The sequence below is a fragment of the Frieseomelitta varia genome, unplaced genomic scaffold (genome assembly GCF_011392965.1).
Source record: "Frieseomelitta varia isolate USP_RPSP 00005682 unplaced genomic scaffold, Fvar_1.2 scaffold_871, whole genome shotgun sequence".
NCBI lineage: Eukaryota > Metazoa > Arthropoda > Insecta > Hymenoptera > Apidae > Frieseomelitta > Frieseomelitta varia.
In genome coordinates, this window is record NW_025110669.1 from 347,274 (window position 1) to 419,362 (window position 72,089).

The window sequence follows — 72,089 nt, forward strand, 5'->3', positions numbered from 1 at the left end:
TGCAACTCAACGTTTAGAACTCAGGCGCGTTAATTTTATGCCAGACACGATCTTGCACGTTTCAGATACCTAATTTTGTATTGAAACGTGAGCGTCAAAATTCTCTATGTAAAAAATGTATGTATATATGTGATTATACAATTTGTACAATTATACACCGGTATAATTCAACGTTTATTCAAAAGCGCTGCAGCTCGTTCGACTCGTTCGATAGCTCACAATAGAATCCAGTTCATTTCCTTCTTTACTTTCGAGTGTCATTTATAGTTGGATCTATATAGTTAGTTATCTTCAGGTATCACTAGAGATTTCGTAGGTCCTGAAACATCCTTTGTTTCTATCTTCATGCTTTTTTCCTTTAACTTTTATGAATTTTATCGTATTGTCGACTTTCTTTACATCTGCATCGTTACAATTTTTTCCTTTTTTTTCTTTCTTTTTTCGAAGGAGAAATTACACCTTCCACGAAAGTGGAAGATGGTCGTTAGCTGCACGCGCCCGGTGTTTAAGATCCGATCAGTTTCACGCTGTTCTTTATTCGAAGATGCTCGCCTCGGTTGGCGACCGAGGGATAAACAGCAGCAGAAATCCCGACGCGGCGTTATCGTCTGTTTCGAAAGTTTCTCCGCCGTTCCGTTCCTTTATTACACGAAAAATATCGGAGAGGGTCGGCTAAAGCAAGTAGATAAGTTGGAAGTCTATTTTACGAGCGGCACCATATTGCGGATTTTCCGCGGTATGAGAATACTCTCTTCGAGAATCCCCGCCCTTATATCGACTCGGTCTGCCCGCGTTTCGAAAGCTCGTTTCGCGGACGGGATCTACGCGCGTTCCGCCGGATTGACGATCTCGGCTTTTCAAAGCGGCTGACAAACGTCGATTCGCCGTGTTGCCCGCAAGACCCGCCAAGATCAGAGCGAATATTCCGCCGGGCTACTCTGCCGGTCTAGATCCGAGAAGTCATAAGAGAAATTACTTTGGAACCACCGAGCGTCGTCGAACCGAACACGCCGATTCGATCCAATTCCAAATGATCTGATTCCGGGAGCCAACAGAGCGAGACAATTGAAGTTACGACCGAATACGATTTACCTAGGTTCCTAACTTCAAAATAAATTCTCGATCGAGCCGCGCTTGAATTTCGTTCGCCACTCGTTCCTTCGATTCTCTTTCTACCAAACTTACTTCCGGCTGATGGAAGTCAATCCGTTCGTGTTATTCGTCGCATTGTAAGCTTTGCATACGGCTTGTAAAGATTGTTGAATTTCAATGACGAAGCACGCCGCAGGGAAATCTTCAACACCAGAAATTGAGGGATACTGAAAGTCAGTGAGTGTAGATGCTTAAAAAAAGAAAAAAAAAAATTCCTCACGATAAATAAAAGATACTAGGGTGAAGAGTGGAGCAGTGCGAGTCCCGTTCTTCAAATGCGACAGCACTGTTTGTCGCGTATCTTTGTCCCCTTCTTTTGCACAGGCGAACGAAAATTGCAATTTCCCGGGGAACGGGTTGGTTTGCGTTGGTTGGCCTGGAACCACTAGCCATTTTACGCGGTCAGCGAGGTCCAGCGAAGTAGCATCGACGAATTCCTGGCGGTCTCTGGTTGTTTTCCATTCGTCACGAGGCGGGGCACGGGAGAGTGTCGAAGCGTACGCGCGACGAGAAAGGGGGTGGCGAACCGCCATAAACATCGGACACGTCGGGACGGAACGAGGCAAGTTCGCGCGACGGAGGTGGTTCGGCCGTCATCGTCATCCCCGCGGGTGGTTTCCCGGGTTAACCGATGCAGCACCGGGCAGCAACGGGGTGTCCCATTGTAACCAGCTTGAAAATCGCTCGAGTGTACCAGCGGCCAGACTGAACTGGCCAGACTGCGGTTGCTCATTGGACGTTATATCTGCTGTATTATATAGACGAGAACACGGAACCAGTGAGAACCCAGTACACACCCATCCATAAATACCGGGACGCTCGCAGAGACTAAGATCAAAATTGAAAAAGTCATTGGAAGTTTGGGGATTGCTACTTCGGTTGGCATCTTTTTCGTTGCTATGGAGTAGGGTGGGGTCATCGGTGACCATTGATGCCAAGATTAGTAGGAACACATAGTTCGAGTGTTGATACTTTTAAATTTTTTAATGCAGTATAAACATACAAAAATTATTTTATTTACAACATGTAAATATTATTTACAACATGCGTAAATATTATTCGCACATATGATATATCTAATTATTAAAGTAAACAAAGAAAAGGTGACTCAGTCTTGACGATATGTGACAAGTTTTTGCTTTTGTTCTGCCGAATATGTTTGGAATTTTTTTCGTCCGATCGTGTTTTTCCCTGCTATTTTTTCCATTTTATGGCACAGTTTCTTCGTACTCTCAATTTCACTGTCATCATGAAATTCAAGAAACATATTTCAACGCCGCTGGTGTCGCCAGTGAAATAAATCCATTAAACATGGTTACATATTTCAACTTGTTATCTGTTGCAGATAATATTTCAACATTTATTGTCTTGAGCAAGTCATAATAAGCGTGCTAATGAGTCTTGACGTTTCTACTGTCACTCGTTGTCACACGTGTATTTCACGAACGGCGCCGCAGACCGGCTGAATCGAATCTTTGCCAGTGAAATTTAAGCTGGAAGATCGCATCTGTTTCTCTAATTCACATCTGCACTTGTGAACGGGTGTGTATACATTCCTGAGCGAGAGCACAGGAGTTCGAGTTGGCCGGGTATCGGTGTTAACGTCTCAGTGGGCACGCCGCGACGCTGTCCGCTCTAACCGATAACGTTGCCAACTCGTTAGAAATGAATGGCCGGTCCGGGGGTAAGTGCCGCCAGGGGTCATAGACAGACAATGGAGCTCGAACGAACCCCCTTCTCCCGCTCATGCGCTACAACGCGATTTTGCCCGGGTACTTCGTTCTCAATTACTTCGATACCCCCGGTAATTAATCTCGAGAGCGTGCAAGATGGCTGGCTAGACTTCGTTACGTGAAACTCCGCGAGACTAGCCACAGTCCCCTTTGCCCAATCCGGCAAAGAAGGAGGAAAGAGGCTGATAATACGAATTACCAGCGTCCTCTTGTTTCTCCGTAGGAATTAAGAGACACACGAGATACCCAAGGAGAAAAGAGACACGAGGGTGGGAGGAGGGCGGAGGAATGGAAGAATCAACTTCGATGATAGTTCTCGAAGATCGTCGGAACAAATTGAAGCGTATTGACTCTCGGCCGTTGTCGAAGACTGGAGGGTATTAAGTCCGGACGAGTTAGCCGATAGTTTTTCACAGCGATGCCGGCCGACGACTCTGTCGGCGTTTAAAGAACGTCAGGATAAAATCCTCTGTCGGTGTTAATCCACGATCAGGCTGGATCTCTCGCGGTGGAAACCAAGGCGTTGGGGCTCCTCGTCGGAACGATAAGGGGATTTTCGTTGAAAGTTTTCGAATGGTTTCGGTCGTCGGCGTTGCTGCGTTTCCGATTATCGATCGATCGCGACATTTTAATACAGGTCTGACGGTACTCGTCGCCGAGACGCAAGACGAACGAACATTCTTTTATCCCCCGCTCGGCCGGTAAAACCGTGCCCGCAACCGGAAGCTCCGCGCGCGCTCGCGGCCGCGGAGCAATCGTGTCGCACGATCGTACGAACTTTCGCCCGAGCTGTAGATCACCGTAAACCACTGCACGTGACGCCCACGGAACTTTACAAAACTTCGGCTTCCCTTAAATTGCGCGGAAGGGGGAAGGGGGGTATTAAACTCGCGTCGCAAGCTCCGGGAGCAACGGCAATAGAGGATATCGATCGCCGGCCTCGACAAACAACCGGTTTTCTCCAACTCCGAAGGAGTTTCGGCTCGTAGATCGTTATCGAATCGACCGATTTCGATCGATCGCTGGCGAGAGAAACGCGTTCAGCGAAAGATGAACCCGATACATATACACCGTTTGGTGTGACTTCGGGTTAAACCGGTTGACCCAAAGCGGCGTGTCTTAGAAAGTTATCCCGACGAGATATTGCCACCGAGGATTCCTCTCCTCGATTAGAGCATCGCGACGTTTCTCGCTGGAACACGAAGTTTCCCGGGTGCGGTGAAGAGAGCGTGGGGGATCGGGGCAACGTAATATCGGGAAATAACGAATGCAACCGGTTGAAGCTCGAAGAAGCTCGGGGAAAGTCGGGTTTTAAGGAAATTGGAAGGTTGGCAAATGACACTCCCCGCGTGACTCGGGGAAAATCGGTGGATCGTGCCGTGTTGCGCGTTCCACGTAGATCGGCGGAAACAAGCGTTTAGAAACTTACGTCGTACGTAGATCCAATCTGCTGGGGTAATGCGCAATTTTCTGCTCCACTACTGCAAGTAATTTACACTCGTTTCGTACCGCGAGTGTGCGTCGTATGCAACCGGAGATCAGAGAACGATCCTGTCGCGCTCGAGATGCTCGATATTGCTTTCCACTTATCTCTCCCCTCCATTCTCTCTCTCTCTTTCTCTCTCTCTCTTTTCTCTTGTCTTTGTCTTGATTTCTAAGACGATTCTCGTCGATGGGGAAAGACACTCGACGCGCGTTATAGATCTCGACGATTACTCTCGAATTTAATCTTCCACGAGCGAGAAGAGAGGAGCGGAGCGGGATACCGACAGTCTGCCGGTTGTTTTTCGGCCGGAAGCCGATCGACGTCGCGTCCGCGATAAGAGAGATCGTTTGCGCGTCGTGAACTTTTGGTCGGGGAGGACAAAACGATCTCCGGGCGAAAGACGACGACGACAACGACCACGATGGCGGAAGGACGTTGTAAGCATTGTTGCCGCAGCTTTATGATGGATGGACGAAAGGAATTCCGTGCCTGCCCCTCGTGATTCCGTGGGTGGAATGCTGCTCCTTAAAAAGAGGGCCGCGGATAAACTCGAGTAATTTGTCACTTCGCCACCAACTTCTTTACGACACCGGGTTACGCCCATCGTCGTGCTCGCAAAAAGCAAGTCCCTGTCTCGCCTGTCCCTTCGCTCTCTTACACCGCCAGCCGGATAGATATGACGCACCCTTCCCAATTCCCCTGATCTTAACGATGAAAAAGTAACTCCCTCTCACGCCAGCCGACCGGCCGGCCGTAATTTCCGCCGCTTTCAACCACGTTCTCGTGGGTGACGTTGATTTAGACACGTGGAGCAGCTTCGGCGACACGCTCTGTCGCATCACGATTCTATTTCTATGTCACGGAGAATGACAATGCTTGATAATTTCACAGTTTATTTATTACAAATTTTATCAATTGACAAGACGAACGTGAGAATTTCTCAATTTCTTTTGTTCGAACGAACTTTTGATTAAACATTTGTTCGATGTAAACGCAGAATCCTGCACTGATTTGTATTTCAATCCTTGAATTTTACTCGAATTTTCACTCTTGCAGGAACTTGTTGTAATTTTCAAACGCGCCACGCGCTTTTCACTTGGAAAATTGATCGACGAATTAAAATTAAACTTCTCGATCGCCGGAAGAAACGTGAAAATCTTGACGAGAATCTTTCACGAGGAACGTGCACGCATTTTCCTTTTTGCCGCCGAGGAGAAAATACATATATACGGGCTGCCACTTGTCTGACGAAATGGAATTCCAATCCCTTTTGCCCGGGCAAGGTCGAGCGGAATACGCTGTTTTCAAGAGGCATTCCCTCCGTGCGCTTTTTCTCGCAATTCCATCAAGCTCCCGGTAAAATCAAGGCAGTCGATCGTCACTTCTCGCGAGCATCGTTCACGATTCTATCGACGATAACGAGAGACGAGTCGTTGCAATTTAGGGCTTTTCTTTCAGGCGTCGAGTAAAACGCCGGCTCGAGTGCCTGCTGAAAAACTCACGCGTTCACGTGTGACCGTACATACACTCTCGTTCATAAATATTGCGATCTAAAGCGAGATTAACTTCAGAGATACTCTTATTAAAGCATTCAACTATCACTTCGAGATCGATTCGAGAAAGATGATATTTAAACAAGAAACGCAAAGGTTGGAACAAACATTTCGTCTTTGTGTGCGATAACATATTTAACTTTACTTTAACTTAGAACTACTTGGAACTACCGTAGTGGTCAAAATGACCGATTTATAATTTTTTAGAGTAGCTTCGTAGATTCACAATGTTGCATTTTTAAAGATTTGAACGATTCTTTTAAAACATACGAATAAAACTTTTTTCTATCTCTTACATTTTTATGCTTTAGTTGTACAATTCTGGCACTCGTGTTATCTTGCGATTCTCCATTTATAATTACAAATTTTCATTCGAGATCTTCTATTACCATCAGGTCGAGAGAAGCACGAGTAGAAAATCGCGACGAGATAACCGCGTTGATAATTTAAACGAATCGTCAGATCTTTGGTGAAACGAGAAACTGGCTTGATACTTATGAACGGGAATGTACGTGTATGAATCCGCCGATGGAAGTGGAAATAAAACGCGTGGTCCAGGATCTAGAGACGCTTACCGTCATTTCTCTTCCTACTTGCCCGCCTTTCTTTCGTCCATCGACCTCCGCCTCTATTGTCGTCCATTTTACTTTGCCTCCGGCTGTGTATAGAAAAGTGCATCTGTATTCGTCTTTACATGCGTTGTATATATGTGTGTGTGTGTGTGTGTATATATAAAAATAGCAGCGGCGAAAAGGAGGAACGAAACGGAGACGAAATAGTCGTGGATACAGTGCTTTGTTCGCGAGAATGAAACATTTAAGAGATTCGGGCCTCGAATGGTTAAACTTCGGTTCCTTAATTGCGAATCCTTGTACATATTTCCATAGAGTTGTTCCCTAAATGTCACCCCTCTCGCTCCTTAGTTCTAAACGAGTTTTGATAGCTTATGGAACTTGGAAAATCGAGTGTTCTATCGCCCTCGTTCTCGAGACAGATGGCTAATTGCTCGCGAGATCTTAATGGCCTAACAAAAGTTTCCGAGTGGCGTGGAACATTTGCAAGAACCATCTAGCTATATGTAGAATTAAATCTGCGTTTGATTTTATTGCGACGAGTGAAATTAGATCGTTAACAAGGTGCTGGGGGAACGCATTTGAGAAAAATAAAATTCTTTGGCGATTGCTTTAATTAAAATGGAAATACACTTCTGAGGCGCTTCAACTCTCTGTGATGCAACGATATGAATTCTATCTGATAATGATAACGTTTATGTTAGTGCAATCCTAAATAAGGTGAGGCTTCTGCAGAATTTCCCAGCGAAGCCAATTACAGCTCGGTTCTCGTCGATGCTAATACACTATTCTTGCAACATTCCAATTTGGCGCTAACAACAAACCGCTCGCATTCCTATTTCTCCGTTGGAACTTCATCCAAAGAAGCGTTGAGCGTTTCCCCCCGGAGCGCCTAATACAGTTCGAAGCTCTCAACACTCGCCACCTACCTCCGAAGCTTAGCTTAACCACTTTTCTCCGAGAACGACTGGTGTAACGATCCTCGGCATCTCCGGCGAGATAACCGGACCAATTACAGAGCTCTGTATCCGTTTGTCTATGACTGAGCGTAACCAGCGTAACATTTACGACAGCTCGAGCTAAAGCTAATACAAAACGTTTCTCAAGCTTCGTAGATCAATCTTTTGTAAGATATACAATCGTAACGTTGACAGTGCGTACGTGGAAATTAGGGAATGGCCTCGAAAATTAATTTAAACGGTTTGTCGTAAACATTAGCGAGCGCCGATAGTTGGTGCGAAAGTCACTGCGATAAGAGCTCGAATACTTTCGCGAGCCGATACCTATGAAATTCGTTTCCTCTTTGATTGAGCGTGCTAAAATTACGTTATTCCCACGCGCCTCGATACCGGTCGATACCGAGCTTATCTCGCCGTGGCAGCGCGCCGGAATGCGGAAATTTTCACGGGACGCTCCTCCGTTCGCGGGGTGAATTACGCCCGATGGAAATGGAGCAGTTTTCGAAGGGAAAAATGAGCAAACGCTCTCTCTCTCTCACTCTCAGCGTGTTTACACGTGTTCCTGTTCGTGCTCGCGAATGATAAGGGAGGGGAATCGCTAGTTTATCACCGTAACATGCTACCTGCTTAATGTCACATTGTTAATATCGGTTTTAATGCGTATTTTCGTCCGTTCGAACGCGAGGACAATAATGGGAACGATTTCATTTAACTTCAGCTTAATTCGTCGAGCCGCGTTCAAGATCGATATTTAGTGGTAGAGACCAATGTACGCTCCGCCTTGTGAGAATCCTGATTATTATAATTCTGGAACAAGCAAAACTTTAGAATATCGAAGACACGAGTTCACTGCAATCACGCTGTTCAGATTTGATCTCGAACATGTCGTCATCAGTCATTTTGAAGTTTCATTCTTCAATTAAACCTAAGCCACGCGCACAAATTGGCACTTTGTCTGCTTTTATCGCGTTGCTTGGACATTTTTCGCAGTTACATTGTTCAACACGGTTTTCTAAATGGTCTCTGATCTTTTAAATTTGCAAATATAATTCTGCCATTGAAAATTAATTAGCGTGAATCGTTTTCCGAGTCCGTTAATCCGTTTTGAAATAAAATCTTTTTCGAATTTTCTGGTGGCATTTTGACGAGAGCCTAGAATGGTTTTTTTTTATCCCAAGCAGACATTAATTTTTCAAACATAAATGTAACATTATGTTTCTAAGAGATTAACAGTGACAACATACCTGTGACCGGTCCACAATAATTTCTTATCGTACAAATATTCCACTGTCGAATAGAACAAGTAGAGAAAGTTCGTTTCGGTGGCCAAGATATATTATACATTTTTAATGTGCGATTACTCCAAAATACGTCAATGGGTGCCGTATGTATCCGGCGCTCGTGACGAAAGCGTGATTAAGGATGATAGAGATACACACAAGTCGCGGTAAAATCGTCGACACGGCGATCGTGGAACGGTACGTGTTAATCACCGAATGCCTTCTGTCCCAGCAAACTGAAACAGCAGTTTCCCGAGCACCAGCTTTCACCCTTCTTCCTTTCTCATCTCTCTGAGACCTATCTGCCGCGCGTCTCTCGTCGATTTATCTTCCAGCGAACAAAAATAAGGAACGGTATCTAGCTAAGAGTTGGATCAAGAATTGGCGGTCGCGAGAATTCGAGTCTCCTCGAGCAGGTGAACACAGCGGAGACTCGAAGGAAGTAGAACGGTGAGGGAGGGAGGGAGTACGGTTAGGAGACCCGGTGGGATAGGACAGTCGTTTGTCATCGTTGAATAATCGCGGAGGACTGTAGATGGTTGGGCGACGACACGAGGGGTTGGGGGGTTGAATGTCGGAGGTCGCGGGCGGAGGGAGCCGAAGTCAGGAACGTTTAAAAGTACAATGGAGACCATTTACCCTCGGCTCTCTCGCTCTTGTAACGGTCCGTTCACCCCTCGCTCGGTACCTTGGCTCGGTCAGGAAAGTGGTTGGCAAGGGGTTGGAATCCGGCTCATTGATGCGATCTCGCGGGTTAGTGTCTGTGCGCGGGCTCTGGACTATTTCGCCTGGAAAACGGAACACTCGTTCTTCGTTCTTCGTTCTTCGTTCTTCTTTCTTCTCGTCTCTCTCTCTCTCTCTCTCTCTCTCTCTCTCTCTCTCTGTCCGTTTGATACTCTCTCGCGGAATGTTAATCAAATTGCACGACGTGTAATAAGCGAAGATCCCGTGCACCAAAAAATACACGTGTACACGGGTACGTTCCTTAATCGGCACAGTTCAATTTTTTTATTACATCAGTGTTTCGAACATATATATGTATACACACCGTATTCTTAACACAAGTCTTTAGCACGTGTCTTTTAATTCAAGGAACTTCTTTAATATTAATAGAATTAATTGGAATTAATTTCTTTAATATTGATGGAATTAAAAAATTTCCAAATCTTCCAATTATAAAGGGTACAACAATAAAAAGAAAAAAATGATTAAAAATACATGTTTAGTGATATTTGAATCATATTCCTGGATTATTCACTTCTATTTGAATTAATAATTTGAAAGATAATCCAATTATTCCAAATCAAAAGCAAAAATTATACATAGTATGACCAATGTTCCATGTCAATGATTTTCAGCTTGACAAAAATTTTTGTTTACCTGACGAAGCATATTCCGGCTTTCTGTTCGCATCAGGCTCGTCAGATGGAAAAAAAAAAAAAAAAGTGAAAGTTCCACAGATCGGGATCTGGATACACGTAAAATAGGGATCCCCAGTAATAAGCTTTCTGATATATCCCGGTTGAAGTATCGGGCCATGATTCAGAGGCGCGATAACGCGATCGTGGCATCTTTCGAAGCGATTTGTCACTGTCGCCGATTCACACCGCGGATCGTTACGCCGGCCGCGTAAATACGATCGCGCGTGAGATCACGCGATCCATCGCTTTTGACGCTCGGCTACGCGGTGCCCCGCGTTCTTGCATTTGTCACGGGTAACAAGTTGCCCCGGGAAACGCATTCTCCGGGAATATTAAATCACGAGCAACCGAGTGAATTCCTTTTTCGACGAAGTTTCTCTTTTTTCCTTTTTTCCTTTTTTTTTTGCACAATAACGTTCGCGGATATTTTGCCAGAGAAATGATAGCAGGTTACGTGAGACCATATCGTACACGTGTATATTTATTACTCACGTTAGTCGTATCTCATTATTAATTTGCGGATTTTTGGGGGATAAAATTGCAAATATTGCAAAAAGTTCCGTACGTTACGTTAGATATTATGCATTTTATATTTTACATTCTGTACGTTTACAGTCTGTAGAATTTTCTGTAAGTGCACAATAATCCGCGATGTGGTCATTACGTTATCATTCGCCACAATTTCGTACAACACACAGACACGTTCATAGGGATTTTTTTTTGACATTTGCGAATCAGTGTAGTTTACAACAGAATTTGTTCCAACTGCGGATGTTCGAAAGGCTGCGTGTAAATACAGGAATCACGGTTCTATTACTATTTTATGTCGGTTTCTGCCATTGCTCTTTGATAACAGTACGGAATCCGCGTATCAAGCTTCCCCGTAAATTGAGATTGATCGTTCGCGCGTAGTTCGTTTCACAACGCGGGACGATTCGCGCGCTGTCTCCCGCGGCTTTGATCACTCCTTCCCCTTGGTGCCACGAGTCGCTTGGCTTTTGTTCGAATCGGGCGGAATCCGATCAGCGAGATCGTTTTTAAAATGAGAGTCGCAGCGAGACAGCTTCGTCCGCTGTGAGATTTTCTCGGATCTTCTCGGTTGAACGTTGCAACGTTCCAACGTCTGGTAGGCGAAGACTGGTTCGCGATTCCAGTTCCTCTCGCGTGCGGCATCAATAATCATTATGCCGCACGGCAAGAAGGCGACAGGTCATCCGTTCTAATTACTCAAGACGAGCCGATGGTCAACATTGGCATACGAACCGTAGACCTCCCCGCATCGATCGATCCTGCATCCTGCACGTGTGTGCGTGAATCGGCCAACTGGAGTTATGCCTAATGCTCGACTGATCATATCTGTAACGCGGCGTCTTCACGCTTGATCGCTGAGAATTCGGATCAGTGGCTTTTAGATTTTGGAGTGTCGATAAACACGAAGAGCAGAAGCTTCCTTGTTCATAGTCGTCGAAAACTTTACGCTTCGAGGTCTTTCGAATATTTTTTTTTTTCTTTTTGGATACCGTTTATCTTTAAAATTCGATCGAATATCTAGCATCGAGTATTTCTGAAAAATACCAACGCGGTATACGTTTATTGCCTCAGGATGCGCGAGTCGAAAAAACTATTCAATCTGGAAACGATATCGATGACAGAATTTTTATCGGAGGGGCGCTCGCGTACGTTCGGACGTTGATTGGTGAAAACCTTCCGCGTCATTTTAAATCCTCGACTGTTTCGGTTTTTAGTAGGTCAGCGTTATAAACGTCCCTCTCCATTCTTTTTATCGCTCGAACTAGAGAAAGAAAACCTTTGCCAGCGTTTTGGAAATGCCTTTGCAAGAAGGGAGATAGGAAAGTGAAACAGGGGTAAGAGTTCACGTTCGAGATATCTGAATCGATCTCGATTCCATCCAGCAAAAATAGACAGAGAGCTGCGTTTTAGAGAGGCATTCGTTGTCACGCGCACGACGAACAATGACGTTTATTACGACACGATAAATTGTAACTGGATGACATTATATGGCCTGTTACATTGCAGCTCGATTGTAAATTACACGCGGAGTGTGATGTGTATCGATCGCCTATGCAGCGTTAATTAATGTTCCTAGACCGCTAATAGGTTATCGATTATCGGTCGAAAGGAAAGATCGGTGTATTTCGTTGTTCGTTTGTCGCCGCGTGGACACGTCGATGATTATCGCGACACGCGACCTGATTTCCTCGCGGCCTGTTTACGTCTCGTTAAAATCCCAAACGGTCTTCGATCTCGAGCGGTTCTTCCAATGGTCTTCAAGCGTCTTCGTGCGTTCCGACGTTGCGACGATCCCATTGGAAATCTAACAAAATACGAAGTTCGTTGTTGGTGGGGACTGCTCCGTGCGAGAATTACCGTCGCGTGACCGTCGCTCGTCCATTTGGACGATCTAACGTGTCGACGTGACTGAAAAATAGAGGCACATCGTCGTCGATACAGCCCACGCATGCGATCGTTAAACAAATCAACCGCCATCTCGTTACTCACGTCGTATTATTCCATCGAAATTGCTATCTCCTGTTCGAATTAGCGCTCGAGATTTAGTTGATTTAGTTCGTCTGCGAGATCAGATCCACGTAAAAATTGTAGAAAAATCGAAATTATTCGTTTCGATCGATATTTAATTGTACACGGAAAAAAGTATATTACAAAAATATAAAATTCCATATCTCTCCAGTTTGCCAGTTGCCAAACATCCCGTCCTGCAATTTCATTGCTTCATTTACATTTAATTTAATCACCTACTACCATTTTCTATGTTTCCTGCCGAACCGCTAATTTTCCAAATGGAACACGAACAGTGAAGCATTTCTGAAAGGGGCTCTTGGAAACTTGTAATAAAGAACCGTACTCGTTCCCATAGTATTTCATTCGTGCTTACCGCTTCGCGATAACGGCCATTCGAGGAAGCCGGAATGACGACAATGGGAAACAGCCAAATGTTGCGGTTGAATCGAACGCGTCGTTTCTTACGGGTTGTTAGCCTCGATCCAACGAGCCGTTACCAACATTACGTTATCTCGCGGCGGTTCTGAATGTTATCGGTGGCCGTTCCTTCCCCGCAGCTTCGTCGAACGCCTCCGTTGAGCTATTGCACCGCGTGGCTGCCCTGATAATCTCGGTTGCATGACTCGGAGGTTCGTCATAAAGCAATCGCGTTCACCCGCACCGTGGTGGACGCGGTGCACACGCACGTTGTCTGCCGGCTGCGAGGCAAGGCAAAAGGGAGAAATCGTCTGCTGGCTAGACCGTCTGGCTAGGCTCTGACTAAAGCTCCTTTTCTCCCGACAAATCCTAATGGAGCGGGGTGCATGGATGTCGCTGGTCGGCTGGCTTGCGGTCGATGTTTCGTTCAACACGTTCACGCTGTCTTGAGTAAGACCATTTTCGTGTCAATGGTCGATGAATTCGTCCAACTGGCTTTGTCTCGCCGGAACATGCCCCGTCGGGTAATATTCCGCGTGCTGGTTTCTCCCCCTTATCATTCGCGTTATCCGCTGTGTGCAGATGTCTTTAGTTGGCCCTATGTGTGTCGCAAAATATCACGAGATTGTATATATTGTTTGATTAACATTGATAGTGTTTGTGTAATTGATATCATTAACGTGGATGTCGCTACTCGAGAATTTGAAATCTTTGAGTTTGTTTAATGATATAATTGATGAGTATCGATGTATGTATATTATTACGTCTCTTTTAATAAAATTATATATATATAATTCTAACGAAAATAGTTGAATGTAATATATATAATTCTTCGATTGTCTATATATATCGTCTGATCATTGTCGGATGTTACTACTTGAATAAACTGAGAATTTGAAATCTTTGAGTGTGTTTAATGATACTAATAGATGAGCTGTATCGGACTGCACGCAACATCGATTTATATTATTATTATTCTAATAATGTGTCTTCTTATAATTAAATTATCTTCATACGTAATATCAGTTTCATCATCAGATCGACGTGAGTACGATGAACGATGTACGAAAAACTGATCGTTGTTGCTTTCGAACTGCTTCGAAATGAACAATAAAACAGTTCGCTGAGTGACATCATTCACGCGTTATTCTATTATTACATACAATCGAATAAATATCGAATCTGCTCAAAACTCGCAAACTCAACTTGCATCGGAACAGATCAGTCGCCCGTATTGCCCCCGCCGTCTTCGACTTGGACTGCAACGAGGATTGAATAAAGTAGTAAATAGAGCTATAAAGTGTCTTGTTTGATCAATCATTCGACGAAGTATAAAGTTCGCTACTGTTTCGATTCGACGGTGCCGATACCAGCAAACGAGAAATTTTCCAGTCGCGTAGCCTGCTAGTCAAATGGCAGGGTAGGAAACGGGCTGCCCACGGATCAAGACTTTTCACGAGGGTAGCGGCCGGGAACGTCGGCGAGCTATATTTGCCGCGTGCTAATATTGGTCTTTGCTATTGGCTGTTTGCTGGTAAATAGGAATTTTCTCCCGGCCGTTGGATACTTGGTCAACGTGCATCGGCAACAGGATTGCCACGCTGATCGTGTCCGCGCTTTGAAAAACTGCCCTGCTTTCCACTTGTTCGAATCGTTTCTGCCACGCCGATGCGGGCACGCGTTCCCTCAAAATCGATCAAGAACCATAGGACGATAACCCTTGATTTCTTTTGCGCGTGGATCTCTCAGGCACATCTTTCACACGCTAGAGGACGTTGCTGAAGAAAAGAATGTATAAAAATCCACAGTCTGTCTACTTGTCAATAATTGTAGACACAGGTTATACCTACTGATGAGTATGAAACTTATAAATTTTACAAGCTACGCTGAAACTTATAAATTTTACAAGCTACGAATAAAACAATAAATCTATTATACAGTAAGATAATTAGAAAATAATGGCACTGAAAATTATTGAATTCCTGGTTAATATTTGATGTCCTAATACCTGCGTATATTTGACAGTGCAACAAGAAAGGACGATCGTCTTCTCTGACTATTACAGAGACCTCGTCTATCGTCTATCTCTAACAAATATAGCCCGGTTCGTTCGTAACGATTTCCGCTTTCTGTACCATGGTACAGAAGGTTTAATCTCCGATACGTTCGCGCTCCTTTTCTTTTTTCATCCCTTTCATCCGGTATCGGCGACGTGTTTCTTTTGCAAGCTCGACGCTCCTTTTGTCGCGTTCCACGGCAGTTCCACGGCGCGATGACTCTTTTCCGAGAGAGAGAGAGAGAGAGAGAGAGAGAGAGAGAGAATGAGAGAGAGAGGCCCGGAAAGTGTCAGCGTAGCAGGTTCACACCGCGCATCGATCATTAGAAAGGTATTAAAAACAGTCTCCGTCGTTCGTTGTGTATCGTCTGGCGAACGCTTTATGCGCGTGTTCTTTGCGCGACAGAGGGGGTGAAAAAAAAAGAAAAGAAAAGAAAAGAACAGGAAGGAGACTCGTTACATCGCCACGTTCGTGGGACAACACGTGTGTGCAACACGGGCACGCGAACCACCACCGTCCTCCCATGCGTTTGCTCGATGTCTTTATCTGACCTTGCGTTTGCCGTAATGCTTCCTTGGCTCGCGGTGAAGGGCGAGCAATTTCCTTCCCGACTCTCGAAGACAGTCCCTTTTGAGGAAACAGGTCCATGGAAATTAATCGTCCAGGTAGGGCGGAGAGTGATTAACGAGTACACCGTTAGCCTCTTCCATAAATCATTCTTTGACGCAGCGAGAGGTGCAGTGGAAGCGCCCTGGTTTAAGTAGTAGAGATTGAATGTGGTCAGACAGGTTTCTTGGAAGTATTACGCCGCCGGTGTTATTTATGTTCGTTCAGTTGCAGTGTATGTCGCGGTCGTTGTTGGATGTTTACGCTAGTTTCTTCTCCCCCATAAATCATCTAATTCCCGAATTACACAAATTCCGTTGTCAGTCGTTGCGTTTTATCGTTAGTATCGTCGAGGAATCCGTTCGCAATTTCAGTTCGACAGTTTCTAATTGATCGCAAGTTGTTGGTAGTAAAGAGATCAATTTTTCAAGTGATAGAAACATCCGAGAAGATCGTCGTACGGCGTTTAGAAGATAGTTAGGGGATGATGATAAGCAGATATCGGAGACCATGACGGTGACGTACTCACAATAATTGGATGTCGGTCAGAGGGTGATTATCGTCGGACCGGAATAGAGCAGCGATCGTGACTAATCGCGACGTTATTACGATTAGATCCATCCGAGCTATAATTAGGCATCCAGATCACTGGGAATATAGTCTCTGGCTGTGATCACGTGAAACACGTTCAATCGGTTGACATTCAGCGCAGTGGTCGCGTGCGTTCAGCAAACAATGATCGACGAAACGCACGAGTGCAAGGATCGTGTGTAGCCATCGAGCCTAGAAAGAGCAACCAAGAGAGGGCGTTTCAACGGGGATTTAAATCGAGGGAGCGTGGTCCGAACACGATACCGACATCCACGATTTCTCTCCTTCGTTCTTATCGGTCGTTCGACCGTTTAAATAAGCCGAGCGTTGTGATAAGGATCGAACGATCGAAGTAAAATAAATTACATTCGTAATACCGGGTGCCCAACCCTATTACCACCAATGCGGCTACCATCGTACATCCATCTGTTCTTTTTCCCTCCTTCCACATCTTCCTTCCTTTGCCTTCGCTACTCTCGTCTCATCCGTTCGACGGAAATAACGGAACCGGAACGAAACCGAAGCCGGAAACGACCAGATATTTTTTCACAATTTCTGCTGCCTACATCGCATACTCGCGGAATTTCTTTTGATTTTCTTCAGCAGAACGGAAGCTCTCGCGTTATTGGTTTCCCTTTAAGCTAACCGCCATCCACCTTTTCCATAGCTCGTTCCACGAGTTCCACTCGTTCTGCGTCTAGTTGAGAGACAAGCTTGTATAACTGCGCAGAAAATTTTACTCTTTACGCTCTTTCGATCGATTAAGTTCTGCTTTGATTTGCGTCGATGATTTCAGGGTAACGGAGCGTTCCGTTTCCAACGGAAGGTATACCCGGCGCGGAGTTTGATTCTGAACGTTCTATCACGTGTATCGCGTGTATATCCCCTGGTATTGCAAATTCACTGGTGTTCGAACATCCGGCAAGAAGCACCGGCGCGAGATTCGAAGACATATTGCCAGGATTTTATTCGACGTGCAATATGCAAAGCCACTCGAAAATCACAATTGTTCCTGACGTATATCCAAGATATATGAGGCACCTGCATATATTATACATATATATCGAGAGTGTCTCGAGTAACCAGCGTTATCTCGCGTTGAAAATTCTAAAATTTCAGTAATTTGTACAATTTGATTTCTCGAAACGACGAATTATTTCCGAATTAAAATCCAGTCGTGGTGATCCGAAATCCTATAAATTTAATCTTCGCACTATTTCATTGCTATTTCATTTTGTTTTACTATTCGTTTTTTATAATTATTTCATAATTCATACGCACGTATGTACGTACATACATACAATACATAAATACACATAATATACGTAATATATATATATGTATACATGATATATGCATAATATGTGTATACATAATATATAAATAATATATATATACATACATACATAATATATATGTACACGTACAATTCATACTGCTATAGTAATGTATAGCAAGATATACTGGAAGTACTAGAAATATTATTTTGCTCATTATTCACGAGAGAAACGGCAGCAGGTTTCGCATTAGATGAAATCCCCGCCTCGGTGCCATCAACCGTCAAGGGGATGACGAAACAAAATTTTACAAACGCGGTTACGAAAGTGGATGGAATATCGCACAATGCATTTCCAAGTGAATCAGTGCTCCAGATCCGTCTTGCAACCTCAATTTCTCCTATCATCGTGAATTCCCAAGTCACGTGTCTCGTCCACGCGAACATCCGGCCTGACGTTCCAAATACGTCCTCCCTCGTATCCGAAGACGTTCGCTGGTGGCCCTTTCCCCTCCCACCCCCTCGCTGTGCGAACGTAATGGCAGTAATTATGACACGGCGCTAAACGTTCGGCCCTATATCCCTCCCCTCGTTGTTTGCCACGATAAAACAAAGACGTCAGACGTATGTGTGCACAAGGAGGCAGAGGCGGAGCTGGTGGCGGAACGTGGCAATAAAGCGACCCGGCGTTACATCGATTACGAGTACGGGGAAACGGAAGTCCCCCCCCCCCCCCCCGCCTCCCCACGATCGAGCAATAACTCTAAATATCGAGGTATCGACCGACGTGGCCCCGTTTTCTCCGGGATTAGTTCGCTCGGTGAGTAACGCTCGTCTAACGCCACCCGTTATGCCGTGCTTTTTTCCCATTCTACCAGCACCCCTCCGCTCCCGTTCACGGCCCCCTTTTGCTCGATTTACCCCCATGAATTCTCGGGACGTGTTTGCCCAGGACGATGTGAAGTCGATGCACGAGTCATTCGATCGTCTGATTAAACAGGGGATAAGGTGGATTCTGCGGCGTTGTTGATGCGTTGTTTGAAGATTCTTGAATCTCTCTGAGATCGACGAGTCTCGATTCAATTCCCCGCCATTCGATTCCAATTCCCGCGGAATTTCGCTCGGAAATTGTAGTATTTTCTAAAGGTTCAGAAAACGACGTAGATTAGTCAACAACCGAATTATTATTAAATTACGAAATTGCGGATTTAATAATTAATTTAAAGTAATTAAATTAAATTGCGAATAGGTATACTCTGACTTTATACAGTTTTCCAAAATTAAATACATTGCATCGCGGTATACAGCGTAGTAAAATAGACGAGAGTTAATTCTCGATAAGTTGTCGCTAAATTGCAAAATACTTGCGAACTCCGTCGAAGGAAGAAGGGAGATGAAAAAATTCGTGCGACTTTCTTCGTCCGATGTCCAAGTTCCATCGGGTGCTGTAAATTAAGAGGAGTGAAGAGCGATTAATTGCGATGCACGGCGATCGTCCGAAATCGTTTTTCCAATCGGCACGCAATTAGCAGAATTACCAAGCGCGTCGCTTGCGCGTCAAGGGTGTGTACACGCTCTCCGGTATAATGGGATTTATTTAATTGCGTCCCGCGTCGCGATACAGCCGGCGTAATTTTTTATTCTCGCGAAAAAAAATTGTCGGCTACCACGGTTTATTTTAAAACCCGCTCCTCTACGCGCTCTTCCATTTTTCCTTCCTTCTCCTCCTTGTCTTTTTTTCGTTAATTTTAACGAGACACCGGCACGCGCTAACGATGCAATATGCATCCAATTACTTTCACACCTTGCTCCCCGTAATTGTTAATTTCGCTCGTGTTTTCCGCAATTAAATGTTTAAAAGAGAGCCACGGGCTTGATTATTTTTTTTCTCTTTCTCTCTCTCTCTCTCTCTCTCTCTCTCTCTTTCTTTCTGTCTTTGCCTCTTTCGCAATGGAAAATCGATCCTGTCCACTTGCTGTTCGGCCGTGTTACTACTAAATCGAGTAATTTATTCGGCTTCAAACCGTGTTCTTTCGCCGCTTTTTACTTCGCTTCTGTTACACTCTGCGTGTGTACTCTCTAACGAAACAATCCGGAACCGTGAAATATCGGCGCAAGGTGTGAAGTTACGAGGCATTTAACGCAAATACGTATGTACTGCTTGAAACGTTTTAATTCTCGCTTGAAAGTTCGTTGCGGACCAGCATTTCAAACGCGCACGTTCGACGTTTGCTTATTATAACTTCGCGACAAAGCGTTTACAGCCAAACTTCCTCTGACGTTCGTCGCGCAGCTTCTGAGTTGTGCTAGTTTTGTTCGAAAAATTGGAATATTGCCGATATTCATTAATATTCGCCAAAAACCACACGCGCGTTTGCATTTGCATTAATTGCTTCAAACAGAGCTGTCAGCTTTTGTCGCGGGAACAAAAGTCATTGGAAGCATTTCAAAACGTTCGCAACGAATTTCCCCCTGGTGGGATTGAAATTCCACGGATCCGCCACGGTTGCTCTTTAACGTTGCCTGCCAAAATAGACGTTTCTCGTTAAATCTGACTTCGCTGTTGACGATGCAGCCAGTCGTCGCCACCGTCGCCGTCCCTTTTAATTTCCTGCGTTAATCTCTCGAGTCGTTCGTCCCAGCAACAAGTACTCAGTCGTTGATTCACGGAGCGAAGCCGGTTCCGGCTACGTTCGTGTACATTGCTCGTCGAGATTGCCGAGCACAGTGAAACGGCAATAAAATGGACGTAACTCCACAACCGGAGTGTGTTCTACGGTGGATAGAAGACACGGTCTCGCGTTCGCAGGTTTTCCACGGGGTGACGCGATATTAACCTCTTGCGCTAGAATGACGTTCCACGCACGTCGAGAACTTTCTATCCCAAAATCCCGAATTTTTTTTTCTATCTCAATATTGTTTCAGTTTTAAGTGTAACCTAGACAAAGCTAATAATAAATTTATTACTTCTCAATAATTTCTATCCAACGATGATCCATACCGACGAATTCAAAAAGAAAGAGGCGAATTATTGTGTACGGTTTGGTCGCTCGTTATGGTCCGCAATCAGTTGCCAGCGCAACGTGGTTAAGAGGCAATGTCGGAATTGAACTGGTCGAATTCAAGCGCATTCGCGAAACAAAGTTCGCAGTGACGACAAGAATTTTCGGCGCTAAGTCTGCGAGATTTGCAAAATTCGGAGAAGCTGTCGTTCCCGTTACTTCTTCGGCCCGCAGTTTTCCCCCCATCTTTCCTACTCCCCACATTTTCTTTCCGACGAACAGCGAGCACGGCCTCCGTCGCGTTTTCCTCGAAATTGCACGATTAAAATTTAACCGCGCGTTTTCCGGAAGCGCCGCTGTTTCGGAGCTTTGAGTAAGCCGACCCGCGACCGGCGTGCATGTTAGGCTTTTGATCTGTTAAATATTTCTTTCCGACTCGAGGGGTGAAATTGGGGGCTGATCGAATTTCACTGCTGATCCACGGATGAATTTTAAAGGGATAGGCTAGTAATTGTACAATTCTACACTCTATTTACCTGGAATTAAGAAAGAGATTTACTATTTGAGATCTTGGTGTTTATTATTAGTTTGAAAAAAGTTCGCTGTTGGTTAAGACAAACCTATAGAAAAGAAAGATATAAGCACCTGATAAAGTGCGCTGGTTTCGTCTGTAAAACATAAAGTCCGTGTAAATTCCAGACTTCGAAAATAGTAGCATCGCGGAAAATCGAGTGGCGGCTTTTCGGTTCGGCACTTGCGAAAATTCTTTAAACGATCGAACGGTTAGACCGGCACCGTTCGTACAAAGCCACTTTCATTCCAACCGAAACTCCTGACGCACGTGGGAAGTTTACGGTTGGTCAGTTGGTGCGAAAGAGAGAAGAGAGAGAGAGAGAGAGAGAGAGAGAAGCCAGGGCTACAAAACGAGCGAGGGTTTCCTTTGTCGACGCGACTGACAGACGCGCGCGCAGTGAAAAAGGCTCGTTCCAGAAATAAACACGAAACGCAATGGAACTGTAAAACGAAAGCTCGACATTGCCGCGCCGCGCCGGTACAAAGCGCGTCACCCTGTTATTTCTTTTCCCTTATCGCGGCTCGCGTATAAACGCGGCAACGATAACGAAGCGAGGTCAGATCGATATCTGGCGCGACAGGGTTTCGGGGGATTGGAATTTACCATTCTTTTATCGAGTCGACGTAATAGAGGGAGGGAGGGACGAACAGAAACGAGAGTCAGGCTGTGGGGGCCGAAGGAAGGAAAGCCACCGAGCAACCCTGCAACTTCTACCCGCCAGGCAACTTGGAAATCCTTTTATTTGCTCCGTTCGCGGCGTATTGAACGGACCGGAGTGAGCCTCGGGGGTGTCAGAGGGATCAAGCAAGGGTTCCCTCGCTCGCCACTTTAGGTTAGGCTCACGAAGGACACGAAATAAAATCGAAGCACGAGGGACAACGGTAAAAGGGCCGAGCACGACCAAGGAGAAGAAACCAAACTGCTTGCTTCTTCCGGCGTACATTCCTGTTCAGAAGTATCGAGACACCCATGTCCTTTCGCACTGTTGGTCACAAACTGGAAATTAATTCGATGACATTGCGCGATAAATATCTTTCGAGAATTAATTCGGGAGGGAATTCGCTTGTGACGTGCAAACTTCCGGAAGTAATTTCGGATTCGTTAATTGAACAAGTTGAAGGTTAATTCTCTCTGTGCGTGACATTTGAAATTGAAGAATCGACGAAGGAATTTGCGAGACTGAAATCGGTAAGATTCAGTTTCTACCAGTGTCAAACTACCATCACGTTTCAAACACGAGACTCGATAATTTCCCAATGATTTATCAGGTCGGTCCGGGCACTTCTGAACGGAGGTGTACCACCGGAGTTTCTTTTTAACGAGCCGGCCGAGCGGCAAAGTTCTTTTTACGGCTATTAACTTGGCCCGCTCTTATGGGCTCGCAGAGATTCATGTAAAATTCATTCGAAGTTACCGACCGTAGTTCTTCGATCATGGCCGGGGTTACAGGGGAAATGAACTTTTATGAAATTTACCCTTTCGCGGACGTATGTACGTCGCTTTCATTCGAGCACTGAATCCCCCCCTTTCGCTTTCATTCCGAGCGATTTCTCGCTTAATTCCTCAAACAATTTTTTTTTCCTTTCTTTCTTTTTTGGTCTGCGCGTCGATCGTAAATTTTTTCTTTCCTTTTCTTTTTCACGAAGCGACGGCTCGATCGAATCGACTCACCGATCATTCTTCAGACGCCGTCTGTTCTCTGTTGCAGATTGCATGGCCTGAGGACTTCACGGAGGAAGCCGAGAACCGAGAGCGTCGCGATGGGGTGAAAAGGTTTGTCCGACCACTTGAAACTTCTCTATTCGAGTATTTACCGTGTTACACGCGGTTAAACGTCTCGCGTGCGAACGCGCGTGTTCTTTCACCGTGTTCTCCACGCCGTCGCTGCTTTCTACGCTTTTCCTTTCGGGGATTTCTTCCCGCGTGGATTAAGTGTCTATTTAGAATTACTCGCCGGGAACGTCAGGGTATGTCAGTTCTACGACGAGTGCGAGTTTAAAACGTTTCTTTTAAGATTTTGCGCTGGCAATGCCAGTAAGTAAAAAGTGATATTTTAATTAAAAAAAAAAAAAATTTATCACCGAGTGTAAATTTATAGTCGTCCATCGTGTAGTTTTATGTTGTTCGAACCATTCGCGCTTGTTTTACAAACGTTGATCTCGGTTCTCTCGTTTTAAATCGATAGGAGAATTTGCAGTTGCGGAGATTTCAAAAGAAAAACAGACAGATCAAATTTCTCCGGTATTTTTTTTGTGAGGAAAACTCGATGTTTCAATTTTTTTCGTCACTTAAACGTTCAGAGGAATAAATTTGTAATCCATTCGTCGAATTTTTTTCACTGTCCATCGTTTCGGATATATAAGTCAGTGTGTGATCTAGAAAAGCGCTGTTTAAACGTGTTGGGGACGGGGCTGGAAACAAAGAAACGCCAATGTCGTCGTCTTAAACACACTTCTCCCCTCTCTCGTGTTCCTTCTTTGATCCCTTCGCTCCGTGGGGCTTTGTTAATTTACTCCCTCGTGTTATCCTTTCCGTCCTGTCCGCCGCGATAACTCCTTGATCCTCTTGCCGGCCCCTCGGCGCCGGACAGTTTCGTTTTCCATCGACGCTGCACGCCGCCCGCTGTTTACAGAACCCTCGAGCAAACCCCGGCCAGATACTCGGCGCCCCGGTCTTCGAAACTGGTCGTATGAATGTCTGAAGTGTGGCGAAAAGGGTGAGGATCGTGCTTTCTCCCTGAAAAAGAGAGACAGTTATTGCTGTTAGCTGGATGTTAGTTTCGAGTACGGGCGTTGAAGAGAATCGGCGAAAATCGGTAATAGTGGCACTAAAGCTTCGGCTCGAATGGCCAAAACTTTCGCCCCAAGATCGAGCCGCAACGTGCCCAGGAATTTTCATTTTTCCCTCTTCGCGGGAGTTTCGTGTGAGGTGTAGCGAAGTTGCTCGCAAGAATGTCCATGTTTCAGCTTGCGGAAGAAAGTAACCCTCTTCTCTACTTTTGGAAAGATCGATGGACTGTTAAATGACGCGTTTACCGCTTCGCGGATTTTACAGTTTATCCTTGTCCTTTTGGTCGCGAATTTTATTTCGAGGAAATACGAGAAACCGGCGTCGATGTTTCATAAATTTCTGCCTCGTCGAGAAGATTAATTTCACCGATTAATCGCTGGATTTCTTTTTGTCGCGGATCGATACCCGGTGAATTCGTTTCGCCGATTAACCGTTGAATTAATCAAGGGAAGTTGGTTAAAAGCGTGGAACTTTTCGGCCGGTAACATTTGCACGCGTACTCTCGAAACGAGGCCGATATTAAACGGCGTTTATTATTCATAACTCGACAGCTTACGGTGTCAGAGTTTCTGACGGAACAGTCGGTTCATCGGTGGAAGGGATGAGCTTTCGCCCGGGTTTCCTAAGTATCACTTAGCTAAGAAAAATTTCACTGGCAACAAGTGCCTTGTAGTCTCCTTTAAACGGCGGTTCTTGCTTGCCACATCTGCATAATAGAATATCTCACTGTGGAAACAGAGAGTGTCTAGGTCCGAACAAAGGGTGCCGGTAATTGCATGATTCATCTTACTTGCATATCAGACCTCCTGGAACGCGTAATAATTTCATACCGGACCCGAGGGGAGCAGAAGAGAAAGAAAAAGAATGAAAAGAGAATGAATTACACCGTGTCTACGAACAGGAAGGGGCCTATGACACGTTTCTTGCGATAAACGTTTTAATCCGTATCATTATGCGCGTGTGCTTGAAATACTTTGACAGAATCTCTACCCGCGCGAAAAAGAAAAAAAAAANCTACAGCGCAGATAAGTTAAGTTATAGTGTAGTGACCATCAGTGCGCAAAAATATTCCGTGAAAAATCAAAAAAAAAAAAAAAAAAAAAAAGAAATTGATATGCGCTAGAGACACGAAATGAAAACATTACATTTTTATGATTAATCGTTTCGTTTAAAGCGTGACACGAATGATTAAGTACGTGCTCTCGCACTGTTTGAGGCTTGTCGTCTGCTGCTGCGAGTAATTTTTTATTGAGATCGTTGCACGTGCGATAATGTCTACGTATCATGAGGTACTACGAACGTAAAATGAACGTTGCAATTGCAGAACGCGAGTCGATACTTTTTAATTGTCAAACCTGCGTGTTTTATTGCGACGAGAAGTGAACCGTGTACGTTATCCGAGAATTTTATTACGGACCTATTGTATAGAAGTCTACCTTTTGTAAACGTAAAATGTAACATTTCAAATAAAAAATTCTCTTCTTGATAAAAATACAATGACCGTATGAAATATGAATATATGAAAATTAATACACTGAATGTATGAAAGAATCATCTCGTTCGTAATTGCTTCATATCAATCGTACAAAAGTAGATACTGGCTAATAATCAGTCCAATAAATCTGACTGCGCTCTTTTTAAATCTGATTTATTAATTAAAAAAAGTTCTGGGTATTTTCACGACGAAATTGCAAAAAATAAGCTTAAATGAGGGAAAAATGGGAGTTGAGAAAGATCGACCCTTCGAGACATAATATCTTTATTCTTTCTCCCCCCCCCCCTCCCCCGAGCGTGTTGCATTTATAATTGCCCTGTGTCACGGATAACGGGTGTTGGAATTCATCCGGCACAAGGCGGTGAGAATCTAGGATTTCTCGTGGGTGATAGCTGACGGAAACTCGGATCCGCTCTCATCCTCCGTAGCCACGCGAGAATATTTACCCGAGCACAGTGTTCGTCGCTTTCCGCGCTAATAAACCATCCCCTCCCCCCCCTTCTGCCTGTGTCGCTAATTACTCGACGAACGAACCCTTCGAGCCACCCCCTCCCTTGTTTCCACGCTCACCCTCTTCTCGCAACGCGCCAGCCTCCTTACTTCCGCTTCCTTCTGCGAGAGGAACTGCAACGCAGTCCCGAGCTGAACCGCTCAACTTATAATGACCTTTTTCGCTGCTCAATCAGATGAAGGTAAACTCAGCGATGCACAACAGGTGGTAGTCTTTGTCAATACTTCCAAAAACACTATTTCTGTTACAGTAATCAATAGTTTTACAGCTTTTATGTTTTATTTAGTTAAAATTTTTCAGTTTTACAGTTTTATTGTTTTACAGCCCCCATTAATCTTAGGCAACAATAAATACTGTAATTTTAAGGGTGTGCGAGAACCCGGAAATATCGGGAATTCGATGGTCGGGACGAGTCGGGTCGGGTCGGATTTCCCAAAAAGTCGAGATTCTCGAAGGAATCGGGTTTCCCGAAAAAGTCGAGATTCCCGAAAAAAAATTTCGAGAACTCTACAATGCTGTATAGCAGCCTACAAAATATCTAAATACACAGTTCAATTTCTTCTGCCAGTGAAGTTATTGGAAACACGGATTCTAAGAATCGCGTGACCTGATGTAAACGAATGTGTGACTGTGTGCTTAGCATTTGGACATTATGTACGCTGTTGAGCAGTATCGCTGAGAAATTCGGCAAGTTCAGATATTTCAAAATCTGTGTGAATTTGATAAAGTGAATTTAAAAAAAAATGTCGAGTGATAGTGAGAGTAAAGTTGTGGTAGCGGTTTAATTACGATCACTCTGGAATCTTTTCGAGGTTTTGATTGTTCAAAGGAGATGTAGATCTCGGGGGAAGTAGAGTCGAGGTAATAATTCAAATGGATTGTTTTGAAGCACGCTTCAATAGAGACTCATTCATGAATCTGAAATTCAAATAAAACAAGTCTTGAAACGCTACTTCATCGTCGGCGATATTAATCGCCAAAAAAATAAAATAAAATAAAATAAAATAAAACTCGACTTTTTCGCCGACAGTGGTGTTCCATGTAAAATATTAAGGTGCTATCTCGTCGATCGCGATCGAGCGATGAATTACGGCCAGCCAAATCCACGGTCCATCGTTTATCCGATAATCAAACGTCCACGGGATCCGCAATCTCTTTCGGAAATTATCGCGGTCGTGCGGAAGGTACTGGACCGGAAGTTCCGCAGGGAGGACGTACGACGGAAGAGAGAACGGAATAAGGAGCTGGGAGAAATAGAAATTAGAGAGGAGGACCGAAGACGTTGAACTCGTATAATTAAGGGTAGCGGAAGGTGGGCGGGCACCTTTAATTCGGTACGATGCACTCGTTAATATTAAATTCAGCCGGTGAAAGAGAAGTCGTGCTCCTCCTTCTCTCTCTCTCTCTCTCTCTCTCTCTCTCTCCCGTTGCTAATTTTCTCTCGCCTTGAACTTATGTATTATGAAGAAGAAAGTCGGGAGTTCCGAGATACCTGACGCGCTCTTCAACAACCTGAAACTATAAACTATCCGGACTATCCGGCGAAACTGCCCCGGGGATTTATTAAAAAAATTTCATTGCGTTTTCTTTTAAGGGAAGAAACTTGGCGAGAGCTGGCTACCGTTCGCTGTGGGTGGGAAGCAGCCGGATGCGAGGAGAATATTACTCGTAAACGGGGGAATATTATTCGCCCCGATGAATATCTGACGTACGATGGCGGACAAAGGGAATTTTTAATCGGCACTCGCGTTCGGTGATATTAAAAATTGTTCAACTACGTTCTCGCCGATGCTTCAGTTATATGTCGTTGAATATGTATCACTCGGATGCACCGGATGTTAGAGGTTTTAGGTTAATTACTTAAGCTTCAAACGAAACGTGGGATTTCTCGAAATTTCTCGGACATCGTCGCTGATAATTGAAAATTTTTTTTGACTCTTGACAATTGTAGTTCCTTCCAACGTTACGTCATCCGGGATGCTTCTCGTCTTGAAACGAAAATTTGACGAAATTCATCGCACGTATCAAGCCGACCCTCGAAAGTTTCATCCAGATATCTCTCCAGTCGTGTGAAACTGATACCGAGAAGCGAAAGATCGTTGACACAAGGATATCTGTCACGTCTGGAATGTTTCCGCAAGATGATTTCCCGCGACTTCATCGAAGGGGGTATTCATCGCGGCCGAGGGGTGGAATCGTCGAAAGTTGAAGCGCGGCGGCTTCTTCCCCGTCTTGTTTCACAGGATATTCGCGAGCGTCCTTCCACTTACAGGAGGCGGAGAGAGGAAGAGGGGGGGAGGGGGGGGGACGTTAGTCTCGGATTCCCAGAGGGTTTAATTAAGAGGGCGTGTTGTCGGTAGCCTGGTCGTTGATCAATAGCTCAAGGGGTCCCCGGCTCTCCTATCTCTTCGGCTCTCTTTGTCCTTCTCTGTATCCGTCGTTCTCTTTTCCCGTTCCTGCTCACACATCCGCGCGCTTCGTCCTTGCCTTTCGTCTTTCCACCCTTTGGCCTTCGATTTCTCTGAAGCTTGGACACTAATTCTCTGGAGCAAAGCTCTTTGATGTCGTCACCGTCGTCGTCGTCGTCGTCGATTGCAAGACTGCTGTCATCGCTGCTGTCGTCGTCATGGATACAGCCGGCCGATCGCAGGATCGCTCACGTTCCCCCGATCTTCCCGGTTTCGTGGGAAATTAAACGACGCTCCGTCTTCCTTCTTCGTGAGTTCTTCACGCGCCTCGACGTCTCGATGTCTCGTTAACGGGGGGAGAGATTACAAAGTGCGTCGTGATTGATCGTGCCGTGAATTCTCGTCCTCAAGGCGTTGCATCCGGTCTGATTTCATTTTTCCATCTATCCGTTCTTTCTCCTATTCGTCAATCAGTAGCCGTGGCTAGGATTTTGAAATTTTGGATATTTAAAAGCGATCGCGAATCAATTAAGTCACAGTTTCGGTTTCGTCTTGCGGACTCTGAAGGTTTTACTCAGATAAATTCACCAATAATGTATATTTAGTGGATACAGATCGCACAAGCTAATAAATAATAAATTAAAGTTTGACTTATGGTACATCTCCATCTCGAGAGTATTCTCCACTTCTCTCCATTTGTTTCTCTCAAACAGTTGAACGATATTCTCGGACAGTAACTCTCAGAAGCGGTGTCCATTTGCGAGAAACACTCTCGAGAGCAGCTCGCTCTCTCAGTTTCACTCTCAAATGGAGAAGTATCTTTAGAATAATTTGTCGTCGAAATACCTTTTGGTCGGTTACCGGGGAACGATCGCGAACGCTTGCTCATCCTATAAAAACGTCGCCATCGCGTTCACTCGACGCTGCCTGCTTCAACGCGAACGTTTACGACACAATATGATTGGGAATATCGCAGCGGGGAAATGGGGAAGGGGGGGGGGGGGGAGGCAAGCCTTCTAGGCAGTCGTTAAGAATAATAAAGCCAGGCCGTTCGAAGTACCAGCTCTCTTTCTATCAGCTTTAATGGCAGCTTCTGTTGGAGCTGACAGCCTCTGGTCCCGACGTCCTTCACTACCATCGACCACTCGAGAGCCCGAGTTTTAATGGACGCGTTGGCAAACGAATATCCCCTTACGTTCGCTTTGTGGAAGCGCGCCGAGGGTGACTGCTTATTACCTCCCCCCTCCCCCTCCCCCTCTCCCTGCCCGCTGTATTGTAACCGCGAATTTTCCTCTCCTCCCTTGCAGTTTTCCCTTCGACGCCCCTTGCAATCGTTCCGATTGCGATACACAGAGAAACACAAACTGCGGCTTTCGACTCTTCGAGGAGTCGCTCCCGTCGATTATGTTGACCATTAGTGTTATTGTTTTAACCCATTCGCCATGGTAAACTGTGATACGTGTGCATGGCATAGGAGATCAATCGTGAATTTTTTCGTCAACGTGCGTTTTTCAGAGAAACACCGAATTTACGTTGCATTAAACCAATATTGTTTATTTATTTGTATTCTGTGTCGTACTGTGAATCGTTGGCGCACGTATTGAATGGTATTATTTAACAGTAACTTCAAGCTTTATTTCATGCGATATAATCTAGCAACAAGTTCAACAATTCGAAACATAATCTTGCGTCGCATTTCTTGAATTAGAATTCATTCGCGTCTGATCCGAGCGAAGAAGAAACGCCTGTAGACGTCTTTAGTTTGTATAGATTTATATTTACAGTTGCATCTCGTTTCAGGAGACCGGAGCAAGTTAAGCGCCTTATATATAGACGATAATATCTCGAAAGCAAATTTCGAGAGCGCCTCTAGGCGCCAACAGTAGCCAATCTAAAGGTTTAAATGTTTCGACATTGGAGCGTCGTCGATTTTCAAAGCTTTCCAACTTTGAAATTTCGGCCAACGATTATTTCCCAGTTTCCTCTCGCTGTACATTACACGTCAGGAAATCCACCGTTTATCCGTGGATTTCGTCAAACGACAGGACGCGTTGGAGCTGATCGGGTATTTGTGTACGTCCGCAGAACGAACCGGGCTTGTTTTTAGTTGAATCTACCGTGGTGAGGCAGAGAAATAGAGAGAGAGAATGTGTGTGTGTGTGTGTGTGTGTGTGAGAGAGAGAGAGAGAGTGAGTGGGAGGGACAGGAAGAGATCGATAAACCGTACAGGCATGTAAATCACGGTACGAGCCATTTGCAAAGTTCCGCAGTCGGCGTGTGCTTGTTGTCAAATTAATCGGCAAACTCATACGGTGGCTCAGCAAACCGTGCGTCTCCTCGTGGAAACGTTTCCAGATTGTCCGCCACGAGCTGCCGATCGCAATGTTCTAAACCACTTAACCGCGGCGCGCGGTTAGACGAGCATCGAAAACGCGGGCCGTGCGCCATCCGACGAAACTCACCGTAGCGCTGCTAAATCCGGCCCGACTTCCGGAATTCGCCGGTATCAACGTTCATCCCTGAATTCGGGATTAGCACGGAGACTACGCTTCTCTCTCTCTCTCTCTCTCTCTCTCTCTGTGTCTCTCTTCGCTCTTCCTGTTTATTCGCCAGCGAGACGCCAGCGAGCAAACGCCAACCCCCGGGCGAGAAGAAGTGACGTGAGTTTAGTTTCGTTTAGTTTGGCTCAGCGAACGTTAAGCCACGTGAAAAGCAAATGCCGTATAATTTCTGAGTTATTAGTCAACCGCGTCGCGCGATAGGACACTGGAATTATTCGGATATACACTTCTGCCTAGCCTCTGGTTTCCGAGACACACGGGGGCTTTGGCTTTTTGGCGAGCCGGCGCTTTTCACGTTGGACAACGCGGAGAGACGGATGTAAACGCGCGCGGAGTGTTTGAAATATGTAGCAGGTTCGCCGTTGAATCGGCGTGTTTTGTTCGCTGTGGTCGCAAATTATGCTGGTTTATCGGTGCATGTGAATTAGACGTATTTAGCAACTGAGCCGGTTCAGGTGTCTTCTTGAATAGGGGGAGAGGGACGAAATTGCTCCCGATAGAAACTTCGATATTGGCCGAAGCGAACGGATTAATAATACGTACATTCGACTGTGTACTGAGCTTCGCGGAATTGGTCTTTCGCAACGGAGGAAAATTTCGCGTCGGCGCCTGAGATCTCAAATATTTATTAACAAGTTCCGAACGATCGTACAAGTGGAATTCATCGACCAAACTAGGATGGAAACGATCGAAAAGACAGATAGAGAGAGATATGGGAAATTGTTCATTCCGAACCGAGATCGTAATTTCATTTTGTAAATAATTTTTATAAAGAACAGTCGATATATTTACGTCGTTCGCACGCAAATACTGACAGTATAAATGGAGATAGTAGATGACGATGCATTTACCGGACGAAATATACGTTCGAGAATGTATTGCTTGTGTAACTTGCTTGCAAAAACAAATGTAATGCGTTTAATTCGAAGAATAATTGTTACGTGTCGGTGTTCCCTCTTTTTTTTTTTCAAATTATAATTTCTCGGTTAAATAGTCGTATGGGAGGTGTCGTGGATAAATGGACGTTTCAAACGTTGTAAATTGATGTTGCAAGATTGATTTATTTACTCTAATGCGTTCTTCGTGCAGTATAAAATTCTTTGACGAAAGAATTGTAAGTATTTTGAAATTTCATTAGTAACGAGACACGATTGCTGCGATTGTGTGAAATTTGAAATCAGTTTGAAAATTTTGAAATCAATCATTGCGAGACATGTGTTTGATAAAAAAGAGTTAATATATAGCACGAATCTTGAACTAGCTTACACATTTATACATTTTCAAATTTGACCAAAACACGACACAATATATTTAGATACTTTTAGAATCTAAGCTACTCCGTCTCAGAATTCAGCTTCACATTCTCCAGAAATGTCCAATCACCAACGAACTGGCTTTCGTAACGGACAGAGATATTCGAATTATCGCACAAAGCTAGAAGAAAAATTGACCTTACGAAGGCAGATCGATATTAGTCGAAGCAACTTGCACAGAATCGTAAATCGAACTTCTCTCGCGCTGTAGTAACAGGAACGCGGGGTGTAGCACAACAGAGAAGAGAGAAAGAGAGAGAGAGAGAGAGAGAGAGAGAGAGAGAGAGAGAGTTGACTGTTGGTTTCGTGCACGCAAAATAATAGTGCACGCTCGTGTCTCTCTGAAAGGGGTCGCGCAGAGACGAACACGGAAGATAGGGATATTAATCCGCGAGCAAGCCGCTGCACGACCAACCCTTTAGACTCTGTTTGTACCGGGTGTCCCGCTGAAACTGAGCTCCACTCGCCGCTTGATTTACGTTCCAAGTCGCCGGCAAGTTGCACCGAAGGCAGGCACACGAGTTTACTAGGCTTTTTGGCACGTCCCTGGCCCCCTGACTAATTGCTTCGCGCCGCTTACTAATTTCCGCGCTTATCAAGGCACGGTTTCATCGTGTCTCTCATCCTTGTTTTGTTAATAAGTAGCATCTGAAAAAATTCATTTGCACCATCTTGAAATTTTTTACGCGTCTTTCTAAACGAATGCGTTTTGTTGAAGCGCGAGAAATTTGTCAACGACAGGAAAAGTAGGATTGGATCTCGGAGGGACTCGGAAATGTTGAAAAGAACCTCTCTCAATTTTACTTTATTTCTGTCTCTTTAAATCTCCTGTACCTTCGTTCTTCACCCTCCATTGGCGAAACGGGTTGAAGAAAATAGAGAAGGTCAAACGGATCGTGAAAAAACGGAATACACGGTGGGACGTATCCCAAAAAGAATTAACCGAGGAATTAATATCTTAGCGAGCGTACGGTGGATTCGGCTGCGCGCGAGTGGTCGTTGCAAGGGTCGCCAGGTCTCCATCCATTGTTTTCTTTTTCTTTCTCTTTTTCCCTCCATCTCTGGAGCTCTCCCCTCGGGTAGTCGCGAGCGAGCACGTGATAAATGAATTGGATGTAATCCGAATGCCCATTGTCTCGCTTTAACGAGGAGCCCGAACGAACACGCGGAAACGTCGGGATGAGACGTCTTTAAACGAGATATTACCGGCCGTTACAGACGTTTCTCGTGACGGAGGTTAGCCAGCGGATCTAACGAAATTCCTGACAGAGCAACGAAACATCGCGAAATTTACTCGATTCTCTCGCGATATCAACGCAGATGTCGAATCGAACACGAGTCACTCTTTACCCATCGTTCTCTCCACTCTCTCGATAGTTTCCAACGCGTAACGTTCTTTTCCTTTTCCTCGAGGAATGTTATTCGTCGAGCTGCTAAAGCTAATATTTTAGCTGCTCGTCGAACGTTGAAAACGCGACTCGCTGATCGACCATCCACCTGCAAATGAAATTTCGCTCGCTCGCGCAAAGAAAAATGAAAAAGAAAGTTACGATTAGTTACAGTCGATTCGTTAAGTAGGAAGTTAGAATTGCTGCGACTAAAGAGTTTTGGTTCAACGATGAAACGCAGCGACGCGATAACGAGGCTGCAAATATTATAACGCAAACGCAAAAATTGAACCTTTTTCTTTCTTTTTTTTTTTTAAAGAAAAAGTATATAAAATATCCAGCGTTGAGCGTTCATTGCAACGCTTGTATTTATGGTATTATATACTACAGCAATGATGGCGAACCTATGATCAGACACTGACCCACGCAGGCTTTTTAAATGACACACGTGTCGATTTTTATAAACTTATCATCATATATATAAAAGAATTCTAATTATTTTTCGAATCCCTCTTTTCAAAAAATTTTAAGAAAATTACAAGTGTTCGGTTAGAGCTTAAAAGTGAGAAATAAATGCATGTGTTTTACGGAGGATTTACGACTTGGTTATGTGTACATATAGGTATTTTAAGTTTTAAATGTTATAAGAGTTAGTTGTGTCCAAAAAATTTTATATAGCGCTTGAACAGATGTAATAAACACTAAAAACCACACTAAATCCCATTCTCAGAATGGGTAGCCTTGCTAGTTTTTTATATAATAAAAGAGAGAACAGACAATAAAAAATATTAAGAAATAAAGTATATATAAATCTAATGTATAGTGCAGGGTTGACTGGGCATGTTGTCACCCCTTTTATATCAATTTTTTGACGTCGACATTTATTTTTAGCTCTTCACTTGCAAAAGTAAAAATTGTAAAATAGAAACGTAAACTTTTTAGAGGATTATAAAAGTGAGAACCAAAAAACGTAGTTTCTAGTCTCACGACCTAGTACCAAAAAAAAAAATAATGAACAAAATTTGACCAAAATTTCTCAAAAAGGTTCGCCGTCACTGTACTATATAAGTATTATATGTATTTACAGTATTATATATATAGTAGACGAGATAAATTTCTATTTAGATTTTTCCTCTCCCCCTTTCTCTTTAATCAGTAGACTGATGAATTTTTATGCAGATTTGTATGTTTTTTCTTTTTCTTCGAAAATAATCAAATATTCTAGGATCTAGGAAAAAATTTATTTTGCTAAACGCGTGCTGTATTTTACACGTATCTTTATACGTATTTGCGTGTCGTTCGCGTCTTCGAATCGTCCTTAAAAAAAACAAAAAAAAAAAAAAAAAGAGAGATCAACGAAACGAGGAACGACACGAACCACCAGGTGAACGACGTCCGCTAATAAATGAACATTCGTTCCTCGTTGACGGGCATCTCCCGTCAACGGCACGCAATTTCGATGAGCACGCCAATTCGTATCGCGAAAGTTGTGTACGAGCCCGGGGGGAAAAATACCGCGACGCGGTTCGTTCGGGGCTATCGTGCGGAAATAAAATATTTTCTCGGAGGGCGAGAGCGTGTACGGGAGCGCGCGAGTGCCAAATTTATTGGCTTTCCGTGGCCGGCCTTCGCGAATTTCGCGGCTGTCGCGCTATTTTCCGGCCGTTCCGCTTTATTGAAATTATTCGCGAGGAAGTTGCCGGCGATATCGTTGTGGACAGTGGGGGGGGGGGGGGAGGTGGCGAAAGCCACGCCGAGGGGCGAAAGGGAGAAGAATCAAGTGGACCGGTGGAAATAGCCCCGAATCGCTCGACGATAGAGCGGTCTCGTGACTTAATTGCTTAAACGCGCCCTTTTACCGTTTGTCCTGTTTTTTCCTCCCCTTTATTTTCTTCTTTTCTCCTTTTCCTTTCGTTCCATTTTACAATTGATCGCAATTTTGAAAAGACTGCCGAATGATTTTATTATTTTAGATTGCGCAGTATTTTAAAATAGAACGCACACTTTTGCTGTTCAAATGCCTTGAAGTTTCGAATACATTTGCTTCGAAACGACGTCAGCAGATGTACGTGCAATTTTAAAAAATTTTATTGTTCAAAATGAAATTCACTCGAGACTTTTGAGCGGAAGTGTGCTTGCCATTTCTCGATGACTTCATTTAAGGTCCCTTTACATCTCGGCTCAGTCTTTACCAGCTTCTTTCTGATACGCGAAGACGCTGCAGTAATCCGTTAAATCGCATCGCCGATAACAAAGACGTTGTTCTATAAACGGCCAAGGCAGAAAATAGAATTAAGGAGCAATCTTTATAATCGCCGCTACTCGACGGGGCCCCCAATCGAATTTCAGGGTCCCCCTGCTCGTAACGATGTTACCCGATCGTAGAATTGGCAGCAATCAGAGAACTTTAATGACGTTAACGAGGCTATTAGATAAGGTTCAGGGTTCCTCTGAAAAATTCTCTTTGTGCCCCGAGCCGATCGACAGACAGATGTGCCGTTCCGTGCGACCGATGGCTAAATACGAACGTACGAACGAGCGAAAACTACGTTGGAGAAAAGGCACGCTCGCTTCCCCGGGAAAATGGGGATAGAATTTGCTCTGGTCTGCTCTCTTCGTCAAAGAGATGCAAATGAACAGCGTTAAAATACGCTTTGAAACTGTGCGCGTGTCGTGCGCGAAATTTGCTCGGTACAAATCGTAGCCGGGGCTAATTAATTCGTTTTCTCGATTGTCTGTTCGTACGATTAAGAGAAAGGGAGGGAATGCCAGTGCCAAAAACGGTCATCGATCAAACAAAACACGCCGCCAGTGGCCGCCTGGCACCGGGGCTCGCCAGTTTAATACGCAATCATTCGTGCAGCGTCGTTCGTAGGTTCGACGATGACAGTGTTCGTTCGGTAATAAAGGGGTGGCCTTTCCTCGCTGCACGAATTTCGAAGGAAATCGTCGATCACCATAAAATCATCCCTAACAGTCGCTCGGCGACCAGCGATTGCTCCCAAGAATTAGAATCGTGCCCTTAGCTATTACTCTTGCTGAATCGATGAAACACTGATTTCCCTGACTGAGACTTTTACGTGTGCAATTACAATAGCATTCTATAATTTGCGGTAGAGTTCGTATAATGGCAATCCAGTTATCCTGGCTATCATTTTATACCTAACCCACGATCATCCTTTCGTTGAGGATTCATAGATTCGATTAATAAAAGTTTAGTCAATCGGGCAACTGTGTTGCACCTGTATTTGTCAGATTTGAAAGGAATCCTGGAAGTTACAAAGATTCTCCGAAACAAACGCTGATGAACAATCCTGATAGGACCTGATGGTCAAATACCCTGAATCTTCCCTACGAAAGAATGCTCTCTCCCATTCCCCAATTAAAAAATACCCTCTGCTTCAGACGCCGGTCTCAATTAATCGAAAGCTGGCTCGTCGAACGATCACGACAGATGACGTCATTGAGATGGGTGCGACATTGTACGCTTACCCCTTCGTTCTTGCCTCAGCCTCTCTGAAACAGCCTCCGTTGCTATTCATCGGAGCCAGTTCTTTCATCGGCGTAGCTAGGCATAGGCCCGACGTAGGCACGAGGGTGCTAGACCTTGATAGCGTGCTGTCTCACGCACAAAGCTCGTGAAAGACCCGTGAATGCATCGTCGGCGACGGCGATATACGCGCTGGTAGCACGGATGAGAGTAGTTGGGCAAAAGGGTGACACACGGTTAACCCCACGTACGGCCACGATAGGCGTTTCCTCGACGCCACGAGGCCGTTGGATTTAATTTACGATCGACCGATCGATAATTTGCGGATTTATCGGGGGAAATAGCCGCGCAGAGCGTAGCCGCACGCGAATAATCGAGCCTTTTTCGCGAGTGTCAATGCGTGGCTTAATCCCGCGTTCGGTCGAACGTCGATCGAACCCTTACTTTTTGTTTCTCTCCTCGTTTTATCCAACCCCTCCTCTCCTCAAGTCTCCCGGTGCACCTGTAATACGAGTGTACCGACTCGTACCGCGCTCGACACTTTTATCCCTCGTCGCCTCGTGAAAACGGCCCCGTATTTCTTTCGTTGCAATAAAACTTAATCCTCTTTGCGAAATTTTTCCAAGCCGATTAACCAAACTTCCGCGCACCGCCGTTATCCGCCTCGTGTCCCGCGTTTCCCAGGGAAGTCACGTCCCTCTTTGATCGACGCGCGCGCGAATATTATTAGCGGAAACACGGGATCGCGGATTCGAAACGCGCCATCGACCTCCCGACGCGAGCCTGCCGCGAACGTTTCGCGAACGAAACACTCTGTTCACCGGCGTGCAATTTGACTTGTTGATTTAATCTTGCGACCGTGGAAATTTCGCGATTCGCCGTCGTGCGACGGGCGCGTAGTTAGCGACGATACGCGTCGATACGCGACCTCGCACAACGGGCTCCGCTCGTCTCCCTCCCCCCGAAAGTTCATACGCTCGCGGCCGTATATATTGCGGGCTTTTCACGAGACGCGGTTTAATGAAACGCGTATTTGCGCTGACTCACAGCTCCGCTTGCCCTCCTCCCCCGACTCGCTCCCCGCCGTTTCGCGTCGTCGACACCTCGCGAAAATTCGAAAAAAAAATAACTTTATCACGCTGTATAATGAAGCATCCGCCGTTCGTCGAACGCGCGCGGTTCTACCACAGCGTGTCGCGTAACAAAACCACTGAACATTTATCGTTGTTACGGTAATTGCACTTGACGTTTCGCGTTTCGAAGTTTTTTAAGAGTTGTCGTTCGATTTAGACAACATTTTCCTTCCAGACGTGACGCGATTGTTTGTGTTCGAACGTAGATTCTGTGCTTTCGCTCTTATTTCATTGACAGTGTATGCTCAATGCAATTTTCGTGGAATAATTATTCAAAATATTGCGATGTTGTGTAATAGTTCTGTGGAATCTATTTTATTTCAATATTTCTCTCCGGATGGAAAAACCTCTAATAGAGAAACTCGACAATTTCCAATTATTTATGCACGTGGATTTCGTCAAAGGCAGATGCCCGGGTATCGCTTAAATCACGTGCACTCGACACTATTTCTGCCGGCAGCGATGAAACGCCGGTCGAAAGCCGAATTTCCACGAAATTCGTCGTCAGAGGGTATTTATTTCCCTCTCTGTGTGCCTCGAACGACTCGGCCACGTTCCACCGGATAAATTGACCTATTTATCCGCTTCTCGGTGCATCGAATTAATTCGACAATTGAACACGTCCCGTTCCGAAACTTTCCAAGTTTGTTTCAGTGACCTGTTCGCGCGATATCGGTTTACCGTTCTCGCGGATAAGGTCGCGTTCGATAAATCGTACGAGCCAATTCGAGCGATCACGCGCAGTTGAAACGCTAATTAGGACTCGTAGAAATTGCGGATTTCTTTTCTCTGCAACTCGATTCGATCTTCTTTGGCACGAGCTTATTATCGAAACGCGTTAAATTATTCACGCGGTGCAAGTCAAATATTCTGCTCGCTGAATCTTCGATTTCCACCTACACATTTTTTTTTATTTTTTGAGAATATGGAGATTATTATATAATACTTTGATTAATAAGGGAAAATTTGTGAAAATACGAATGCTTTGCTAACCATAAGAGAAACGAGGGATCGATTACTAGGTAAACGTCGACAACCAAAAAGTTATTAATAAGCTATCGATAACCGCCGATAAAGCCGATTAATTGGACAATCGTTAACTTAAAAAGAAGCCGATTAAGTTAAAACGAAGAAGATTTCAGATTTTGAATATTTATAGAGGTGATCTTTCGAAAAGAAACTGAAAAGAAACAAAAAAAAAAAAAAAGTATTTTAATAGCAAATTCCTTTCGAGACGAGACAACGGTGTAGAGTCACGATCGACGCACAGAACTCGACGCGATCTGGACATAATCCGGACAGAATGCGGAGTGAGCCATGAATTCCGGAAAGAAGTTACCGACGAACGGAAAGTTCCACGGCCCCGTGGAATGCCGTTTAATCGCTTCACCAGTCCAACTTCCTTAGCCCCTCCTTGCGATCTGGAATTCGCGTTGGCTGAAACTTGCCGCGGATCCTCGAAAATGCCCGTTCTACGCCGGATGAGGCGTCTTCGGGAACTTTGGCGCGGAAATCACACCGTCGCGTCGAGAGCCGTGTCCCAAACGATGATTCGAACGACTTACGAAGTAATTCACGGAGAAATTGCATTTGGCCGTGGGAAGTCAACTTGAGAGTAGAAGACCTGGTTTCTGTTATTGCAACTTGGACTGATTAGGATTAATTAACAGATTAGGATTTCTCGTTGTGAATTTTCTTGCTCGGGATTGCAATTGCACGTAGCTGGATCCGCGTGCAACTCACATTTGCATATGTCTGTTGCGAAGTGAGGGAGTCTTATTTTTCGGGATTTCTTTCTCTGCGGTTTAAGAGCGAAACAACTATCTAATGTTTCAGCTGGAAACGCTAGCCTTGAGACTGTTTGTCGTTCTAATCTGAAGTATACAAGATTGTACGAAGTGAGTACTTGCATTGAGTGAGTACTTTTGGGTTTTGTGAAATCTGCATTGAAGTCGGTTTACTCGTCGATTCACCGATGCATCGTGAAATCTAAAAATCGATCTGTGCATCGCCTGTTTCATCGTTTTGTGTGTGAAGGCCTTGAGATTTTCTTTCGAGAGTATCGAGTCGTGACAGCACTCGGACTTATCCAGTCTTCATGAATTTCTAAATTAATCCAACTATTTATCATAAACCACACGCGTGGGTTTAAAATTTTGTTATTTCTTCCTTCACAGAATTTTCCAATGTTTTCTGCAGACTATTCTACCTCTCGATTGAATCTATCAATAGCGAATCAGAATCACTCTGTATCGCTCCTTGAATAGAGTAATAGTCGTCGAGCAAGGGAAGAAGAAGCAAATTCCATAATCTGCAGGCGACTTCGAAAGAAGGTCGTAAAAAGTAGCGAAGCTTATCGCACTTTTCCGCTACTTTCGTTCGCAACGCTCGTCAATTCCTCGGCTTTGCACCTTATCGCCGCGAAGATGCATTCCACCGGCGGATGAAACGGTTTAACCGGCCAGTTACTCGCCGATCAATCGCGGCAAACCGGCAACGTCATCGTCGGCTCGCGTTCGGGATATTTAACTACTGGGTGACTTTTCGTTGAAAGGAGCGCGAGAATTAGTATCGAGGACAGTGGACAAAAACCAGTGAGTCGCGCGACCGTCTATATTGATATTGATAGATTTCTGATGCGAGCGCGGGATTCGCGGCGGTTTTTACCTCGGTTTCCACGCCGAAAGTGGGCGAGACCGCCGGCATGGAAGAGATAAGGACAAGGCGACGCGCGACACTCGCGAGAATTATATTTTCCACGGATACATCGATGGCCGAAAGATGCACGCGTAAACGAGATTTTAATACCCTCCCCCGTGACCTCTCTCTCTCTACGTCGCGTTTTTCGTCTTTGTGCTCTCGAGCGGGGAATCGATCTTCTCTCAGCTGACAATGGTTTTGATAGTTGCGAGGTTGGAATTTCCCCTGGCCGTTGAACAATTTGAGGCTGGAAAGATCGCGGTTGCTTGAAAATTTCTACAAATCGACCATGTATTGAACTGAAGTTTGGAAATTTAGTATTCCAGTTACCTATGTTCGAAGATTATTATACATCCTTCGATTGCTGTAAAGAATTAATTTATAAAAAAAGCAATATGTACTAAATGATGAAATTAGCTTTTTACAGAAGTAAAATATATTTGCAACGTTTAACATTTTTACGAACAAAGAACAATTCTAATATACACTCTGCTTTGCACGTCTAGCGAGAAAGATTCGAAAGTAATGAATTTCTTTGTTATACAAAAATCGAAATTCCATTTTATCGGTCTAATTTGTGTTTGAGTATGTAGTTTTCATAAAACAAATGTTCAAGAAAATTTCTGACATTTACATGGAAAAAATTTAATATGAAAAATACGGTTTTTTAAATGTATTGTTTTAACAAAAAGTTTTTTTGCAAAATAGTATACACCACTAAATTTGTCGTTAAAAGACTAATTTCAATATTTTCATCAATTTATGCAAAAACAGTATCTTCAATAACTTTCGAGATATTTGACAAAATATGTTTCGCACTCCCCACAGAGTAATTTTCAAAATTTCACGCCAAATTTCATCAAAATCGGTGATTTACACTTCGGTATGTTCTCTTGTTAATTTTATACGGTTCTTATTGAAAAAAGAAAATATATTATTTATTTCTTACCAAGCAACAAAATACGTTCAATCCTGCAAACGTGCAATTATCGTTTCGCCGTGTAACGCAACCACAAGATATCTCCTCCGAAAAATACGTGTCTCTCCGTTCAATTCAAGACGAGTGATAATTTTAACGTCAACGGGAATATTGACTTTGAGCCCGCTTCATCTCGGTGGAATGACGAAACCTTCCCTGGTTGCGTAGACAGAAGGAGAAGAAGAAGGAGAAGAAGAAGAAGAAGGAGAAGAAGAAGAAGAAGAAGAACAACCACGTTTCACGGCATATCCGCCGTTCGATCAATGATCCTCACGTTGTCGCGATAAACCTTTCTTCTCTTCGTGTCTGATCCTCGTGGATGATCGTCGATTCGTGTTACCCTCGGCGCGCAAGTTGAAGCTTTGTTGCGTCGCTGGGGGTTGAACTACCTACCCCGGGAGGAAGAGCTTTGCCTTCGAACAAGATTCAAAAACTCGTGCGGTGGATCTCGCGTAGGTACGCGTGGAGCACGTGCTTGTCGGAGAGGTATCGTATCGTATCGGTTCGGCAAGACCGCTTACCTGCGAAGGTACCAAGGTAATTGAAGTGGTTTATCGATCGCGATGCAATGAGCGAGCAGCGAGCGTGGAGACGGTGAACGAGGGTGAGACTCGGGTGCGCGAGATAGAAGGGGGCGGAGGAGTGGGAGACGGAGCGGAGCCAGGTTCTGAAACAGCTTAGAGCAAGAAGTACAAGACCATCTTCGAGTGATCGCATAAAAGAGACTTAAGGCTCGAGTGGATCATTTCTGTGCATGAAGCACGTACTTGTTTGGGAGCCAAATTGGCTTAACTCTTCCGCCGCTTCCTTTCCCCCGGCGGCTTTGTACGGGCGAGCCGATAACTCCGGCTTCGTACAGTCCGCTTCAACAAGCGGCGGAGCCTCGGCGGGGCGAGTTTTGCAATAAACAAAGCTTCCGGGGCTGCGCTTTATCGTTCCAGCAGCGAAGCTTTAGCCGTGAATGGGTGCCCGTTATGGAGGGGCTGTTACGACGTCGAAACAAACGTTCTCGTTACTAGCAAACTGGTGAATTATTTTTTTCTCTCTCTTTTTTTTGTCACTTTTCCTTTTCTTTCTGCCGCTCCAGTGCGTCTCTCTGTCTCTCTCTCCTTTCTTCGTTCTTTTCGTTTGGTTTTCGCAGGATGATCGAACGCTTTCGATTAAATTTTTAATGACCCCGCGGAGACGGAGCTTGTTACGCGCACAATCGGTAATTAAATGCAATGTTTTCCTCTCGAAAGCTACGGTGCTCGCACACTTCAAATCCGACAATTGTCCGACCGCGTGAATCTGTCTGATGAAAACGACGCGATGCCGGCAATTACGAGTAATTTGCTCGGTAATAAAGTGCTTGAGAGAAGGAAAGAAGAGTCTCCGATACATTTCGATCGTTCTGAGTTGTCGGACAATTTATTCAATCGAGTTGTTTCTCCATTCGGCATTTTGCCTCGTTGCACTGCCTCTCGAAACATCCGAGTCAATAATTACGAATAATCTCATTGATGTTAAAACGCTGAAAGAGGCAAGTAAATGATAGAAAATTATCCATCATGTGGCGACAAAGAAATTGCGCACGCTCATTCGTCAAGTAATCGAATAATTTAACAATTATTCTCCAAAAGTTACAACCGCTCCTCGTGCTACCTCGTCGCACGTTATCTTCGGGAACCATCGGAAACCATCCTCCAAGAAACCGAGGTACCGACCTCTTAACTGCGAACGCGTTTCACGTTCCGGGCTAACCCCTATTTCCGGGGGCTGGTCTCGCATGGTCGATTCTTAATTCGCGGCAGGATGCCATTGTCGCCATTTTCTCGGCGATTAACCCGCGGACGGTCTTGCCTTCATACAAATTTTCCACGTTCGCCGGCTATTTTTCTCTCCTAATGCACGCTCGCATTAGCGTCACGAGAGTCGCCCCTCTCGCGCTCCTCGGAGAGAAGGGAAAAATTATAATTTCCTCGGGAAAACTCGTCGTTGAATTTACCGCCCCGTAATACGTTCCGCGCGACCTACGGGGAAACTCCTTTCTTCCGCCTTCTCTCTCTTTCCGTTTTCTTTTTTTTTCTCTCTCTCTCCCGTTCACCCTCTCTTCTAGGTCCCTCTAGAAGCGGGTCCTCGTGCGTGCGTCTGCGATAAAACGCGCCGAGAGGGGAAGGCCGCGACGCGAAATTATTTCCGCGTGTACGCGACTGCGTTTCCGCTGCGAGATATCCGCCACCACGGAGACGGGGAAACCTCATTCTACGAGGCTATTGCGATAGCATTGACGTACGCGCGCAAGCATCGCCCCCGTACGAGCGCCGTGATTCTTTTCCACCTTCGCGTTGCTTCGCACACTTTGGCTGAGGCGTGGGGTAAACAGCCTGGCGAACGAAAACTGCGATTACAAATTGATATTGGCTCGTGGGGTATTTCGATATTGCGTGCCTGACAGTAATCTCATATTTTTTGAGGCTCGCGGTACTGTTAAGTAATTTTGCGTTTTTGTTTTTTGTTTTTTTTTTTGTTTTATCGCGTGTGCGAATGAAAGGCGAACTTTTCACGAGATACTTTATTAATCAATATAATTTGTCAATTCACGATTCTGTGTTCGAGAGAGTTCTCATTTTTTCTGTTTTTTTGTTTTGACAAAAAAGAGCGTATTTCATATCCACAAATACGCAGACTTTTCAAATTATACTTTAAACGATCAATTTTTTAATTTCTCAATTATTCAGTTAACATAAAACGTAGTAACCAACGCAACAACCACAGATATTATTCTCAGCTGAGAATGTCAAGAAATTTTTTTTGAATGTTCAAGCGTCTTCTTTCTAACCACGATTATTTCTAAATTAATTATTCCATTTTACCAAAAACTTAACATCCTAGATTCTTCAATTCGAACCTTCTTCACGAGGTTCAAGACAGCGATTAAAGAAAGAACGAACGAGACCCCTCCATTCTAACCGAAAACGACATCGACAATAAATTCAACGAGATCGTTAGGGAACAACGGTGGATAAGCGCGCGGGCATGGTTGGCGATGTTATTGTTTGGCAAACGCGATCGGCTGGCAACGAATCGTCAGAACGGATTAACATACTCCGTCGCGTTTGTTGTGTGTAATTACAATCTACTGTATTTTCCCGCGTAAATATGCCCGCGATGCCTCTGTATAATTACCAGTACGCCAGTTGCGCGGTGGCGGCGGCAGTGGCAGCGGCGGCGGCGGCGGCGGCGGCGGGAAATCGATAACATTAATTACAGGTAAATTACGTTCGATGGATTTCTGGCTGTACTTGAAATCACGCGTGTCGGGGAGAGACCCCGGTCTTCTTCCTCTCTTCCACCGGTCGGCCGGTTAATTTGGAACCGCGTGAAACGTCACGTCCCCACCCCCTCCTCTCGTGGTGATTTAATTAAACCGCGACCGGGGCTTCGACATAATTTCAATTGCCTTAATTGAGGGAGAAGAGGCTCTTCTACGGTCGTGAAATGCCGCTCTATCCGAATCCAGATACATACGTACCTGTGACACTGTTGCGGGATTCGCGCGACCGATTTCTCGCGGGTATCGGTAGGATTTTAGAAATGAAAGTTTGCAGTTCGAAGGGAACTCGGAGGATGGGAAATGTAAATACGACGACTTGCGTAGCATGAGTTACATCTTTTCTGTTGAACTATAGAATTACTAAAGTTGAACTATAGATTACTATAGTTGAGATATTACTATAGTTGAACTATAGAATTACCAAAGGCTAGAGCATAGAATTTTAGAGTCAGAGATATTAAAGTGAAAAGGAAATAGAAAAGCTGTAAAATGATCGTATAAGTAATGTCGTTTCTTGATACTGTACAAAATTTCATTTTATTTAAATTATTGTCGCTAGGTGGCAATGTTTATTAAATTTGAAAGAAACATTAGAATAAAATAGACAAGCTTTTATTTATGCATTTCTTAAAAAAAATCATTTAAATCTCTAAAAATACACTGTTTTACATCTAAATACAGTATATCTGACAAAAATTATGAACTAGTCATTTTGACTTCGGTAGTTCTAGTGTTAACGAATGATAATAACAACGTTTGGATAAATAGATGGGTCAAGTTTTCTTCGTTTTCACAAAAATTCGATTCTCGTATGACTCATTCTATACGAAAGAAAGAATATGAGGAACAGGAGGCCAGATCTTGAAAGAGGTGTGCGAAAAATTCGCTGCTTTATTTATTCATTCCTCGGTAAATTAATTCCCGTGTAAAATTCCCCGATGCACGGATAATCTGTCATACGCACGATAAATCTTAACGCAGCCTGGCTGCAACACGACGTCATAAATCCAGCGAGCCGTTCGGAATCTTAACTGACACCGGGCGGGGGGCTATGAGAGAAACAGTCGGACAGAAATTGGCGGAGGTTGTAGCCAGAATCGTAACAATGCTTGTCGACCGGACGAGAGACGAGGCTTGGCCAGTTTCGGTGAATGGTTTCGTGATTCGGACAGGCTTGCGGCATCGTTGCCTAATGCGGATCATCGAGTTTTCCCGGGGCTGGCATTACGTTTCCGCCTCGTTTCGCGATCCGCCGTTCACCCCCGGATAAATCATAGGTTTGGCCGGGCGTTAAACCGCGTCCACAACGCGGCACGGGTGTCATCGAGTGCCTCACTCGATGGAATATCACGATGAACGTGTGTACGTATGTACGTACGTGAGTAAAGCGGGTAAAGCGCGGCGCGATGGAGTATCGTAATTGGTCGATTAAATTAGGCCCGGCCGCGTCGTTTGTACGTCAACGTCCGTCGAGACGGCCCGGTGGTTTACGCGTCCCGACGGTGGCTTTAAATCATCGGTGACGTTAAACGCTTCTTCCAAATCCGGACCTATTAAGCCTCTTGTTATTCACCGGCGGTTAATCGACGTTGAAAGATTTGCTTAAGCGAGGGGCCATCGTCGACGTTGACGAATAACGCGATGTACTTTGCCAGCGGGTAACGGCGATTGCAGAGAGACACAGCACGCGGAATTATCGCTCGACGGGGCCGAGATTGCAGAATTAAGCGGGACAGTTTTTCAGAAATTGATTTTATGCGCCGGAAGATGAATTAAAGGAATTAGAGAGGATAGAACGTAGCGAGAAACGCGCAAAATTCATTTGTCTGACAAACGTTGACTCGTACTACTTAAAGAGACTCCGCGCAACAGCCATTTCTATAGCCTTTCGTCGCAATTTTCCAATTGTGAATAGCGTTTCTCCATATTTCGGTGTTAGTCGTCGTTTGTTCATTTCGTAATCAAGCACGATAAACGTTAAAAGTCCAATAATCTTCGCGCATATACATAGCGATAAACGCGCATTGTGTGTTACGGTCAAGTACAATTTCGCGAGTCTACTTCGCTTGAACTGTCTCTCTGAAAAATAGTTTCGTCCTTTATCCGGTGCCGGCGCGCTATTTGCCCGAAACTGTAACGCGACAAATTAATTAACTTATTGTTAGCGCCAGCCCGCTTAGCCGGCGGCGAACAATTAATCTCGTATCCAAGCTCCGAAGGCAAGCGTCTGCGAAATCTCTGCGACGAGTTTATTTGGATTCCGAGGTTGCGGGTACAAGCGAGCGTGCATTAAATACGTAACAACCGCGCGGAGGAGGCACGATACAGGGTAAACGAGACTCGAGGACTCGAGAAACGGAACCGAAATCAAAACTACTGCGAACTTGCCTTCTCTGTGTGAAACATGCCCCGACTCGGTGTTGAATGTGTACGCACATTCGCGCCGCGCTGCGTACTATTAATTTGCACTTTGGACTCGGCAATCGAGGCAGTTTGAACTCCCGTTGTTCGCGCTGGTTTTTCTTTCCGTCGCGACGGTAAGAAAGACGAGGTTAAAAAGAGAAAATAACGTTCCCCTGTAGAAATTAGATTTTTGCAACACCAGGTGGATTTCATAAGATTTAACAGGTTAAAGTCAAGCGGAGAGAATAGAAACAGAGAGAGAGAGAAAGGGGGGGAAATATTTTTTAAGGAGAGAATTGCTTGATAATTAAGCGCTGCCTACATACTTCATCGGGAACAAACATTTATCCAACGTTACCTAAGATTACGCTTGCTGCGCTTGGTCCTCGCGGATTGAACAACATAGGTCGCTAATAGGCATGCATTCAATGTACGCTCGATCAAGGTACTTGTCAGTATTTTGTTAAATACGTCTAAACGCATTGTCCGAAAATATTGTAATATTTTCAGAAGAAGGAAAAGAGGAAAAGAACGCGCGTGTATTATTCGAGAAGAAAGTTGCCTAAACTATTCACGATGGGGCGCGTGACATGTAACATGTTCGAAACAAAAGAATCAATTTAAGAAGGGGAGGGGGGCAAACTTGGTTCTGTCAATTCGGCAATCAAGCGCAGATATTGCCTCTTAATCACAGTTCGTGTTTATTCGCCGGTCAATACGTTGGACAGATTCATCGATCGGTACTCGTAAACCGTGGCTGAATGGCACGAATCAACCTGCCGCACGATATTTACGACTTTGATTACTGCAATTATAAGTTGGCCTGTATTTTTCGCATCCAATGAACAGAGAGAGAGAGAGAGAGAGAGAGAGAGAACGGTGCTAGCTCGCGTTGTTTGACGCGATACTGGCCCGCGTTCCGGGACAAATTAGTCCGGTCGATTCGCTGGAAATCGATTTCGCCGCGCGTTCGACCGCCGCCGCTTGATTAACCGGAGAGCTTGAAAATTGCCCTTAATTTCGGCGCGAGCTAGCCGACTCCGTCGAACACGAATCAGAGGAGGATCAAATAATTATTTGTCGTCGTCGTCGTCAGAGGAGGAGGAGGACGATGACGACGACGAGGACGAGGACGCGCGTCACTCGACTTGCTTGCGCGATTTTGCCTGTTAATTAAGAACGACGAGAGAGCGCGCCGCTAATACGGTCCGTTCATTTTTCTTCGTCGTCGAGTGCTTTCGCGTTTTACACTCTACATCCAGACTGTCTAATTACGTTACTGGATGTTTCCCTCCGCGGAAGAGAGGAGAGTCTTCTTTCAGGGCATCCACATAAGGCGAATTTTATTCAACGATAATAAAAAGTAGAGTTATCCATAGCCGGACAATTTATGACCATCACTAGCTTCATCCATTCTTTTAATAACGTTGAATTGGAAAATCTCTTTCTATGGATCAATCGTCTTTTTGCTCGGTTCTTTTTACCATTTAATTTGTAACTTGTTTTTTTCTATAATAAACGTACCTCGTGTTGTTGACAGTGATATTGGAGCTGGAAGATGATCCAACATTTTGAAACACGTGTTTTCACGGCGTCATATGAAAAATTGAAGAATCGGCAGCGCCTTTAGAGATCTCTACGTTCTTTTAGAAATTGTGCGTGATTAGGGATAAAGTTCCCTCGAACACGTAATTCACACGTCTCTCTTTGAGAAATTCTCTTCACTGTCCGGTCGTGTATATATTCGGATCTTTAATCTTTTTCTTTCTATTTCTCACACAGGATGTTCACGTTATTTTTGTTCAGCATTTTTTCTTGAAAATGATAAACAGGAGGAAAAAATGACAGAGGACAAAGTTGTACCGGTTTACTACGGCCAACGCAGCAGTGATTAATTTTCTAGTTTTATATTTTTCACGAAATTAAAGTGACCTTCAATTTCTTTTATTTATTTTTTTTTTCTATGTCATATGAAATCATCAAGACGAATCTGATCATATGGTAAATGATGCCCTTTAGAATTATAAGACGTCAGGAATGAGAGAAATAATTACGTTATATAGTACATATATATCTCACAACACTGAATTAATTTTACAAGAAATTTATATTGCATATTTATCTCAGTGTTCTCAATTCCGTGGAGCTCTCACGTCGTCAAGTCACAGCAAGTATATCGTGCTCGCTACCGATTTCAACCTCACGTCATCCGTACGACGTTGAATTTTCATTCTCGCAGCAACCATCGCTTTATTCCTACTGAAAAGCAAACGTATTCAACCCGAGAGCAACGAGATTCGAAGATAGAGAAGGTACGCGCGTTCACGCGCGACACAGGGTAGCCTAATCTCATTTTCCTAGATCGGCGAAGGAGAAATCCTTATCTGCGAGGATGGCTTTCAGACCGCCTCAACAGGGCTATATCTCGCGATAACCGGGGTCGAACCGTGAATTTTCATTTGCCAGCGCGGCCGAATAAATTCACGGGGTGGATCTCGATTGCGATCGCGACAAAACGATTCCGTCCAGCGCGGATAGAGCGCGAGATCCTGCGATTTTTCTTAATTAAAAAAGCTTTGTCCCTGCCGTTTCACGAACGTGCCCGGGAGAAACGCGAGGATGGAGAGCAACGTGGATTGTCCGGCGAAAAAGGAAAAGAAGAAAAGGCAGTTTCCAACGGCGCGGCGTTCGCGCCTCGTTACGGACCAACTTAAAGGGAATTTTAAAAGGGCCTCCACGGCGGATCTGTGCCTCGGCTGATCGCGAATTGCGACTAATTTCGCGAGAATTGAAATTCAAACGCGCCCTCCTTCTCCTCCTTTCCACGTCTCGTTGCGACCCTTGTCTTTCTCTTTCTCACTCTCTTTCTCTTTCTCTACCTTCTTTTTCTCCTCTCGTCTTACTTTCGTCGGCGAAACGAGCGCGCCGAATTCGCTCCGCGAAACACGTTCTCATTGTCGCCGAGTTAATTGCTCGGTAATTACGGGACGATGGCCAGAGCCTCGGGAAAAGAGAGCCCCGGTGAAACCAGGTTTCGGGAGAAGTTATTTTATTGCCGCTCGTCGGATTTTTCGCCTCGTCCCCCTTTTATCGTGGAGCGGCGATTTTTCCCTCTGCCGTGTCCCGCTTCGAGATTCACTCCTCGACGACGATATTCCGGTGTCGCTCACGATATCTCTTCGGACTCGCGATTTTGATGTAATTAAATCGGGAATGTTCGCGTGAAATTCGTATTCCGCATGCGTGGAAAATATTGTAACGAGAGAACACACGCCGATGCATTATTCCGTGTATATATATTTTTGCATAACAGGCGCACGGTCTCGCAGATTTTAACGCGAATTCGAAATTTCCTACGAGCGCGAAAACATCTGCGGTTTAATTATTCGCGCTGGACGAGGGGGTGGGCGGAGATTTTACGGTCCGCGCTGTTATTTCGTTATAAAATAATTATTTAGTAGAACAATCGGCGGTGATTTCCATTTCTACGCCGCTATCGCGCATACGCTGCGAATTTGCATTATCAAAGCGATATCAATCGACTTTAAAAACCATTTGGATAATAATTGTTAGCGTACGTTCTGTTTCGAACAGAACGGAACCAATTTATGAAACAATAGACTCTGTTCCTCCATCTGTTCGATTTGTTCAGTCAGGTTATATCAGTAAAAAAGAAATCGCGTGAATTCGTAATAATCGATATCGAAACGACGAGGAAAATTCATTCCAGTTTAGTGACAATAATTTCTGTCTCTCTGTCTGCGATTCGGTCGTAAAATGACGAAAAAATAGCGCGCCTTTGTCCCGGCCGTGTAATCTTTAAATTCGTTTCCAATAATAACGTTCTTCAGTCTGAAAGCAATCCACATCAATCACAACGCGGCGGCTCTCTGTAAACGGCGAAACAAGACGAGAATCGAATAAATCCGGACGTCGGTCCACGGTCGGCGGGTATTACGGGGGAATCTTGTCGCGAGTTTGAGCGAGGTAAACGAGATACGCGTTTAATTCGTCCCACAGCGACACAACGAATTCCCCTGTTGCAGTTATGTTTTACGTCGCGCCGTTCCTGTTCATTCGGGTGCAATCGATCGTCACTGATCCCATCCTCTGGTTCAGTTTCCACAAAGTCCGAGACACGTGAAGCTGTGTAAACCCGGGTTTATTTAATTTTAAGAATCCTCTTTCCCCGCGGACGTTTCTCGCGGAAAGTTTTTGCACGTGGTGCAAAATAATTAAAATTACCAAACGTCTAAACATTTAATACCGAATCGAGAGCGCATAATAATTAATAATTAGGGATGCATCCGTCTTTAAACGTATATATTTTGATGTATCTGTTCGATGTATATATATTTATTATCTTTTTTGAGTATCGGATTAAAATGAACTAATTGTTTCAAGCACGATGAACCTCCACTCTACGGACGAAATATTCAAAGGATTAAATTGTGATTTTACTCATCACGAAGAACGTGAAATACAAAATAAAATACGGATGCTAATACTCGTTTGATGTACGAGATGTAGTGAATCGAAAGTGAAAATTGTTTGGAAAGATTGCCGAACCAAACGAAAGAGAGAGAGAGAGAGAGAGAGAAAGAGAAAGATTTCATCTTAGAAAATATAATTTCCAGCGATCGAATATATTTATTTCCATGTCGCTAAACACGCGAATCGCTGTTGCTCTGAATCAATGAATATTCGCAAACAGTTTCGCGTCAGCGTATACCAATCGACAATCGAATTGGATATTTTAAATTGCAATCGAATCGATGCCGGCTGCGTCAAATATTCGTCAGTCGAGAGGGGAGGGGATTACGCGCTTCGGAACATAATAATGTCATCGAATTCGTGACCATACAAACCGTTCCTCCTGGCCAATTTCCATGGCAAAATTTTGCGTGGACGCCCCATTCGCCGCTGATTACCCGAAAGTACGCGATAATCGTTACTCTCTGTCACGCGTGTTCCCCCCCGTATCGACTGCAATCGCACGCTGTTTCCCGCCTTACCGCCATTCGTATAATTACGGTAAATGAACCTTACGTGACTGAAACGCTCGGGAAATTCATAAATGAAGTCCAACTGCGCCGCGGCATTTCCCTGAAATTTCTGGGAAAAATTTAGACGCTGGAAAATATTCCAGATATTCACAAAATCGCATCTCTCTCTCTCTCTTTCTCTCTCTCTCTCTCTCTCGGCGTATCGTGGATATGCATACCGAGCATAGTTGTTGCCAGAACTTGGAAGAGTATGAATATGGTCAAAACAGAGCGTTCAGAGAGTCGAAGTTTATCAGATCTCGGTCATTAGCGAGCGAGTTTTTATCGCTGCCTCTGCTAAATTTATTACTTTAAAATTTGATTTGTATCTATATCTATCGAACGTTTTTATCAGTAGATTTACGACACTTGCGCGCGTCAAAAAATTTTTAGTCCATTATTCGCGTCTGAAAAGCAACACGAGACACGCGTTTCAATCGCGGGAAACGATATTAGCATTTTTCTGAAATTATTCAAGCATTTTAGCACTAAAACTAGCGAAGAACTAAAGCATAGAATTTTCATCAGATATAAAAGCGAAAAAAAGAAAAGACAGAAAAACTATAAGATATCATAGAATAAAACGCCAGGCTCCTATTTCTGTATTTCATAAAGAAGTCATTTGAATCTCTAAAAATTACAAAACATATGTAATTGTGTCGTAATCGTGTTTTACATTTATATCTAAAACCATGAATCAGTCATTTTGACCACCGCGGTAGCGATCTCTACTTTGAAGTATTTAGATCAACGATATCTATGTTCATTAAATCGTTTCGTCGAGATGTGTACTTAATATAAACAATAGAATATTTAAAAATTGTTAGTAATTTTATTATCACCATGGAAATGTTTACAGATACTTATATATATTGTAACCATAGTAGAAATTATTCATTCGTTATTTAACTTTTATTATTTAATCTTCGTTATTTGATATTTATTATTAGTAATTATATATTTTGTTATACTGATAATATTTTTATATAATAATTTCTACTATGGTTACAATATATATAAGTGTCTGTAAACATTTCCATGGTGATAATAAAATTACTAACAATTTTTAAATATTCTATTGTTTATATTAAATACACATCTCGACGAAACGATTTAACGAACATAGATATCGTTGATCTAAATACTTCAAAGTAGAGGTTGCTACAGCTCTAGCGCTAAGATTTTTTCCAAGTTCGTCTGCTAGCCTACGCCATTCCCGTTCAATTCGAATACAATCGTTGCCAGTTTATTCGTATTCGACGCGCGAAATAACGATTCCGTGTGGCGTGTAACGAGTGAAGCCGGCGAATATATCGAAATATCGGTCTCGTTTAAACATGTCGATCGCACACGTCCGCCTAGCCGTCTCGCTAGATACAATAGAACTCGTCGTTATTTGTCGTTAGCGAGTATTTGTCCGCGGCGCAGAAGGCCGGTTTGTCGAGGAGAGAAAAAAAAAAGGATTCGCAGTCACGTAGCTGGTTCCGTCGAAACGCGGCCGCCACGTGCCTTCGAGTTTCCCATCGTGAGTTTCACCGCCTCCCCCCGCGGGATGGAATTTTCGATCGTCCCTTTCTAACCGCGCGTTCTAGCCATCCTCCTTTCTTTCCTATTTCGCCGAGAGCAGAAATTTGCAGCAGGGACTGCAGCACGACTGATTATTTATTCATCCCCGCTTGCTACGTAATCGAGACTGTAATGGTTCATTTCGAGGAATTTAGTTTCGCCGCGCGTTCGCCAATTATCCGAGCTTATTCCCCTATTATTCGCAGTTGAATTATTTTTCGGCGCAGTCGCTCGGCGAATTCTGGAACCGTCCATGCTCGAACAACCCGTTATTCCCATTGAATCGGATAATTTAACGAAAGCCCGAAACGCTCTGAATTTCCTCGCGACTCTAATAATGAATAATAAAAGTGACAAGGGAGAATTACGGGGGAGGCGACTTTTGTAACGAACAACATTTGGTCAGTGTTTCTAGATACTTCTTTTTTTGTCAATCTCTGTGTTAACCCTTTGCCTCCGAAAATTTTTTTTGTATCATCTGCCAGCAATTTCGTAAATAAAATGACGTAGCACTGGAAATAATCATCCGAATGGTATATAATGCGAAATTTCGTTGATTATATCTTTCTAACGTGTGATATTTTGAATTTAAATTTAAATCATCAATATGCATCAGTATGCATGTTTGCTAGAACAAATATAATATACAAGAGTTAATGTTACATAGTTTCAATCCCTGGAAAAATAATATCCTCTAGCATTTTTTAAACTTTCGTAAGAAGCAATAAGAAGTCTAGTTTATGCGAATTATTCCAATGAGCGTCAATTGATTCGAAGGACTGTCTTCAGAAATTTCTTCTTTCTGAAATTCTTTTGTTCCTCTTATAAGCATTCGCTCAACACCAAATGTATATATGTATACATTCATAATAATGATCAGCAAATTATAAGAAAGAGAAAATCCGAACTATGTATTAGATTTAGGTACAATGTCCCCTCAGCAGCAAACATTCGAGTGCAGAGAGTTAATGTTCCAAAATTCGCAACTTAAAGTAATAATGGACGTTTGAATGCAAAATAGAACTAGATTACGAAAAATTCGAGCTTCAAAGTTTCAGGAACAACGGTTCATTTCCAAATGACCACCTGAGATCGTTCCACCGTGCTTCACGTACGAATGAATTTCCCGAGATTGTCTTGGCTTCCAAAATGGCACGCGTGCCGCGTAGTGGCTCCTTAAAGCGTCGTAACGTTGACTCCTGGAAAAATTCGAGGTTCAATCGCGGTCGACGTAAGTTTGGCGCTTGTGCTCGTTGCTTCGACGATGCGTCGGAGGACCGTTACCTGTTGCAGCGTGTCTGACGCGATTCCGCAAACGGTTGGCACCGGTTCAATTTCACCGCGGATTATAACTTTGTAAAAGTGAATAACAACTCGTTTTCTGGCCGGTGGTCGGCCGTTATCTTTTCCTCGTTTTCTGTCTCGCGAATCGACGCCATTTTTCTCCCATTTCTCTTTTTTCGTATCGTCCACGGTCCCGATTGAGGGGGGAAGGGCGAAACGAAATGGCCCGCGCGCCATGATTTAAAGAGAATAAAGTAGTTGCGCGTCCGTCTTAGAGGACGTCGGTTCCCGGTCGACCGGAATTTTTTCCCCAACCGGGCGCTAATTAAAGCCACGAGAAAGAGGAATAACGAGATATCACGGGAGCCGTTTCACGTTATTAATGGCCACTTCGTTTTATGTCACCGAACGTCCCCCTCGTTATATATACTTACCGGGATTTTATTAAATCGACCGAGTAACCAGCCCCTGGGCCAGGTTTTTCAGCTTCGCCTATATGGAGGACCGTTGGTCGTGACGTTTGCGGATTACGATTCGCCTAAGTAACGAGCTCCGGTAATTAAAACGTTTTTTTTTTTTCTTCTTTTCTTTCAGACGGTATTAGCCACCGGTTTCGTAAGAAGCCGTTTCTCATTCTAACGAAAGCGGATTTAAATCGCTCCCGTTTTAATAAATAACTTTTAGAATCGCGGCGAGAGATTTTTATTTCGTAGCTCGTGATCTGTACAGTTATCTCTATCTTCTCTTTTTGCTGTTTCTTTGGAACCGCCGGTTCTCATTTTGCGACTTTTTGGCACGTAACTTGAGATTGTTCGTGCTTGTAAGATAATTTCTGATGAACTCTTATTTAATAACTATTTATTCTTCGACTTTTAAGTTTGTGTAATTAGTGGAACAAGATACAATAGACTACATAGAACAGGATAGAAGAAATAGGTTAGAATAGATTAGAACAATAAAATAATAGACAAAGAATGAGAGCAAGACAGCTTGGCCATGAAGCCGAATAATCAATTTTCGACTCAATGAATAAATTAGTACGAAAATTCTTGTTTTTCATTTCAAAAAAAACATAATTATGAGAGAGCAATATTGATTCTTTCATTATGAGCATTGGATATATTCGTATAGTGACGTATTGTAATAGTCACATGTTAACATTCAAGACGAGCTGTTTTTATTTTTCTCATTCGACAGTGAAACATTTGTATGACATGAATTTATTGCAATGAAAAATCTTTCTTAATCTGTCGCAATTCTAAAAAAAACAGACTATAACTGTTAATCTCTTAAAAATTTAAGATTTAAGATTTTTGTTTGAAAAATTAAAATCTGCCTGAAAGAAAAAAAAAACCATTCTTCGCCCTTGTTAAACTGTTACCAGGAAATTAAGAAAAGATTCTATTTCAAAATAAACGGACTCGGAAAATGATTCCTTTCAGTGTGTACACTTTCGGACTATCGTAGCCCAGAAGGATTAAATAAAAAACCTTGTATGTGCCATGTTTCTTTCGGCGTGCGAACAAAGCTTCCAGCGAATTCCAGCGCGAATAAATCGTCGATTATCCGAAGCGGGGATCGAAAACGCGAGGGAATGGCGGCGGTATCGAGGCGCGGGGTCATTAAGTTCAGACAGGCGAAAATTAATTTCGCGTTGCTCTCGCGAGCAATTGTAATCGTTTCGTGGACTCACCCCCCCGCAAGTCAGAGGATGGCGAGTGGAGACGGAATCGTAACTAGTTGCCAAAGCTGCTCGCTGTCTCGGTGCCCCCCTCCCACCCCAATGTTATCGCGGAAATCGCGTGGTTTCCCAATTTAACTTTCGTTTTAATTATTATGGCGAAATGACCGAGGACGGGCATCGTTATCGCGACACGCTTCGGACCGCCGGCTTTTTCATCATCCGGGCCACGAGCAAAAAGCAAAGGAATTATATAGCGGCCACCGCTGCCCGTGTGTATCGGCCAAACGGCCAAATTTATGCGTATGGTTTTCATTCATTTTAAACCGGTGTCGCGCGCCGCTGTTTTTAACTATTCATCCGCGGAATTACTACGCGGTTGCGTATTTTCCGCCCCGGCGCGGCGAATAATCGAACGAGAAATGTCTACGAAGTAAATATTCTCGCTTGTTCGACACGCGTATAATCGGTCTCGACAACTTTGTCACTTTTTGGAGAGACGTGCATCGTGTTCATCAGCTTCATGATTTTTTTAAATGATTTTATTGATTTAGCAATGTTGAAGTCCCATTGGCTGTAAGGACAATTTGTGTTTACTACGAAGATTGTTTTTCGGCGATTTGGTTTATTGATGTAATTGATTTTAGAGAATTTGTGAGAAATGTCTTTGTTTGTCGTTCTCTGTTGCGTAGATGGAATTCGTCCGACCAAGCGCCGACTTGTACTACTTTGCTCCGCTGTTCTCCGACTTTAAGAGCTATTTCACGCGTAATTTGCAACGCAATTCTCTCTGCCTTATAAAAATATATCTCGATATGTTTCTCCATACAAATACACGTTCTGTTGTAAGGATACTCGCTAACAACATTTATCCTTGGATTGTCCTCGTTCAGTGCCGACTTTGATCGATCATTTCTCGACACTCCCGAAACCATGTTCAAACACGCTCTTCATTCGCAAGATCTACCAACATCCTCTCTAAACACTCTTCTTTCGCTCCTCCAAATACTCATCGCTCTCATATCCGTCAATTCAAACGCTCTTCTCTCGCCTCGCGGCATTCTCTCGCTTGGTCGGTGTTAGAATCTTCCGCTAGAAGTCCTCTGCCACGCGTTCTCTGTTCTCTGTTCTTGATTCCTAACAGAGCGAGTCGCAAGCAAGCTTCCTCCGCGTCGGAATTGTCCATTCTCGCGCGAGAACGTAACCAGTCGTCAGCATCGACCGCAGCGACGCTGACGCCGGCTCGGCGCTCGCTCGTCGCGGGCTGACGTTTGGCTGCTGACGCAGGCGGTGTGCCGGAACGTCCGAAACGTCTCGACAATGCGCGTTCAAAGGGAGACAGGACGGAGAAAACGAAAAGGGACGCGGCGTTTGTGCAACCGTCAGCGATGCACGTCGCCGGCAAGTGAGCCGTGGACGCTCATCGTGCGGCAATGGCGGGAACGAGTCTCGACTCAGTTCCAGGCGCCGGCATTTGAATCGCAAATTCCACCGAGAGTCATTGTTACCATGGCCGTGAGACGGACGCGATTCCGATCTTGTTCGCCTGGCCGTGACTTGGACACGAATTAAAACGGATCTTCCGGTTGCTTTGAGCGGCTGCCTTCTGGTTCCGTGGCTCCTTTTCGCCCATGACACAGCTCCTCGTCCCCTGTCTTCTCGCCACTGTTCGTCCGGTTGCTATCCGCAGAGTTTCTGGATAACGAATGGCTGACGAAACAGACGCAGGCTCTGATTTCGATGAGAAATTTTTGTCGAATCGGGAAACGTTTGTCGGGTAACTGACGTCTCTTAGAAAATGAATTACGTTCATTCAGCTGGAAGATTGGTAAACTTTTGAATTAATCTGTAATATTTTGTTAGAGCCAAGGATCATCTTCTTTGAATTATTTTTACGTGTCGGAGATGTTCTTTATTTGTATAAAAATACGTTTCTCTCGTGTGTTACCACCTTCTCGTTGAACAATAATCTACCAACGGAATAATTTACGAGATAATATCAACGAATATTAGTAAACGGCAGATTGTAGATCACAGACTTCCTCTCCGCAATTTTACATCAATCACTAAAATCATTTTAAACGTGTCTTCGAATATTCAGATTTTCATTCCATTTCATTGTGGGATATGATAAAATATTTAAAATATGGAACTGGGAGGGGGGGGGGGGCGGGGATGATACTTGGAGATCCACCATTAACGCGAGCTGCATTCGTCGAAACTGCCGACGATTAAACAATAGTTGATCCTCTCCCGCGTTTCGCTCCCTGGAATTTCAATTCTGATCGTGTTCTTTTTCTCTTTCGCTCCCCTCGTCTGTTTGCTCGTTCGACGAGAGGATTAAAGCGCCCGGCGCTGAATTATGAAGAATTAATTCACGGGCAGGCTGCGACGACGCAGGTTGCAACGACGCTACCTAATTTTCATGATAATGGGCCAGGTTGAACGCGTAACGTACGATAGACCGACAAATCGCCGCGAAAATAACGCAGCTGCGTGTGCAAGCGTCTCTCTCTCTCTCTCTCTCGTTTTTCGTTTTTCCTCCGTGTTTCACCCTGCGCCCTACCCTCCACGGATGGATCGTGAATTTTTCGCTCCCCGGGGTAATACATTTTTACGCTGACAACCAGGCATTTTTATTGGAACCACCTACCGTGTTTTACTCGGCCCCGTGTAAACAATGCCGAGCGTTGTTTCGGAATGCGTAAAAGTCCCTGGGAAACGTTTGATATGCATTGACAGTCCGGCAGTCCCTAGTTTCCAGTGCATTAGAGTTAAATTGATCAATAGAACGGACAATGGGTTAGTTACACGAGTGGAATTTATTTTTTTTTAATCGAACCGGCTCCGAAGTGGAGTTCTACCTTGACGAATGGGTGGAGGGGAGCTGAATTTTCGAACGATCGAACCGAACGCGCGTGGAGCCGATAGAAATGCAACGAACGAAGTAAATTACTGGAGATTTTTCAGTTCAATCTTGGCGAAAGAAATTTCGTTTTAACGGGAAATTAAGATTAAATATATAGCGTGGTTCGACGATCAAGAACAAAAGGAGAACAACGCGTTAATAATCGCGTAACACGCAGAATGTAGGACTTGGTACCTCGTGATAGTCCTGTAATAATTCATCCGTTCTTTGAACTCCTCGCATCCTCACTTGACGCTGCCTAATTCCACGACTCGAACTCGGCATTCGTTCTTCACGCATCACTTTTGATTTACAGCCTGGCAAACGACACGCTTGTCTCGCGAAAACCTACGACTTAGCAACCCCATAAATTACACGAAAACAGCGTTCAAGCTCCTCAATGAATCTCCCCTAATCCCTCGCAAAACGCACCGTGTGAACCAACCCTCCACCGCATTTTAACCGTTGCAAAACCGTTCCAACTCCGCCAGAGATGTTCCGTCGTAATACAAAACTCGTTTGCTCTCTGTCTCTAACTTGAGAGCCTGATCAGGCGAGAAAACGTTTTGATTCGTTATGACAATATTTCGAAAGAAATTCGTTAACTGGAATTAATTGAAGTTTACTTATAGGGAAAAGGTATTAGTAATTCATCGTTTCAAGCTGTATAGTTTAGCTTAAAGCCTGGAGAACCAAAAGTCGTTACGAGCAGACGAATTCATATTTTTGATAATAGTTAGGAAGTAATTAAAAACCTCCGTTGAAAATTGCTTTTCATATTAAATGTTATTCAATACTTTGGATATTATATTTTCTTCAGTTTTACACTCTTAAAATTTCTACCCTAGACGCAAGTAATGTCATAAACTTCTCGTAATACAAAATACCATGATAGTGTCATAGTAACATGAGCAAGTTGATATTCTTTTAATAACTGTACAAAATGAAGCTTTTACTGTATGAATATACGAGCGTGTATTGAAAATTGCTTTTCATATCAAATGTTATATAGGGTAGGCCAGAAATCACGTCCTATAAAAATAAATCCGTAATTTTTCCTGTTACATATTTTAATTTGTGAACGTTCCGGCGATCAACGTTCGAAAGAATTAATTTTTAAAACACAATGGAAAAATCATGTTTCGAATTTAATTTAAAATTAACACAATCAGTTTTTCCCTATATTTTGATGTTTTATTTAAAAAAAAAAAAAAAAAAAAAAAAATAAGTGAGAAGCGAGCGTGTAGCTTCCAAATTACACAGAGGCTCGAGGAACGCGTTGCAACGAGGCGCGATTTTCAATGTCCGGTCGGCGTTCGATCGCTCGCGAAAATTGCCAGGCCCCTTTGACGCGCTACACGCTATAATTTTCGCGTCGCGTCGCTAAAATATCGCGCGATCGAAGTCGGCTGCTAGGGCTGGGAATATAAATTCGCGGTAATCCGGGCGAGATGAGATACGGCCGGGGATTTTTCACCGCCTCCCCTCCTGGAGACCAGACGAGTACGTTACGCGTGCGAATTTTTTTTTGCGCGAGACGTCTGCGGATACCGAGCAGACACGCGGATGGTTGTGCTCGTATTTCCCGATATTTCCGAAATATGGGCGACGTTCGCACGTCGTCCGACGCCGGTCCACATTTCAGGTGCCGCGTGCAGCGAATGACGACGTTGCGAAGAAGTCTCCCCGGGGCCGGGCGCCCGCGGTTTTTCGTCGGCAAATTTTGAATTACGTCGGCGACGTGTGTCGCGTGCCAAGTTGCGGATCACCCAGTCGTGAAAACGACGCCATGGTGAACAGACTTTTGTCGAAATGAGGAGGAGCTCGTGGATTTCGACTGCAGTTGCAACTTTCTCTCTCTCTCTAAAGAGCTATGAAATAGCTGAAGATTGAAACACACACGCTCGTAAAAATCTACGTGTGCACAGCGAGTCACTTAAAAAATTTCTACGTACACTTCTGCTATTTGACTTAAAAAAAGACGAACCTTTGACGTTAGAAAAATACCAATTATACTAATTAATGCCCCTCTCGAAATCATTAAACTGTTGTCTGAAACATGTTTCGATACAATCGATCGTTTTGAAAGTACTTCAACGTCCAATCTTGGGTGTATTGTACGAGTTGTGTAAAATGTTTCGAAATTTTACTTGCACTTTACGTGATATTCTTGGGAAAAAGAATTTCTACAGAAGTGTGTAAAATATATCCAAGACACGTGGAATACTTCTTACGATTTTAGTTGATCAAATTGGTTTCCATTATCAGATATCAGGGGCGTTTCATTCATCAAAATCCATTCGACAATTCGTTGGAATCTATAACTTTGTTCGATTCTGCGTCAATTTATCGTTGAATGCACCGCTTCCTCATTGTTTGTAACGAGTCAATCGGGGTTATATCGGATATAGAATGCTATATCAATTACTCGCTGATAATCGTTGATAATACAGAAGCCAAACGAGTTCGACAATCCGTAATTATTGGTCGGTGTTGACCAATATTCTTTAAATCGCCGCAGTTTGCTAATCGCGGTTAGGTAAATTTACTGCTCGCCAATTATAGTGTATTTATTAAATTCAGCGCGCGTTTAATTAAATCTATTGTTCGAAGCGGCGGATGTTTGCGGCGGAGAATTTAATGTACGACGTTGCGAACCCGTTTCCGCTCGAAAACTTGGTGGCTGCTATTTCTCTTTCTCTCTCATCGAACGTTCAACACGCTGCTTTTTATTCGGAGATTACGTTCTCGACGACGTTAAATTTTCATAAAAATCCGCCGTCTACTCAGTACGTAATTACGCACAACAATCGCGACACACGCAAATTATTATTATGGTACAAACCCTCGAACCAAACAATTCGAACCGTGGCCACATTCACCGTTCAAATGGACTTCCCACAGAGAATGGTAAATATCAGCTACACTCAGTAGCGCTCAGTAGTTTCTCTCTGAAAAAGAAGACGATCCGGGATCCTGCAGTTCCGGCGGTCCCCAGTGCACACCACCCCTTTTTCCAATCTTACGCGAGGCTACACCTACTTCCGTGGCTTCGTATCTCGTTGAGAAGAAGAGGGGGGGGTGGCTTCTGTGTCTGCGAGGGCTGGCAGAGCTACGCGAAAGCCCCATGGCATTACCGTGGAACCGTCGAGGGCCAGCGACTTCGATGGAAATGCACGGGGTGAAATCGTCAGTAGGAAAATCTCCGGAGAGACAGAGCGAGAGACTGGGGTTGGCTCGAAAGGGGTGCGGCACGGGAGTCAAGGCCAGGCTACGACGGAATTTGAATAATTGAATCGAGCCGGAGTCGAGGACGTACTTTAAATAAAATAACGTGGCAAAACGTTGGAATAAAGTCCGGATAGAGGAAGAAAATGGCGATAGGGTGGCCCCCGGTTTTCTTCCGGCACGCCATCCAATTTTCTCATCGCCGCCTGAAATACCGCTCCCACTCTGTCCCTTTACGAATCGACGCGACGAATCGCTATTAAACGACGACTCATTTCTCTTTTCCTCCCCGATTTTTTTTATATTTATTTTGAGCTTGAATGGACAACGAGTAATCAAACGAGGAAACACAGGCACAATTGTAATTCAGAGAATTTGCACAGAGGTATCGTTCGAATCGCGATAAAAATGCTGTGTTTTTTGAACGACGGCGATGCGGAATGCAGATGTTACAGTGTTCTGTATTTAACGAGCAAAAACCTGCCTGTAATCCAAACTGGACTTCAACCGTGTCGTTCGGGCGCTCGTGTATATTTTTAATTTATGTTCGTCCTCCAAAATCACGTTTTTGCTCAAGATCTGCTTAACGATTCCGCGAACAAACCGCGCTTCGTCACGACTATTAACCATCGAAGCTGGTGTTCCCTAAAATTCGACAATTGTCGACGAAGCGACGTCGATCTCCCTCCCTCCCTCTCTCTCTCTCTCTCTCTCTCTCTCTCTCTCTCTCTCTCTCGGGGAGATTGGTTCGAGTTGGTCGCTTTCGAGTGTTTTCCCACCGGATGGAAAAAGTTCCGCAGCGGAAACGTTTCGGTGGGGCGGACTAGGGCGAAAAAAGAAAAAGAGAAAGAAAAGAAAAAAAAAGAGAAAAATTCCTCGACTGCGCTGCGTGACGATCGCACGGTCGAGTGTTCTCTCGCATGGGCGAGGAGGGTGAAACGAACTCCGTTGAACTTTCCGCGATCATAAACGCGAGAATGTTGTAATAAAGCAGGCTGAATTAATCCAGCGTGGACCGAACAGTTTCGCGCGGCGTGACCGGGTACTTTTCTACTCGCTCGTGTACGAATGGACAGAAAACTGTGAGAGTAAGCAAGGGAGGAGGAGGAGGCTCGAGAAACGAAGTAGAGAATAGCAGAGTGGGTAGAGGAGAGAGAGGGAGAGAGAGAGAGAGAGAGTTAGGGAAGTAATGGGAACAAAGTTTTTCCCCGGCCAGTAAATTGAACACGGAGTCCTGCAGTGACAGAAAATTACACGGAGTCGCTTTTATCGGTGACCATTCAGCGTGAATCGCGACTGTATCCCTTGCTCGTTCGTCTTTCAAAGGGATTACTTCAGCGGCACCGGCTTTCCGGCCGCGTAATCGTGAACCGACGAGGGATGAGACCGCGGCGGCTAAATATCCGTCTAATGGCCGCCGGGTTTTCAGCTACTTTTGCTTTTGAACGCGAGCCAGAGGTAGAGAGAAGTAGGCCGTGGTGTATGAGCAGAGGCTCTTACTGGCTCTGTCCGTCGTCGGCCATGCCGCAAGGACCGTCCGAAATATTAACGTCGCGTGTCCTCGCTGCTTTAATACATCAGCCGGACCTTGGGGCTTGCTCTTCCGAAATTTCCGTGATTAAAAGCTCCGTGTCGCGGGCCGTTTCGCCACCGCTTCGAAGCGAAATTCGGCACCGCGCCTCCGATACCCGACCTCCTCATGCTTTCTCAGGAACGATCGAAACGATTGATTTCGTTTTTTTTTTTTTTTTTTTTAGAAAAATCGCAGAGAAATGGACGAAAACGTTTGGTTACGATTCGGTGGGATTTCTCTTCGTCTCTGTGATATTTATAATCACGGGAAAGATTGTCATTCGAGTAAGAATAATTTCGTAAAGGAATAGATATTCTTGGAGTCGATATAAATTGATGAATATTGACACTCGTGGATTATTATTGATACGTGAAAGTGACGAGCAGGTGGAGATGATTCTTGATTTGATTCGGCTGTCGTCACGTTTCGTTGACATACTGTTTCCGTCGTATGAATTCAGAACTGTCACGCATCAGATATATGTATAATAACTTACCGAGCGTGGATATTCTCGCATAGAGTGTGCAAAATTTCGCGTCAGTAAAGAGGTCCGGCACGTTGTGTGTAAATTTACCTGAACGCTTTCGAGAGGCGTGAATTTTATTCGCCTCGATAAATTCGGGAGCTGTGTGTCTCGCGAATCACGGCAAACAAAAGGATAAACTCGCCGAACCACCTCGTCCGCGGCGGCCACGGATTTTCGAGGAAATGATGGAGAGAAGGTATCCCGTTTATTTTCACGAACAAATAAACAGCTCGACACTCCTCCGGTTCGATCGATCGAAAAACATCGGGGAGAGGATCTGCACCTCGCCGTTCGATGATCCACGCGAGGATACGAGCTTTAAATATTTAGTATGGCAAATATTTGCTTGACCAAATAAATTCCGTTCTGCAGTGGCGCGCGCGCTCGTCGCGGTAACAAAACGATCTGTATCGTTGATTTTTAAATGCGCGGCCGCATTCAACGCCGCGAGCGCGGCCTTTCGATATTCAAAAACCGTCACGCGGAATTTAATTCTTACGAAACGAAGCTTTATCGCGCGACGCGCCGACGACCATACAAATTTCCCGCTGGCGAAATCTTTTTTTTTTTTTCGAATTTCGACGAACGACGTTTCGCGTTTTGAGGTAATCTTCTGATTATTCTCCTTCTGTACATCCTTCGCCTACCTCCTTACCAATCATTGGCCAGGCTCTGTTCGTTTCTTTGTCCAGCCAGTTCAATTTTTCCACTATCTACTGTGCTTTCGATATTTTATATATCTTATCGGCCTGCATTCCGCCGCGCCATGTTCTCTGATCGGCAACGTGCCTTTCTAATTCACAAAGAAACGGATGTTAATCAAAGGCCGGCCTCCTATCGTGCACGTGTTAGAAGCAGAAAGGAAAAGACAAAGAGAGAAAGAGAGAAAGTGAGAGAGGGTTGGCGAGCGTAGCCGTTTGCCATTCGAGCGGATGAACGACACGCGTGCTCGAAACCAGTCAACGTTAATTACCGTGGAATCGGCTCGCGAAAGGGAATGATTCATGGCCGGCAAAAGGGGCTTTGAGGACAGAGGGAACCGGCGCAAACGTACGTTCGCTCGCTCATTCGCCCACAGAACGCGAGTTTCTTTCAACGGAATTGTCTGTTTCATGGTTTCTGGTTTTAGCCAAGTCTGTTTGTCTTCCCAAACCAGGGAAGCAACGTTGCGTTCGACCGACCGCGATCAATGGTTCCCGATCTCTGCTGTAATTAATTCTCTTCTTCAACAAATTTACGTTGTCTTCTTCTTTTAATCATGACAACTGTCAATGATGTGCTCGCGAAAGTGTTCGATTATTCGCAGAAATGCACCAGCAGAGTTTTTATTCATCAGAGGTACGTAGTTATCTTGTTTTCCACTTTCAAGTTTTCTAAAATTTTTTGAAAATCTACAGTCTCGTACAGATCGCTAACAATGCGCTGAAACCACTTTTTAGTGGAATTTGTACAAACTTTTTAATAACAGAAATAGTTCAAATTTGACGCGCAAGCTTTGAGCTTCGATCGAAGGCAACAACGCAGTTCGATTCTTGTTAAAAAAAAAAGATTGGTCTTGTTTGCGTCATTTCTATTTTCAAATGCGTTTGACATTCGTTCAACAGAGTTCCCTTTCTCAAACGTGAAACAAACACGTTTCCGATTCCGTGGGTTTCGTATTTTTCTCGCACGTTCCCTCGAAAACCCGGATTTTAATTGGATGGAAGGCTGCGCGACTGCGGTTTTAACGTTCAAATTCGAGTCTTTTCGAAAAAGTCGCTGCGAGACCGGCTTTCAAATTGCAGTTGGCATGACGGTGGATACGGAATGGGCGAAGACGGTTTGAAAGGAACCAGAAGCCTGGCTGGCGGCGCGAAAGACAGAGGTCGGGACTGTTTCAATTCACGGAGGATTAAGAACCGGATTATAATTAAGGATAATATTTTATTCAAAGTGCGAATTTTACAAATGGCGACCTTCTTCTTCGAGGGGAACGTACATTCCTCTGAATTGAAAGACGGATTGCACGGCAGAGAGGAGAAAGAGACGCGGTGAAATTGTTTCATACTGGAATGGAAAACGTGTATTCTGATATTTAAGCATTCACGGTGTTCGTTTGTTCTTTGAACGATGAAAAAGTAAATTAACGACAAACGAAACAAAATATTTTGTTTGACAATCGTTCGTAAAATATTGTAACGACAAATAAATTATTTCTCCGAGGATGTGTTTGTAATTGGAACTATTGGACTTTTTTTTCTTCTCGCTTGCGTGATTGTTTCGAAGTCTTCTCTTTCTAAAATATCTGAATCAGGCTTGCCGAATCCGTGGTCCGCGCTGTTTAACCAAAATTGAAATAATCGAATAAGAATTTTATCATTTAAATAATTTTGACCTTTTTTTAATTCAGTTTTAGAATGACTAATTGCGAATAATTTCCAAAAGCCAGCGAAATATTTATTTCAGATGATTGCCATATTTGTCACTCTATTCTCAGTTGATATCAATATGTCGCCAGGGAACGTGCAAGTAGAATGTATTGAGTTGCAGTCAGACATAGAACTCAAGGAAAAATTTATCCAAATTGTCTTTATTAGACTTTTATAAACACCTGTCTAAAGAGAAATATTCATTTTACGAACATGCAGATTATTTCTCTGTATGAAACACGCAAAAAATAAAATAAGAACGAACAATTTTTAACGAGGATGGAAATATTCTCCGCATTACCACTACTTCTATCGAACCTAATACTGACGAACTGATATTTAAAAAATAAGCTCAGCGTTCTCATTAAAAATTTTCATATTTTTTTAATTAATATAAATACATTTTTCTGATATTATAGTTACCTGTATTATTATTATTATTATTATAGTTACCTATATTATTATCATTATTATAGAATAAGAAAATATGTAAATTATGTGGGACAAGAATCAACAAATTTTTGTTTGAGGCCCAGAAGATTCAAATGAACATAAAAAGTGCTAACAACTTTGAAAGGATCGTCGAGGAGGAAACTGAACGAGGAGGAATTCTTCTTCGAATTATCCGAGGCTCCTCGAGTCGAATCCTTCCACATCCGGCGAGGTTATTACTTCGTCAGCCAATTTCCGCGGACACGGTTGAAACGGCCTGTCCGGGCAGGCGTGAAACATTCAAAAGGAGAGATCCGCGAGCTGGATGCAACGAGATATTAGCGAGACCAGCGAGAGCAGCGGTCGCGTCCGCGGCATCCCTCCGCGGTGGCTCTCTGAATAAATAACGAGCGGCCTGGCTTTATCTCGGCAGCCACATTCGGCCTTTAACATTTTCCAGTCTCGCGTTAGCGCTTTGCGGGAGGTAGGAAAGCGAAACCATGGGAGTAACAAACGAGAGAAAAAGAGAGATTGATAAGTAGGAGAAGGATATCTTCGATCTTGTCCTCCCGCGCAGCTGCAATCTCTGGTTTCTCCTAATTTCCCTATGGGGAATAAAATAGACCTTCTCTCAGTGTCAGTGTCATCGTATCTCGGCATAAAGGAAGGGATGAAGGGAGGATTAGAAATAATTAAAAAGATCTTTTTTATGGACCTTTGTGCGAGAAAGAGAGAGGAGGATGAAAATAAGTAAAAGAAGAAGAAATATGATTAGAGAGGAAAAAAGGGATGGGAAATCTACGAAATTATAAAAAGAAAGTTTTAAAAAAAGGTGGCGTCTTTTGCGCGAACAAATCAGATTTCTCTTCAAATCATAATCCCGCCATGGTTTCGACGCCGTCATTAGCGAAGACACCGAAGAGACGAGCGATACAGAAAATTAAAGAGTGATACAGAAGGAAGAAGGGAAGCGTGCAAATAAGATATAAAGAACGAGAGAAAAAAACAGAAGAGAACAACGAGAAGGTAGAAGGGGAAAGAAGATAACAAAGGATGGGAAAGGAAACGAAATACAACAGGAATTAACAGGGAAAACGAAAAAGTGATAACGGCGAACTAGCCACTCGAAGCGGCCACGAATTTCACCACGCGTAGAAGAAAAAAAAAAAAGTCGCCACTTCCACTGGCCGTCTTTCCGCCGTTTTAACGACACCACCCTTGGGAGTCGCTGTTTGCCCGTTTGATTATTTCGCTGGCGTTGTTTGTCCCTGTTTGTTTCGCCTGTTTGCTTCGGTTTGTTTGTTCGGCAACCAGCTCGCAGCAAGCAAATCCTACGAGCGGCTTATGGCCGATGGAACGTTTAAAAGCCGTTTCGCGGCTCGCGCACCGACGATGAAACGAGTCGACGCGCGCGCGCGTACCTCGCCCAGCGTAATTGTTCGTATTACGCTTTCGAGCGCGCCGGCTGTAAAGATGTCCCCTTGTTACCGCTTTGCCGAGCGACTCGATGGACCGCCGCGGAATTACGCGCCGCGGGCTCCGTTTCGTTTCGCCTCGTCAACTTGCTGTCGTTACCGCTCGCCGCTTCCAACGATTAGGGTTCCTCGGACGCGGTTCGCTTGGGCAGTGAAAAAGCTGTTGAACGCGATAAGCTCGGTGAAACGATACTGCTAACTGGGAATAAACTCGATTTACTGCGCGAAGGAAGCTGGTTAATCGATAAGACACAGAGTGACGAATTGCTGGTCTAATTAGTGTAACTGAGCAAAGTACGGCAAACGAGTTTGTTGAGAAATAGTTAAAAAACGAGCTTGGTTAATTGGAAGAAGAAGACGTAAGCGTGTATGCGAGGGGAAAAAATTGAGTAATTAATAGATGCAAAAATACACGAATAAATTTATATAACCAAATTATAATGGACAAAGATTTCAAAATGCGAGTTTACCTATGCGAGGGAATGAAATACAAGTACAAGTACAAGTTACACGACAATTATATAATAAAAAGATTTATTTGAATTACGCGATGTCAGATATTTATTCCCGTCCGCGTAATTTCTAAACTTTTTTCAAGCGACGTGGCTTGACGATTACATCCGGTTGTCTGCCTCTCTACAGACACGTCACTGCACCAATCACGGAAGAAAAAAATTCATGCCGTACCTCGTGCGAGAGGAATGAAAAATTCTCGTTTAATAATTGCAGGTAATATCGACAGAGAACGAAACGGTTGTTTCGAAATGAATTTCAACTCGACTGGAAAGATGTTTCTTCGTCGAGCCAGCATCGACGAGAGGTCGGGCATAATGCATGCACATTTTACACCGGATTCACGCACGAGCGTCATCCAGCTTATCCGCGGAATGCAAATTATTTCTACCGCGCGACACGCGTGAGAAACTGTGCCATCATACGGGCAGGAGATACGCGTTTCGAAATCGTTCGCATCGGCGATCGATCCTTTTCTCCCCCCCCCCCCCCCTTCCGCGATTTCCACGTTTAATTCGCGATTCCTCGAGCACCGAAGAGAATCGCTTTTGTCCCGAGTAATACACGCGTCCACGCGAGGGCCAGATCGATCAGACGAATTCCTTTGTTGTTGCAGTTCTGCGCGGCCTCTGCTCGACAGAACAACAGCTTCCGGAAATCCGGGTTACCCCGTTTCTGGTCAAACTGGCGCGAAACTGAACGCATAAATATTTCGCCGCGAACCGAGCAAATTGGATTGCTCAGCAGCGTACCTACCTACACAGAATGTTCAACCCTTTGAGGATTCACGCGGCGGTTGGCCAGTGCGAGAAGAACGGGGCTACCTTCGACTCGAGTTTCGTTTTCAAAGAAGTTTCCGATTCAAGACACTTCTCCAACTATACGCCTGTGTAACTAGGCGTCGGTTGTTGTCGCGTCTGCGCGAGTAACTGTTATCGCGGAATCATGTTCGCGGCTGTCAGAAGTTGGACTCTCTCGGGTTTAACCCTCTTTTGCAAGCACGCTTTTGTTCTTTCGCTCTCTCACTTGAGATACATCGAGTACATACGCGCCCAACGCGTATCTTTCACCTGACCGCAAATTCAACAACGTTCCGAAATAAAATTCTGTCCGACTCACCCTCGCGATAATTACAGATTATCGATTTTATAATTTCCCCGGTGCAGACTATACTCCGCTTTTACTCTATAACCCGCATCCCGCGTCACAATTTCACGCGTGCGTTCCGTATGTTGTCGCGAGATTTAAATCCCTGCGTTACACATTTACTGATTCATCATTTTCGCGTTCAAACAACCCCCGTTTTTTCCTCCCCGTTCGCGAGCCCTGATTAAACGTCGCCTGGAAATTTCGCGGTTCGGCCCGGTTCGGCAATTTCCACCGCGGCCACGTTGGTAAGTTGCTTTTTCACGGTTACGACGCGTCGTAAGCTTCTAAAACGGTTTAGGAGAGGGATAGGGCCGTTAATGGCCAGAGCTATTAATGGCGACGCGCAACACTATATTTCTCCGCTAGGCCCAAACAGGTGGCAGTGCAATTAAACCGCGTTACGGTTATGTCACTTACGTTATTTCTGGCCATTGGCCGCTCGTTTGCTCGTTTCGCCTATTTCAACCAGGCCAGGACGTTTTTGGGGCTTTACGCGCGAGCCCGCGAACGCGCGTAAACTCGAGAAACGACTGAAATCACCTCCCCCCGACGACTTATTGCTTTTTTTTCCTCGTCGACTCTTTTGCTCGCGCG